Source organism: Henckelia pumila, chromosome 4 (genome assembly GCF_033568475.1).
Source record: "Henckelia pumila isolate YLH828 chromosome 4, ASM3356847v2, whole genome shotgun sequence".
NCBI lineage: Eukaryota > Viridiplantae > Streptophyta > Magnoliopsida > Lamiales > Gesneriaceae > Henckelia > Henckelia pumila.
In genome coordinates, this window is record NC_133123.1 from 142,776,348 (window position 1) to 142,848,436 (window position 72,089).

General features: G+C 35.9%; 5 protein-coding genes and 1 long non-coding RNA gene across 7 annotated transcripts; 2 read left to right on the forward strand and 4 right to left on the reverse strand.

Moving 5' to 3' along the window:
- The first annotated feature begins 13,897 nt into the window (after window positions 1–13,897).
- On the forward strand, window positions 13,898–16,657 carry LOC140894297 (uncharacterized). The gene is made up of 3 exons (XR_012153775.1): window positions 13,898–14,119; window positions 15,670–15,768; window positions 16,516–16,657. It is a non-coding gene; the product is annotated as an uncharacterized lncRNA (long non-coding RNA).
- A 12,639-nt stretch (window positions 16,658–29,296) lies between these two features.
- Window positions 29,297–31,632, reverse strand: LOC140865957 (subtilisin-like protease SBT3). The gene has a single exon (XM_073270800.1). The coding sequence runs from the start codon at window positions 31,621–31,623 to the stop codon at window positions 29,341–29,343; it is 2,283 nt and encodes a 760-aa protein (XP_073126901.1). The 5' UTR covers window positions 31,624–31,632; the 3' UTR covers window positions 29,297–29,340.
- A 2,512-nt stretch (window positions 31,633–34,144) lies between these two features.
- On the reverse strand, window positions 34,145–36,720 carry LOC140865070 (uncharacterized). The gene is made up of 7 exons (XM_073269578.1): window positions 36,672–36,720; window positions 36,498–36,571; window positions 36,152–36,341; window positions 35,946–36,054; window positions 35,774–35,832; window positions 35,513–35,702; window positions 34,145–35,435 (listed from the first exon to the last, which is right to left on the reverse strand). The coding sequence occupies exons 3-7, from the start codon at window positions 36,311–36,313 to the stop codon at window positions 35,203–35,205; spliced, it is 753 nt and encodes a 250-aa protein (XP_073125679.1). The 5' UTR covers window positions 36,314–36,341; window positions 36,498–36,571; window positions 36,672–36,720; the 3' UTR covers window positions 34,145–35,202.
- Window positions 36,721–38,161: 1,441 nt separating this feature from the next.
- LOC140865069 (uncharacterized) lies at window positions 38,162–41,292 on the reverse strand. The gene is made up of 3 exons (XM_073269577.1): window positions 40,985–41,292; window positions 38,753–39,513; window positions 38,162–38,323 (listed from the first exon to the last, which is right to left on the reverse strand). The coding sequence occupies exons 1-3, from the start codon at window positions 41,121–41,123 to the stop codon at window positions 38,321–38,323; spliced, it is 903 nt and encodes a 300-aa protein (XP_073125678.1). The 5' UTR covers window positions 41,124–41,292; the 3' UTR covers window positions 38,162–38,320.
- A 1,076-nt stretch (window positions 41,293–42,368) lies between these two features.
- LOC140864354 (uncharacterized) lies at window positions 42,369–46,095 on the forward strand. 2 transcript variants are annotated; one of them, XM_073268492.1, is made up of 6 exons: window positions 42,369–42,644; window positions 42,746–42,848; window positions 43,111–43,179; window positions 43,826–43,944; window positions 45,028–45,164; window positions 45,531–46,095. In XM_073268492.1, the coding sequence occupies exons 3-6, from the start codon at window positions 43,167–43,169 to the stop codon at window positions 45,931–45,933; spliced, it is 672 nt and encodes a 223-aa protein (XP_073124593.1). In that variant the 5' UTR covers window positions 42,369–42,644; window positions 42,746–42,848; window positions 43,111–43,166; the 3' UTR covers window positions 45,934–46,095. The 2 variants fall into 2 exon arrangements, with proteins under 2 accessions (XP_073124593.1, XP_073124592.1); XM_073268491.1 differs by having other exon boundaries at window positions 42,371–42,644; window positions 43,070–43,179.
- A 13,328-nt stretch (window positions 46,096–59,423) lies between these two features.
- On the reverse strand, window positions 59,424–63,793 carry LOC140862997 (calmodulin-binding protein 60 C-like). Its single transcript, XM_073266073.1, has 8 exons — window positions 63,456–63,793; window positions 63,266–63,341; window positions 62,381–62,439; window positions 61,711–62,204; window positions 61,466–61,626; window positions 61,170–61,373; window positions 60,722–60,956; window positions 59,424–60,418 (listed from the first exon to the last, which is right to left on the reverse strand). The coding sequence occupies exons 1-8, from the start codon at window positions 63,578–63,580 to the stop codon at window positions 59,871–59,873; spliced, it is 1,902 nt and encodes a 633-aa protein (XP_073122174.1). The 5' UTR covers window positions 63,581–63,793; the 3' UTR covers window positions 59,424–59,870.
- Between the last annotated feature and the right edge of the window lie 8,296 nt (window positions 63,794–72,089).

Genomic DNA, 72,089 nt, shown 5'->3' on the forward strand with positions numbered 1-72,089 from the left:
CTAATGCGCCGGCTATATTCATGGATCTGATGAACCGTGTCTTCAGGGAGTATTTGGACAAGTTTGTCGTGGTCTTCATTGACGACATCTTGGTGTATTTGCGTAATACGGAAGAGCATGTTTCTCACTTGCGGTTGGTACTGCAGACTCTTTGGGATGAGCAGTTGTACGCCAAGCTGAGCAAGTGTGAGTTCTGGATGGATAGAGTGGTCTTTCTTGGCCATATCATATCCAGGGAAGGGATTTCTGTTGATCCAAGCAAGATTGAAGCGGTACTTAATTGGTCGCGTCCGACGACAGTTGCTGAGATCCGTAATTTTCTGGGTCTAGCAGGGTATTATCGTTGCTTCATTCTGAACTTCTCTCAGTTAGCTCGATCGTTGACGCAGCTTACCCGCAAGGGTGTGGATTTCGAGTGGTCCTCCGAGTGTGAGGAGAATTTCTGTGAGCTTCGACGGCGGTTGACTTCTGCGCTGGTGTTGGCATTACGGTCAGGATCTGGAGGGTATGCAGTTTACACGGATGCTTCTCTTTAGGGGTTAGGTTGTGTCCTGACTCAGAATGGGCATGTGATCACATAAGCTTCTAGACAGCTGAAGCTTCACGAGGACAACTACCCAGTCCATGATTTGGAATTGGCAGCCATTGTGTTTGCTTTGAAGATCTAGCGTCATTATCTGTATGGCGAAAAATTTGAGATCTTCACCGAACATAAGAGTCTCAAGTATTTGTCCACTCAGGCGAAGTTGAACATGAGGCAGAGACGTTGGATGGACTTGCTTAAGGACTATGATTGCGAGATTAAGTACCATCCGGAAGCTGCTAATCTCACCGCTGATGCCTTGAGTCGCAAAGTGCGACTATCTGCACTTCAGATTTGTTCAATGTCTAGTGCGATCAGTGACTGTTGTACTTCAGGTTATACCTTCAAGCATAAGAAAGGTATGCATAATATCCAGATGTTTGCGATATTATCTGAGCCAGCCTTGTATTCGCGGATCCGAGATGCTCAGATGTCTGATTCGAAGACCCAGCGTTTAGCTCGTCTAGCTAACGAGGGTAGCTCGTCTGGATTTCACTATCAGTAAGATGGCTTTCTGTGTTTGTCAGGTAGGCTTGTGATTCCACAGGATAAAGAGTTGCGAGAGGAGATTTTGTCTCAGGCACATCGCACTAAGTTGAGTATTCATCCTGGGAGAAACAAGATGTACAAGGATCTACGTACTCGTTTCTGGTGGAAGGGGATGAAACGCAGTGTTTATCAGTTTGTTTCGAGATGTTTGGTGTGTCAACAGGTCAAGGCAGAGCACCGACGACCTGGAGGATTGCTTCACAGTCTGCCTATTCCTGAATGGAAATGGGAGTTTATCACAATGGACTTTGTGACCCATTTGCCGTTATTCTCAAGGAACTGTGATGCTATCTGGGTTGTGGTGGACCGACTCACTAAGTCAGCGCATTTCATTGCCTATAGCCGAGAGTACTCTGTGGATCGCATGACACGGATGTACATTCAGGAGATCATTCGACTTCATGGAGTGCCTGTGAGCATTGTCAGCGATCGGGACCCCAGGTTCACTTCTAGATTTTGGGGGAGTGTTCAGCGTGCGATGGGTACTACTCTCAGTTTGAGTACTGCCTATCATCCGGAGACTGATGGTCAGTCGGAGCGCATTATCCGTACTTTGGAGGATATGCTTAGAGCGTGCGTCATGGATTTTGGTTCAGCCTGGCAGGATCATTTGCCGTTGATCGAGTTCGCGTACAATAACAACTATCACACTAGTATTGGGATGGCACCTTTTGAGGCGTTGTATGGGAGACGTTGTCGTACTCCACTCTTCTGGGAAGAAGTGGGGGAGAGACAGGCTGAGGGACCGGAGTTTATCCAGCAGGCGATAGACATTGTTGATCAAATCAAGAAACGAATTAAGACTGCAAAGGATCGTCAGGCCAGCTATGCTAATATCAAGCGTAGGCCTTTGCAGTTCGATGTCGGGGAAAAAGTGTTTCTGAGAGTGTCACCTTTCCGCAAGGTTCTCAGATTTGGCCTTAAGGGCAAGTTGTCTCCCAGGTTTATCGGTCCGTTTGAGATCTTGGAGAGCATTGGCGATTTGGCTTATCGACTAGCTTTGCCACCGCATCTATCCAGTATTCACGACGTGTTCCACGTATCTCTGTTGCGACGGTATGTGGCAGATGAATCTCATATACTGCAGCGGTCTGAGGTTCAGGTGAACAAGGATTTGACTTATGTTGAGAAACCTATTTGTATCTTGGATTATAAGGATAAGGTTTTACGGAACAAAGTCATTCCTTTGGTTTTAGTTTAGTGGCAGCGCCGAGGTACTGAGGAAGCTACTTGGGAGCTTGAGGACAGGATGCGTAAAGACCATCCTGAGTTGTTTTGATTTCATTCTTTAAAGTTGTATTCAGTTGCAAACTCTGTAAACGTTGGATTTAAATAAAGAATGTTTTTGATTTCTGTATTGCATTCGGTACTTAAGATCTGATTTCGAGGACGAAATATCTTAAGTGGGGGAGAATGTAGTAGCCCGTACCCTAATTGGATAATTAAAGGATTAATGCTAATTAAATAAATTGGGTATCGGACGGATCGGAAGCTCCGAAGGCACGATCGAAAGCTCCGAACAGGATCGGAAGCTCCGATGAGCGATCGGAGGCACCGATTGAAAGAGTGGGTGCTCGGTGAGCCAACTTGTGGCTAAGGGCTTTTATGACTCTATGTATAAACAATCTTTTGTTTAATATAATTTACACTTTTATAATGGCATTTACTTTATCTTTTATCATATTATTATGTTGTGACATACTATAAGATGTTTAGATGAAGACCTTGAATATACTATAGTGTATGTAAGATGTGGTGGCACATGGGGATGGCTATCATGAAACACATCTTATAGTCACTGTATATTCTAAACAGTTCCTAGTCGATTGAGCCGTCCGTTAATAAGGATAAGGATCGCTCGAGATTGAGACTAGCATTTGCGATGCCGAGTACCACGTTTCATTGGTATGGAACATAGAGATGTTCAAAGCATGCAAATGGATATTCATACGATGAATGATCGAACTACCCTATCCGGACTTTCCAAGTATTTATCACTTATCGAGTGGATAAAGTCCGCGGTTTTGGTTGTACACCATTAGTCCTTACTACTTGAAACATCATTGAGACTCTATATGCTAGTACTGTACTAAGACTCGTTTACCGACTCTATTGGGGTCATCAGGTGTCGGGATTGGGTACAGTTACGACACGTATAGGAGTCGATGCTTTGTTGTCAAGGATTCACCACATACTTGCTAGTGTGGATATCCTATGCAATCTGAGGAGATATTAGTGTGACGAATCTCTGGCCAGAGTACATGATGTGTTTTAAGAAATGGTTTCTTAGTAGCACATGCGATGTCACTATTTGATCTTCAAGATGCATTGCATGGTTATCGAATCTCGAACGACTCTCAATTTACCAATAGTTGTTGATTCGATCGGGATATATGGATGAAGGGACCGTACTGTACGCTAACCAAAATCTATTGGTTCTTGCAGGCACTATCAGTGATACCTAGGGAATCATGGGGCGATGTTGCTAGGCGCTCTTACCATGATTCGATGGGCAAGTCGGAAATTGTTGTTCCGAGTCACAAGGAGTTGTGAGCCCACGGCTAGCTGTATCCCTGAACCATTGAGGGTCACACAAGTAATGGATTTTTAATCCCCGTTGAGATAATTAAATTTAAAGAGTTAAATTTAGTGAATAAAGAAGTGGGACTTCTTATTTAAGAGTAGAGGGAGTAAGATTTCCTAAAATGACATAGTGATGGACATTTTTGGAAACCACTGAATTCGGATTCAGAAAATTTATCTTGACTCTAAAAGATGCAGAAATGGTTTCTGTGCACATTGGTGAAATTGGTTTATCAATCTGAGTCACGATGAATTTTATATTAATTTCTGAACATGCGGGCTTTGCTTGTCAGGCTTGAACTTATGACTAATGGGCCCTAAGCTGTTAGCAGCCCACATTATAAATAAGTTATTGCAGTACAGAAATTACACATAACTTACACTCAAATTTTCGAAAACCCTAGCCTCCAGTCTAGGAATTTCGGCCGCCCCCCCTCTCTCTGTCTTAGAGAATTTTCAGTCTGCGAATTTCAAATTTGCAGTCTGAATTAGCAGATCATATCTATTCTATCTCTTCGCAGAAACTTCTGATAGACTTTCTAGTGCAGTCTATCAGAGGGATTAAACTTCTGTTCGTGGACCTGATTGAAGAATTGTTCGTTCATCAGTTCCTGGGATATACAACAAGAGCAGAGTTATCTGTTGGTGTCCATAATCTCGTTTCGAGATTCAAGGTAAAAATTTAATTGTTATTTAATTTTTACACGCACAATTTAATCGTAAAGTTTTGATACCCATGATATGGAATCGTTCCATATAAAATTTTAAAACTTCCGCTGCACCGGGTATCAATTCTAATTGATCTGAACACCGTTTTCCAACAGTGGTATCAGAGCCAGGTTGCTCAGATCAAGCGATTAAATTAATCAATTGTACAAAAAATTTTTAAGCCTTGTTTTTTTTTTTTGAAACAAAAGGATTTTAAAATTTTAAAATTAATGGGCAAACCCGGGGCAGCGAACGTCGCTGCCCAAGGGCAGCGAGTCCATCGCTGCCCAGGGCAGCGCACGGCGCTGCCCGGCCCGAGCCCCTTTTGGGGCGCGGGCTGCCCGGGATCGTCCCGGGCGGCCCGGGAAAATTAATTTTTTATTTTTAATTAAAATTTTAATATGTTAAAATTCTATTTTTGGTCCGATCTAAAATTGTTTTTGATTGGTCCACGAGGCGTCGGATCGAATTGTTCGAGTCCGAAAATTTTAAAATTGATTTTTGGATAAATTTGAATTTTTGGAAAATTTATAGATTTTATCCGTTAAATCATATTTTATGAAATTAATTATTTTTGGTACAATTGATGGTAAGATATGATCTTATGGAAATATTGAATAAAATATGATTTTATGTATAAAATTGGATTTTATATATAAAATATGATTTTATTTGATAAAAAGGTAAAATATGATTTTGTATGTAAAATAAGATTTTATATATGGAATATGATTTTATCCTTTTTAATTTAATTGTCATTGCATGTTATCCAATAAATTAATTTTGAATTAAATATTATTGGATAAGGATGATCGATTACCATGACCAATTTTGTAGGTGTATGTTAGGGAATTTACATTTGTTTTTAATGTTGTTGGATTTATTAATGGGCCTGGTTTATGGCCCAATATGAATTGTCATATGTAATAAAAGTGAGCCTGGTTTATGGCCCGTTCCCACCTCTTAAAATGTATCCCCTACTTGTCATAGTTATTTATTGTAAATACATTATACTTAGTGGGATATGAAGATTTGAAGACGAAGGTGGGCCCAGCAGACAATAAAGACTGAAAAAATGTAAATTGGAAGCTCAATGTAATAGGATTGCATTGCATACTTGCATATTACCTAGGATTGGACTTAGACTCGTGATTGGCAACCACGGGTCGATTAGAAATGGAATCGATCATCCTAAATAATATATGATATTATTGTTGTATGCATGTTTAGACTAAATTGTATGAATCCCGCAAGCATACAAATTTTAAATGATGAGACAAATTTTCAAAATTAAAATCCCTCATTTTAAATATGATTTAAAATTGATATCAAGATAAATAAAGGAAATTTAAATATTGTTTAAATGTTCCTACCTTCCATCAACGATCAATGTATGAGATGCTACCCGCGGATACGGTCCGGCTCATATTATTGGGGGGGGCCCGTTCGTCGGAAAGCTGTACATTGGATCGACACATGTTGTAAGTTGGATGGAACTCCCATGGGATTGGCTCATATTATTGGGGATCCACATGGCGACCGTCCATCACAACTTGATATTGATGGGTCATCTTGACATGTCACAATAAACGACGTCATATTATTGGGCCCTTATTGGACATGAGGTAAAAACATGGAGGTTGCTTTGGAAGCAATTGGGCTCTACCTTTTGAAAATTATGGTTGGCTGATATTATTCGGGACTATAGTTTGTCAATTGGACTCCATGTTCCCACTAAAGAAAATGTTTCTCGTTTTCACTAGAGGGTAGTGAATTCGTTAAAATAGTGGGAGTGAGATTCATAAAATAAATTTCGCCTATTTTATGTCTTAGTAAATTAATTAAACAGTCACTGATTATTGTCTGTTTCTTTTCAGTATTTCATTAAGATGAATTCGCGCAATCCACTATTCTCTATTCTCGAACAAAATAAACTGACTGGCGCAAACTATACGGAATGGTTCCGTAAGTTGAAGATTGTCTTGACCTCGGAGAAGATGTTCTACGTGTTAGAAAAATCTCCTCCGAAGGAAGCACCAGCTGATATACGTCCGGAAGAGTTGGCCAAACTTGATAAATGGTGGGACCATGATATCAAGGCCAAATGCTATATGCAAGCTTCGATGTCTGATGAACTCCAGAGGCGATTTGAGGATACCGTGAATGCTGCTGACATTCACGTACAACTCAAGGAACTTTTTGGGGCTCAATCGAGAGCTGAAAGGTTCGCTACTGTAAAAGAGTTAATGACGTGTCGCATGCGTGAAGGGACTTCGGTCCGTGATCATGGGGTACGCGTGATTTGGCTCATTCAGAAGTTGGTAATGCTTGATTTGGTATTTGAGCATGAACTCAATGTGGACTTATTACTTCTCTCTCTTCCTTCATCGTTTGACGATTTTGTGGTGAATTTCAATATGAACAAGATAGAGGCCTCCCTTGAAGAGATGGTCAATATGCTTGTAACTTATGAAGCCACTTTAAAGAAGGATAAACCGGTTCTCTTGGTGGGCTCCTCTTCTTCTGCTAAAAAGGGGCCAAGTACAAAGGGTAAGAAACGTTCTGCCCCATCCAAGAAAACCGGACCCGAGAAGAAGTACAAGACAAAGGCTTCAAACATGGAAAAGTCCAAGGATGTTTGCCATCACTGCAAGAAACCCGGTCATTGGAAACGTAACTGCAAGGAATATCTAGAGCAGTTGCGAACTGCGAAGGGTATGTTTTATATTGAAATAAATGTTTCACTTAATACTACTTCTTGGGTATTGGATACCGGATGTGGATCTCACATTTGCAACGATTTGCAGGTGATGACAAGAAGTCGCAAGCTTAGAATGGGTGAGACCCAGCTGAGGCTCGGAAATGGTTCTAGAGTTGAAGCCAAAGCTGTGGGAGACGTTTATTTAATTTTGCAGAACAATTTTAAGTTACTTTTGAGAGATGTTTTATTTGTTCCAGACTTGATTAAAAACATTATTTCTGTTTCTATGCTTGATAGAGATGGTTTTTCTTGCAATTTTGTGAATGGGATTTGCAATATTTACAAGAATGAATGTTTGATTGGAAATGGACAACTTGAAAACGATCTATATAACTTAAAATTAAAAGACGTTCCAATAAATTATGTTGATAAACCGGTAACAACGAACAAAAGAAAAAACGATAGTCAAAACCCGGCAAATCTTTGGCATGCTAGGCTAGGTCATATTTCCTCAAGGAGGATGAACAAGCTAGTAGGAGAGGGCATGTTTGATATGTCTGATATTAACTCTCTACCTACTTGTGAATCCTGCCTGAAAGGAAAAATGACTAAATCTCCATTCAAGGGGAAACCTGAGCGTAGTCAAAATCTGTTGGATTTGATCCATACAGATGTTTGTGGTCCATTTAGAATTGGTACTCAATTTGGCCACACCTACTTCATTACCTTTACTGATGATTATTCAAGGTATGAGTATTTATATTTAATGAAATATAAGTCTGAAGCATTTGAAAAGTTCAAAGAATTCAAGGCTGAAGTAGAAAACAAGCTAGGTAAAAGTATTAAAGCACTTCGATCGGATCGAGGTGGAGAATACTTGAGTACCGAGTTTTTGAGCTATCTAAAAGAGAATGGGATTCTCTCTCAGTGGACTCCTCCTATGACACCTCAGCTTAATGGTGTTTCGGAGCATCGCAATCGAACTTTGTTGGACATGGTTCGATCCATGATGAGCTTCACTGAGCTCCCACCTTCGTTTTGGGGCTATGCTCTTGAAACGGCGGTATTGTTGTTGAACAACGTTCACATTAAAGCAGTGAACAAAACACCATACGAGTTATGGAATGGCAAAGCTCCTAAGTATTCGTACTTGAGGATTTGGGGATGTCCTGCTTACGTGAAGCAGACAGTGAGAGATAAGTTGGATAGTCGATCCACCTTATGTTATTTCGTAGGGTATCCAAAGAATTCAATCGGATATTATTTCTATCATCCTACTGAAACAAAAGTGTTTGTTTCAAGGAATGCCACCTTCTTGGAGAAGGAATTCTTATTGGATAAGAAAGGCGAGATGATGGAACTCGAAGAAATTCGAGAAGAACCCGAAATACAAAATAATGATCCCATACCTCAAGAATCTTCAGAGAACACGCCTATACCTAGAAGATCCGAGAGGACTTTTAGACCTCCTATTCGATATGGTCTTCTTCTTGAAGGGGATCAAGATGAACCCGACGTTGGATGTGATCCAAGAAACTTCAAGGAAGCAATTTCTGATGCGGATTCAAATTTATGGCTTGAAGCTATGCAGTCGGAAATAGATTCGATGCATACAAACCAAGTTTGGACTTTAGTAGATCCTCCCGATGGAATTGTTCCAATAAGGTGTAAATGGATCTATAAGAGAAAACTTGGGCCTGATGGAAAGGTACTGACCTACAAGGCACGATTGGTGGCAAAAGGTTACACTCAAAGACAAGGAGTTGACTATGATGAAACTTTTTCACCAGTCGCAATGTTCAATTTCATAAGAATCCTTATTGCCATAGCAGCATGGTATGACTATGAGATATGGCAAATGGATGTAAAGACTGCATTTCTTAATGGAAACATTAAGGAAGAGATCTATATGACGCAGCCTGAGGGATACACATCCATGGGAAGCGAGCATAAGGTATGCAAGCTTCAGAGATCAATCTATGGTCTCAAACAAGCATCAAGAAGTTGGAACCAGAAATTTGATGAAACAATAAAGGATTTTGGTTTCATCAAGAACCCGGAGGAACCATGCGTGTACAAGAAAGTAATTAAGGATGCTGTGACATTCTTAGTACTTTATGTTGATGACATCCTACTCATTGGGAATGATGTAGGGATGTTGCAGTCAACAAAGATATGGTTATCAGGTAGATTCTCGATGAAGGATTTAGGTGAGGCATCCTATATTCTAGGAATTCAGATCTATAGAGATAGATCTAACAGAATGATAGGACTCACTCAATCATGGAGTTTCTATATCCAAATCCATGTGTCCCAAGACTGATGAAGAGATAGAGAAAATGACACATGTACCATATGTGTCAGCCATAGGTAGTATCATGTATGGGATGATATCTACCAGATCGGATGTAGCATTTGCTCTGAGTGTCACGAGCAGATATCAAGCCAATCCCGGTCAAATGCATTGGAAAGTCGTGAAGGACATTCTTAAGTACTTACGAAGGACTAAGAATATGTTCATGGTATATGGAGGAAGAGAATTGAGATTGGAAGGCTACACCGACTCTAGCTTCCAAAGTGACGTGGATGACTCGAAGTCAACCTCTGGATTTGTGTTCATGCTCAATGGCGGTGCTGTCTCTTGGAAGAGTTCCAAGCAGGACACCACAGCGGATTCCACCACTGAGGCAGAATACATTGCGGCATCAGCTGCTGCTAAAGAGGCCGTTTGGATGAGGAATTTTGTCCAAGAGTTGGGTGTCATTCCTGAAGCTGTTGGTCCAGTCCCGGTGTACTGTGACAACACGGGTGCCGTTGCTCAGGCAAAGGAACCAAGGTCTCATCAAAGATCCAAACACGTACTGAGGAAATACCACATCATCCGGGAGATCGTGGAAAGAGGAGACATCACTGTCGAGAGAGTGGCCTCTGCAGACAATATCGCTGATCCACTTACTAAGCCCTTGCCAGGACCATTATTTGACAAACATCGCGAAGCAATGGGACTACGTAGTATGACTAGTTGGCTTTAGGGCAAGTGGGAGATTGAAGGAATGGGTGCCCGGTGAGCCAACTTGTGGCTAAGGGCTTTTATGACTCTATGTATAAACAATCTTTTGTTTAATATAATTTACACTTTTATAATGACATTTACTTTATCTTTTATCATATTATTATGTTGTGACATACTATAAGATGTTTAGATGAAGACCTTGAATATACTATAGTGTATGTAAGATATGGTGGCACATGGGGATGGATATCATGAAACACATCTTATAGTCACTGTATATTCTAAACAGTTCCTAGTCGATTGAGCCGTCCGTTAATAAGGATAAGGATCGCTCGAGATTGAGACTATCATTTGCGATGCCGAGTACCACGTTTCATTGGTATGGAACATAGAGATGTTCAAAGCATGCAAATTGATATTCATACGATGAATGATCGAACTACCCTATCCGGACTTTCCAAGTGGTTATCACTTATCGAGTGGATAAAGTCCGCGATTTTGGTTGTACACCATTAGTCCTTACTACTTGAAACATCATTGAGACTCTATATGCTAGTACTGTACTTTGACTCGTTTACCGACTCTATTGGGGTCATCAGGTGTCGGGATTGGGTACAGTTACGACACATATAGGAGTCGATGCTTTGTTGTCAAGGATTCACCACATACTTGCTAGTGTGGATATCCTATGCAATCTGAGGAGATATTAGTGTGACGAATCTCTGGCCAGAGTACATGATGTGTTTTAAGAAATGGTTTCTTAGTAGCACATGCGATGTCACTATTTGATCTTCAAGATGCATTGCATGGTTATCGAATCTCGAACGACTCTCGATTTACCAATAGTTGTTGATTCGATCGGGATATATGGATGAAGGGACCGTACTGTACGCTAACCAAAATCTATTGGTTCTTGCAGGCACTATCAGTGATACCTAGGGAATCATGGGGCGATGTTGCTAGGCGCTCTTACCATGATTCGATGGGCAATTCGAAAATTGTTGTTCCGAGTCACAAGGAGTTGTGAGCCCACGGCTAGCTGTATCCCTGAACCATTGAGGGTCACACAAGTAATGGATTTTTAATCCCCGTTGAGATAATTAAATTTAAAGAGTTAAATTTAGTGAATAAAGAAGTGGGACTTCTTATTTAAGAGTAGAGGGAGTAAGATTTCCTAAAATGACATAGTGATGGACATTTTTGGAAACCACTAAATTCGGATTCAGAAAATTTATCTTGACTCTAAAAGATGCAGAAATGGTTTCTGTGCACATTGGCGAAATTGGTTTATCAATCTGAGTCACGATGAATTTTATATTAATTTTTGAACATGCGGGCTTTGCTTGTCAGGCTTGAACTTATGACTAATGGACCCTAAGCTGTTAGCAGCCCACATTATAAATAAGTTATTGCAGTACAGAAATTACACATAACTTACACTCAAATTTTCGAAAACCCTAGCCTCCAGTCTAGGAATTTCGGCCGCCCCCCCTCTCTCTGTCTTAGAGAATTTTCAGTCTGCGAATTTCGAATTTGCAGTCTGAATTAGCAGATCATATCTGTTCTATCTCTTCGCAGAAACTTCTGATAGACTTTCTAGTGCAGTCTATCAGAGGGATTAAACTTCTGTTCGTGGACCTGATTGAAGAATTGTTCGTTCATCAGTTCCTGGGATATACAACAAGAGCAGAGTTATCTGTTGGTGTCCATAATCTCGTTTCGAGATTCAAGGTAAAACTTTAATTGTTATTTAATTTTTACACGCACAATTTAATCGTAAAGTTTTGATACCCATGATATGGAATCGTTTCATATAAAATTTTAAAACTTCCGCTGCACCGGGTATCAATTCTAATTGATCTGAACACCGTTTTCCAACACCGATGATATTACGTCATGCATGACGTGTGGTTGGATCGGAAGCTCCTATCAGGATCGGAAGTTCCGATCACCCCTATCCGGAATCAACAAGTGATATTTTGACACGTGGCAGATCAGGATCTTCGGAAGCTCCGATGGCAAGATCGGACGTTCCGATCGAGGTTCGGACGTTCCGATAAAGGATCGGAAGTTCCGATCGTTGTCTATAAATAGAGGGTCGAGGCTTCATTTCCAATTGCCAATTCTGAGTGTTTCCCTCTCCTTTCTAGTCTATTCGAGTTGTTCTAGCCTTCCTAGGCTTGACCCGGTGGTCGGCGAGGCGTTCGGTAGTCGTAGCGGAGTTGTGCCCAAGTTCTGGAGGCATCGACATCAAAGGGCTAACGACGGACGAAGGTATAGCTTTTGCTTCCTATAAATATTTAGGAGTATGCAATAGCTTAGTTAAGGCTTTTAGAGCACTTTATTGATAGTAGTATCATTTGGCAGTGTAGAGCAGACTATAGGCGTGGACCTAGAGTTGGTAGAGCTTGCACTGTTTTGAGGTACGGAAGTACTGTTCGAGATATCCTGACTGAGTATGCATGTATTATGTGACTGCATGATTTATATGACATGATATTATGCTGCATTCATTTGCATCTTGCTGTATCTCTTTCGAGATATCTGTTAGTAGGGTTTTACCCTATCCTGTTAGTGGATGGACTTCCATCGATTTGGGTCCGGCATATCCACGGTTATCTCGGTATGGGAGCCACCTCCTGAAGCGACGGCACAGCGTGCTACATACCAGAGCCCGGTCTGTCTCTGTTATCTGATCCTTGACCTCGAGTTTATAGGGAGTTCACTTTGCATGCATGTATACTCATACTCTCGTACTGAGCGTTTTATGCTCACGTCTCGTACTCTGTGTTTCTGGACACCCTATTTCATGGGGCAGGTTTGCGATTGGACGAGGAGGGTGGATCCAGGAGGGGCTAGTCAGTGGTTGGCCAGCTGGAGCTTCGTCTAGGTTTTATTACTGTTGTTTGGGTTTATACAGCTATTCGATTTGGTTGTATATTATTGGGATAAATTACAGATTCCTTTACTTGGAATTGTATAATGTTTATGGTTTCCGTAGTTTTATTCTGATATCTGTTTAATTAAGTTAATTGCATGCCTAAGTTCTGTTTAGTAGGTGATCCGGGTAAGGGTCACTACACATTGTTCGCGTCAGGAATTTCGTTTCTTATGCCTGTAAAAAACATAATTTGTATATATTATTTGTTACTGTTGATATTAGCGACTTAAATGGTTGGAGAGTCGTAGTAACTAGTGTTTGAAGTGGAAATCATTCATGATTGTCGTGTAATTAAAAACTTTTATTATATTTTATTATAACTGATCATTATTTAATTTTTGTTGAAGGTAAGTTGTTAATTATGGATAAATCTTGGATTCACTCTGATAGAAGGTCGAAACAATATGAGAAGGGTGTGGAACAGTTCATTAGCGGTTGTTTACGAAATCCTCATATTGACTCGAATTTAATTCATTGTCCTTGTTGCAAATGTAAAAATTTTAAAAAGGGACCGATTACGTCGATTCGAGAGCATCTTTATTTCCATGGTTTTAGTCAGAATTATATGAATTGGATTTGGCATGGCGAGTCTGCTGAAAATGATAGAGTAAATTTAAGCACCAACCAGGAGCCAATTGGTGATTATCATGAAGACTTTGAAACCGCTAATATGTGTGAGGCAGCATATGATAATTATACAGAAAATCCAGAAGCATTTATGAAATTTTTAGAGGAAGCAGAGAAACCTTTGTACAATGGATGTAAACTTTACACAAAGTTGAGTGCACTTGTGAAACTATACAATACCAAAGTAAGGCATGGGATGAGTGATGCTCTATTTTCAGATCTACTAACTGATTTTGGGGATATGTTGCCAGATAATCACAATCTACCATCCTCAACGTACGATGCAAACAAGACGTTGAGTTGTTTGTCGTTGAGTCATGAAAAGATCCATGCATGTTCCAATGATTGCATTCTTTATAGGAAACAATATAAGGACTGTGTAGCTTACCCTAAATGTGGCTTGTCGCGTTGGAAGTTAAACAAGAAGAACATTGAGAAGAAAGGTATTCCTGCCAAGGTGATGTGGTATTTCCCTCCCATACCAAGATTTAAGTGCATGTTCAAATCTTTAGAGACATCAAAAAAATTTAACTTGGAATGCAAAAACCACAAGAGTTGCTGGTCAGTTACGTCATCCATCTGATTCCCCATCTTGGAGGTTGGTGGATCATATGTGGCCCGGCTTCGAAAGTGAACCAAGAAATCTTCGCCTAGCACTTGCAGCTGATGGCATTAATCCTCATAGCAATCTTAGCAGTCGGTATAGCTGCTGGCCAATCATGTTGACCACCTATAATCTTCCTCCAAGCATGTGTATGAAGAGGAAATTCATCAGCTGATGGCATTAATTCTCTTGAAGAATACACTTGCACTCTACTTGTGCATTATGATTTCTTTTAAGCGCATGCCTTGGTCATGACATACAAACGTTGCTTGCTGATCTGTAGAAGGAGAGAAATCAACCATTTTTTATTTTGGATGTTGCTGGCCAGCGTGAGAAGTTCAAGGACGTTGAAAAAACATTACCCATGGCATGCAAGTTTATATACTCGTATGTTGTTAGGTTGATGGATGAAATTGACAGCATCTACGTGAAGTTTGATGATGCTATGTTTGGACTCCTCAAGGCGCACAGTTGCTGAGACAAGATATCATACCATTTATGGAGATGAAAGAGATAGGTGCCAGACATATTTTGGTTTATATGGGGTATGTTGTGTCTAACTTACAATGTTTTCATATTTAATATTTTATTTGGAACTTGTCCACTATTGGACAGATTTCTCACCGATGTTTGTAATCTTGATTGCAGTCACCTGTACAAATATTTGAAGGAAGCAGAACGGGCTGATAGTATTTCATTTGTGGATCCTGAACACATACCTACATGCCCAATTGACAGCGTTGACAGTCACTTATCTCAACATATTGCTAACCAGTTGGAAGCAGTGTGTAGAGACAGCATATGCCTCATCCCATACAACACTGGGTGTGATTTTAATTAATTAAAAATTCATGTTGTATACTAGTCAATGTTATATTTTTTTTTTCATTTTGGCAGGTATCATTGGATCTTGACTATCGTCAATGAAGATAAAAATATGATCTATTTGTTGGACTCTACTACTAATAGATGCCGAGATGAAGCATGGAAAAAGATAGTGACAAAGTAGGTAGTAGATTATGTTGACGAATCAATTCACTTATACATATGAAAAAAAAATAACTTTTGACTTTTTCAAATGTAGTGGGGTGAAGATGTACAATGCCTCGAGAGGTATTCCTAGAGGGCCAGTTTTTAAACAATTGACGGTATGTGTTGTGCTTACATATGAAGACATGAATGTGATTGTTGCAATATTTTGACGGTGTTACAGTACTGTACTATAGGGACTAGGGATGGTGTTTTAGTGTTATATTATATTTGAGAGCTTTACTCATTTGTTCTTACCTATTTCAGTTTTTTGTGTTCAAAACTTATTGTTTGGATTGTGATTGTTGCAATATTTTTTTATTTCATGTAGGGTAATATAAAACAAAGTGGTTCTGTTGAATGCGGATTTTGTGTGATGAAGTACATGAAAGATATTGTTGAATCTGAAAATCTACAGTTGGAGAAGATGGTGAGTTTCCTTTTCATTTTATGATTTGGTTTATGTGAAAATCTGTTTCCATACTTCTTTGCTGCTTAGTTGCTCAGAAATGAATCTGAAGTTGACATTTTTGGTAGAGGATTCTGTTTTGAAATTGGCATTTTTGGCATCCTTCTTTCCAAACTTTTTGTCTTGGCACTGTTAATGGTGAGAGAGCTTTATAATTATTTCTTAATCAAATTTTTGTCAGAGATATTGGCATATTGTACTTGCTCGCTGAGTCGCTGGTTTATATCATATTTTCTCGTACGAACAAGGGCATTCTTTCATGCTGATAATTGTTGGAATCAAAACTGTCTGAGATTACTTGCGAATGCTCTATGATGATTGGTGATTAATGTTTTAGTTTGGTTGGGGTCAATGGTATTTCGTGCGACTGCTCCATGGTCCTTTAGATTTTTGCAGTAATGGACGTTCCTAGTGAACTAACATTTGATTTTGGTGGACAAGCTATGGTTCACTGCATTGTTAACATCAATTGAGTGTAAGTGTTTTTTTTAGCTAGCTAGCTGTTGGACTTATTTGTGGAACACATAATATATGTATCCTTGATAGATTGTGTTTTCAATTTGGTAATGTTTTAATTTAATCAGCTATTTCAATGACGATCTTTGATCAGTACCCGTATATTATGTTGTTGTTACCCTTGTGAACCGGCAAATATGTATCCTCGATCTTGAATTTTAATCTGATCTATTTTATTTTTTTACATTTCAGTATTCAGGATCCATCAAGAACCAATATTTTGGCCAAGCTCAATTTGACGAAATTAGAAGTGAATGGAGCGAATTCGTCTACTCCTATGTAGGTTCCTAAATTGGTCATGCACGTTGGGAAAAATCTGTGTTTTGTTTCCATGTATTATTGGATATACTTATTTTACTTTTGAAGAAATACTCGTGGATGCATAATTGTTGATTGATGAATGTACTTGTGGATTTACGGATGTTTGTAGTTTTTGGATGGATAATTTATCAATCTAATGAGTAAATTTTACGTTTCAGAACTATATATATATATATATATATATATATATATATATATATATATTATAAATTTTGATTTAATGATACATATATTTTTACTTCATCAAACCAATGTAAAAGCTGAAGCCATATGTACTTTATTACTTCAGTTAATGAAATTGCTGAAGTAAAGGGCATGCTTCTACTTCGCCAAGTTACATAGCATTTGAAGTTAAATAGAGCATTTACTGCATCACTCAATGTAAATACCGAAGTCATATATGTTTTATTACGTCGTTGCTTAATGAAATTGCGGAAGTAAAATACATGCATTTACTTCGTCCCTAATGAAAATTCCGAAGTAAAAGAACTACTTTTACTGCCTCAGTCATCCTAAATACCGAAATCATATATATTCTATTACTTCGTCACTTAATGAAACTGCCGAAGTAAAATACATGCATTTACTTCGTCAGTCAATGTAAATATCGAAGTCATAGATATTCTATTACTTCGTCACATAATGAAAATGATGAAGTAAAATACATCCTTTTACTTCGGAACTGGTCCAATCATGAACCGGTTTTGACTCCGTGAACCGACCAATTACTTCGGTAAATTCATGCCTAAGACTTCGGTTTTTAAGCGAAGTAAAATAGTACCCTATTACTTCACGTGCATCTACTTCGGTAGTTATCTATCTACTACTTCAGTTAATAGCCGAAGTAAAAAGCAAAAATTCTACTAGTGAAACCAAGGTCCAAATGTTCCTTGATAATCATTCTCGTATCCTTTTGATCTGTTATGTTCATCGGGATAGGCTTATATCTGACGAATTCATACTCCTTGTCTTCCTTTAGAGTAAGACTGACTTTGAGTTGATTTCTATCCCACCATGCCAAAGGATGCTCGTTGTAACTTTTTTTGAGTCTCTTTTTGACATTTTCAAGGGATACCTTATTTTCTAACTCCATATCTTCTGTTTGGAGTTCTTGTTCTGTTGTTATTTTCAACATGGTTTCTCCAAACCTTCTTGGATCTTTCATTTTCGGGTAAAAAAGTTGTCCTTTATCACCACGCTGGCTACGAAATATTATCGGCAATTGTCGATAAAAAGCAACCTTGAGTCTTTGAACTATAATTTTTTGATCACAAATTGTAGTGAACATAAGTTTTCTTGACTCATTGTCTTGTGTGTACTTCTTAAACATTTGTAAGAAGTTATTTCCTAACAGGATATCAGCTCCTGTATCATGGAAATAGATTGGTGGTGTTTTTACCTTGTACCAAGGTGTTTGACCTGCACCTCCCATAAGGATCTCTGCTTGTTTTATTCCTTTGCAAAGAATTAAAATTCTGAGAGAGAAATCTCGTCCAGCAATTTTTGGCAATTCTTCTTCACATTTTTTAGGGAAGACTCCTCTTTTTGTTGTACAAATTCCTGCTCCCGAGTCAATATAAGCTGCAAAGTACTCAGCCTTATATTGTTCATACAACATCCCTATCGGAATGTATATGGAGAAAGGACTTGTTGTCATTTTTTAAAGGGATTACTAAATGGCCCCGCCATTTTTAACAGACTGTGTTGTAATTCAGTAATCCGATTAAGACTATTTACCTTTAGTTTTTCTAAGGCCTCAGAAGGTAGAGTATGGTTACACATTTCTACTTCTTCAATGCGTTCTAGTAAATCATGTTCATAACTTACTAATTTCAGCAGTTGCTTCTTCCTCTGTTTGTGAACAGAGTTTTCGAATCTGATTAAGGGATTGTCCCTTATCCAATTCTCTTGGTTTTCCATTTCGTAGAATTCTTATTGAATCCTCCAAGTCTTTTATTTTGCCATGAACTCTATACCTTTTTCAAGGAGTTTCCATGGTTTATGGTCCTCCAAAAATTCTAGACCAAGAATGAGCTGATCTATTTCTTTTCCTGGAATTCCCCAGATTTGAACTTCCAATTCTCCAATATTTATCACTCCTTGGTAAGTTCTTTTTTCCTGTTGTTCCAAATAGTAAATCGAGTTACAAGGGAACTGGTTCCGATGACTTGTAATTTTGAATACTATTTTCACTTTTTTCCATCCTTCTGGAGATCTAAGTTTTCCTATTATAGAAAACTCTTTTTTTTTCTGGTGGAATTTCTTGAATAGGATATTTGTCCCATCTCTTGCTTGTCATTCTGTCTCCTTGGAAAGATAACCACCTTCGGGGTTCTATTTTAAGTTCTCTGTATAGAACCGGTCTGTCTTGAATTTGAATGCCTGTTTCCTGAATTAAAGGAAACTCGATTCTTTCCGGGTATATTGCTTGAGAAACTTTCCCAAAGATCTCTGGAATTTCAATGAACTCATTTCTAATAAATAATTCAGAATGGTGAGTATTAGAAAGAACATATAAAATTTGATACGTAATAGAATATGACATATTACCTTCCTTCATTAGTCTTTTTTCCTTGAAGTTTTGATGCAACGTCAAGGCTCGACTAAAATCTCTATCAGCTAAATTGTAGGCTATTCTTGGATAAATAACTCCCACAATTTTTTCTGCACACAAATTTCCCGAGATACTTCCTAGAACCGCATCTTGTATATTCCTCATTCTTTTATCGCATACTATGATATCTATGGGTGAATCTATTTCCTCTTTAAAAGTAGCTTTGATCATAATCTGGATTGCTCCAATATGAATCCAAGATATTGTCTTTGCTACTTCTGCTTTTAATTTCTGTAATTCCTCTCGAATTTCTTCAAAGGAAATTAACTGCATCTCAATTTGATTACTGGTTAATTCCATAGGGATCGCCATTTCCCTTCTGGATACCTTATAAATCAAATTATGTTTTCTTTGTCTTAGCCCTAGGTTTCCTAAGACTCTTTCAACTTGTCCTGCCGAAAATCCTTGGTACTTTTGTAATGTTGGATTTTCTCTCATAATCCTTTGGACCATATTATGAGATATCGTGGTTTGACTAAAGAACCCAACCAAAATTTCATGTGTTTCATGCCGAAACATTTCCTCTTTACTCTGATTCTGATTCTGATTCATCCTCAAAAACTTCTCGACTAAAAAATATCTCTTGTTCGTATATGCTTTCATCTGAGGGGATATCCTCAAATTGATATACTTGGACTAGATCTTGAAAGAAGACCGCATCATCCATATCTGGTGTTGCTTCAAAGAGTTTAACTCCTTTTTTTTCGTTTTCTGGACAATTTGTAGATATATGTCATCTTGCTCCACATGTCCAGCAGTTGCAATCCTTGAAACTTTCACTTGATCTTGTATGAGTTCTTCTGAAAGTTTTTCTTGATGGTATTCTTTCCCTGCTTTGTGATGAGCCTGTTGTTGGGGATGTTCTTGTAGGTCCACTTCTTCTACCCGATCTATAGGATCTGGCCTTTTGTTTGGACCAAAATGTTCTTGGTTTTCAAGAACTTTTCATTCTTTTATTATAGGGATTATTTCTGAATTTCTTCCTTTTAAATCCCTGTGATCTGTTTCCAATGATCGTTGGAAGATCATTTTTTCTACAACACAAATGTGTACGCTTATCTATACTCATTATTTTCTTGTAGTTCTTCTGTAATGCTTCCATATGGCACCATTCTGCTAATTTTCCTTTCAAAAAGGAGGCACGTCTTGCCAATGTATCAAGATTACCTGGAACATATTCTTTGATCAACATTTCTCTCTAGGGACTTGGCATTTTTGCGAAAAATAGCTGAATAGCTATATTTTCCTCGACTCCCAAATTCCATCTGTATTTAGTGAATAACATAATGTATTCATCAACTAAACAGATATCATGTAACTCGAGGCTATAAAGAGCTTGAGTATATCATCTCTTTTTCTTTGTATCTTGATTATTGAAATAATCTATCCGAATTGTGCTTTAAATAGAGTGGTCATTCTTTCTCCAATCTCGCTGAGGGATTCTCCTGCTAAGATTGATTCCTTAGTTTCTGGCATAGTCATCTCCCATGCGATCTTAACAGATCCCATTAGAATCATTTCTAGAAGTTTAATGAATCCTTCTTTATTGAGATCTAATGTCACTGCTGCTATTCTCATAGCTGACGTCCAATCATCTATAAGATCTTCTCTGTTTTTGAAGTCCAAAACATCAAGGTTTAACATAACCCCGTAAGGATGTATTGGATCTAAAACAGTTTTTCCGTAAGGAGTTTGATGGAGTGAGATTTTACTCCTTCTTGATCTGGTTCCTGCTGGATGTGAATTTTCTCCAACCTGGAACTCACTATGCGGTTCTTCTGTTTTAACCACATATCTTGGGGGATTCCCTATGGGTTGTTCACCCTCAGGGGAATTCATTTTTAGATCTACTACTTTCATATTCGCAAATGAATCTACAAGATCTTGTAGATCCTCGAGATTTAATCTTTCTAAAGTAGTCATCAGATAGTATTTTTCTCTGATACTGCTTTTATAAGATTAATCATCATTTCATCATTGGTTAAAGGTTTTTGAACCATTTTGGTTTTACCTTTCTGATGTAACAAAGGTTCGGTACCAAATGAGAGTGATAACCTTCCTCATGTATTTCCTTTTCTAGAACCCGAAGTGTGTTCTAGATTTATGATTTTATTTTGAAGATCCTTTAGAGTTCCAAGAATTTTTTCTTGTTTCTTAAGGATTTCATCAATTTGCCGAGGTATTTCATACAGCTGATTGCTGTAATATTGTACCGTCTTTTGAATTTCTCTAAGATCTCCGGAGAGTTTAGAGGAATCTGGGGTAATCTCTAAAAATTGAGAGTTAGAAATCATTTTTCTTTATCTATTCAAAATTAAGAGCATTAATCACAACCTGTTGTAAGTAATCTATTGTGAATAGATTAACTTGTTTATAGGATTTCATATGAATAAAATCCTCTTGATTCAAACCTTCGTTTGAAGTCATCTTTAGTAAAAATCTTCTCCTCAACAAAGAAAAACATGAATTAACGAATAATATTACGTCTGAATAATTAACCTAAGGCTTTGATACCATTTTGCGGATAATTCCTTATACTGCAAATGAACACAAAATCTCCAGATTCAAGCATAAAACCATTAAATTTTAAGCATAAAACCTATAGATTTCAAGCATAGATTAGCATAAATCCAGTACAAGAATTAAATATTAAAATATTCAAGTTTGGTGGTCCTATGGAGTTATAGTAAAAAATCATTTGCCTAGGAAATATAATAAAGTTAAGAAAGCTATTAGGGATTTTAGGATAATTCACTCTTAAATTAAACAATCAAGTATCATTTAAAAATAATAATCATCATGATCTCAATTATTAGTTGTTGATATTATCGTCCATTGAATGCTAAAAATTTTGACGTTTTTAAACATTATTCACGTATTTCCATCGATACAATTAATGGATATATATATCATAGGCAACATGGAGCATAGCAACTGAGATTTGGAATTTGTAATTAACTTGTTTATGCCTAGAGTAATAAGCTCGTCAGGAGCTAGCTAGGTCTTACTTTACTGTCGAGAAACTGAAAAAAAAAAAAAAAAATTTGTTTTCGTTTTTGTTTTTGTTTTTTTGAAGAAATTTCAAAAATTCATTTATATGTGTATAAGTTAGTTAAAGTTATTTATTTTAAATAAAAATATAAATTACTTAAAAAATATTGTTTCTACAATTCGAAAGTACGTACGTACCTGAAGCTTTAAGCTGTGTAAAACGTTACATATAATACATATTAACAAAATTATTATTAATTTTTAAATAAAAAGTTTGTGGAACAACAAAGTCGACGCTGAAATTATATTATATTATATTATATATATATATATATATATATATATATATATATATATATATATATAAAAAGTAGCGGTTAGTTTTGGAGAAATGATAAAGACAGGGACGTAACCAGGATTTTACGGTAGGGGGGCTAATTTTACAAGAAAAAAATATGAATAAAACTTATAGGGTCAATATACATATTAGATTTATGTTAATATTTTATTATTCATATATGTGTCAACTTGTTTATGATTTAAAAAAAATTAAATATCAATCATGCTAGTAATGACACAAAATTTTAATATATCAATATCCTTATAAATATTTTCTATATTCAACAGTGAATGTATTTCAATAATTAAATTATATTTTATAAAAAAAATTTGAAAATTTGATGGGTTAATGAATCAAAAAAATTTCTCTTTAAAATAAGTTGAATAATTGTTTTATATTTTATAAAGTATAATTTTTTAAATGTGATAATGTATATAATTATAGATTTACTTTGAATTTATGATGTTATTTTGTATTCAATAGCATATAATGTTTAATATATTGAATGTTCCATGAAATGGTCTATATAAACACAAAATATAGAAGCCTAAATAACTTAAATAAAACTCATATATATCAATAAATTAAAAAATTCAATCAATTGCAAATAATAATTAATATATATATATATATATATATATATATTTATATATTTTGATCATGAAGGTATGATCTTGCGAAATTGTAGTAAATCGAAATCAAGAATCAAGATAATTAATAATTTTTGACTCTACGATCGAGTAGGCAATCGAAAATAAAAAAAACCAAAAATGGAATTAAGAATAAAGCGAGAAATTAACATATATATATATATATATATAATGGGAATTACTTTGATTAATATTTTATTTAAATATTAATTAATTATTATAATATATATAAAGTAATTAAATTAATTTGTTGGATGATGCATGCACCTAGCTATCCAACAACAGGCTTGGTCTTAACCATGTTAGCTTCATTAAGATAAAGCTTGACACGATTGCAGCAGAAATTATCAAGAATAATAAAGCCTGGATGGAGAAGCACAAGAGTCACCAAAGGGTTGTCTCGTTGGATCACAGCCTTGGCTTCTTCCGCACCCACACCAACAAGATTTGGCCATTCATATTTGTATTTGCCATCAAAGGCGCAACATCGGCGGTCCGAGCAAGGATAGCATCTGGGGTCACTTGGAGAGCACGTATAAACTGAGCATGGTGGATAAGGAAAACTAATATGGGCGGCCATATATGATCTCTATTTTTTTCTTGCTTTGTAAACTGATCATAATCATCAGGTACGTACGTACGTTCCTGCATTTATATACGCTTTTCTTCTCCCTAATTAATTAATGCTCGTCAATATTCATTGATTTGATTATTCCTTCATTTTTTGTGATCTTCTCATAATTACTTTAATTATGACCTTTATTAATTGCATGCCAAGATTTTCTTCCAATTTTAGATATTTAATTAATCTCCCATAATTTTATGTTGTTGTTGTTATGATTATTACAATTACAATTATATTATATTTGCTATTAATTGTTAACATTTGGAAAATATTATTTCGATTTTATTCCAATATACATGTAACCCCAAGAATTATATATATGGTATAGGTTCAATTATTTTCCCATAAAATAACAATGTTGAAGTCACCGTTGTAAATTCAAAGGATACATATATATTAATTAAGTCGAATAATTTTTAATGGGTAAAAATTTCATGTAATCGATCTGCTATAATTTTAGCATCTATCATGATTAGAATACTAAGATTCTTCCCAAGTTTGAATATTTAATCATATATGTTTTACCGTACTAATTTTCATAATGTTCATATTAATATTATGACGAAAATTTGATTACGTTCTACTAACATATCAGACGGTCAAGACGTGAGTTCTATACAATTGGTTATATATATATATATATATAATAACATTCATGAATTTTTGTTCTTAAAATTGTGACACACTAATAGTAGGTTTTTTATAATTTGAATTGAATATATAATCTTATATTTATGTTGTTTCTATCATTTTATCAATTATTATTTGACTTGCAATATATCTTATATTTATGTTGTTTCTATCATTTTATCTATTAGTGAGCAACATCAAACTCCATTATTCGAACATCTCTGAGGTAGACCTGGCCACGGTCCGGGTTCGGGTTGGCATTTAGCCAACCCTTAACCGGCCCGCCAATGGCCGGTTCCGGTTCGGGTCGGTGAACCGGCGGTTTCGGTCCGGGTCCGGGTCTGGTTAACCACCGGTTCAGGGTCCGAGCTAAACCGTCCCATTTAAAAAAAAAAAAAATATTTAGCGCCCCAGCGCTTCATTTTCAGCGCTGGGGCGCTACACCTTCGAATTCAAAGGGGCAGCGCCCCAGCGCTTCATTTTAAGCGCTGGGGCGCTATACCTTCGAATTCAATTCGAAGGGGCCGCGCCCCAGCGCTTCATTTTCAGCGCTGGGTGCTGGGGCGCTGAACCTTCTAAATTTTATTTTTTTAAAATTTTTAAACAAATTTTTAATAAAACATATTTTTTAAATAACCTCAATCAAATATTTCATATCTCCATAATAAAAATCTATTACATTTATTAAATAAACAATATATTAGAATTTCAACATCTTAATATCTTATGACTTAATATTACAAATCTATTACATTTTATTCTATTTCACTCGTATTTCCTCCCGTCGTAGTTCCGGATGTTCCTTCGGTATCATCTTGGTCTTCTTCATCACTTTGAATATGTTGTGTTCGAGTAGCGGCTTTTGACCAATCATTGAGCAAACATTGGGCTTCCAAGTTTTTCGGCCTTAAGCTAGAACGTCTTTCGTCCAATATATTTCCTCCAATACTAAATTTTTGCTCCACTGCAACTGTTGAAACTGGACAAGCTAAAATTTCTTTTGCCATTATAGCCAAAATTGGATATATTTGTGTTTTTTGCGACCACCATCTCAAAATGTCGAAGTTTTCCTCGTCTGTATCACTAAAATCAAAAGTAGTGGTAAAATAATTCTCAAGTTCCTGACTGGAACTTGAGGATCCTCGTGGACGTTTCGTCCGTTCTCTTAATAAAAGTTGCGCTTTAGTAAGTTTAGAAGAAACATTACTAGTTGCAGTGAATTGTGTTTCATGTGAAACAATTTGTCCACCATATTTGATGTTATATTCATTATAAATATCAAGTAAATGAGTTTTAATATTAAACAAAATCAATGAGATAGAAGGAATCGTTTCCGCAATAGGCTCCAAAGATTCATAATATAATGTTAACATGTCGTTTAAGCCATCTAATTTAAGTCTAGGATCTAAAACAAAAGCACATAAAAAAATTTCAGGAATGAGCAAAAAATATTTTTTCCATTTTGCTTTCATGACGAGAATACATTGAGCTAAAGCACTATCATTAGAATTAACATGTTCATGAAAAATACAAGCAATGTTGCAACAATGTGTTAAAACTAAATGTGAAGTAGGGTAATAAACACCGGATAATTGGTCACTAGCATCATTAAAAACTTTTAAAATTTCACAAATACTAGTGCATATGTTCCATTGATTTGAAAATAAATAAATATCACGAGCTTGAACAAATAGATGAAAAAATGTACATAATAAATCTTTATATTCAAAAGAGGATAATAACAATTTATATGTTGAATTCCAACGAGTTGGAACATCTCGTGCAAACCGCTTAGGCTTCATACCATTTACTCTACAAAATTTTCCCCATTGCTTCATAACTTGAGTATGCGTCCATAAATAATGAATAGAATATATATGCCTAAACTTTTAGTTCATCTTGAACACACAAATTTAAAATATGACATGTGCATCTAATATGAAAAAATTTACCACCTAGTGATGGTTTACATATTTCAATAAGCTCACTAATACTAGAAGTATTTGCACTAGCATTATCAAAAGACATTGAAAAAACTTTGGTAGTTAGACCATATTCTTCTAAAATAACAAATATAAGTTGCGAAATATTTTGTGTCGTGTGTGATTCGTTGAAACATCTATATGCAAACAACCTTTTTTGAATGTTCCAATTATTATCAATCCAATGACATGTAATACCCATATATGAACAACTTTGCCAATGATCACTCCAAATATCGGAACACAAAGAAACTTTATTATTCAAACTATAAAATTCTTTAATTAATTCTTTCTTTTGATCAACGACTAACTTTTTCATTGTGCGTTTGAGACTATTTCTTGGAATACGTCTAATAGAAGGATTTGCACTTGTAGAAAGCCAATTTTTAAAAGATAATTTATCGCTAAAACTAAAAGAAAGTTGTTCAACCGCACAAAATTTAGCCGTTTCTTCTCTAAATCTAGCTTCGTTATATTTAAATAGTTGAGATTCATTACCCGATTGAGAAGAGAATGCCGGAATTTGAGTTTGAGCACGATCAATCCCAATTTCCACCGGATGATTTTTCTCGATATGTCGCGTCAAAGTTTCATATCCACCTCCTTGTTTAAATTTGTAACATTTTGAACAATATTTGCATTTGGCTTGCAAATCACCGGAGGAAAGCGTAATCTTCTCGAAGTGTTTGGTGAAGATATCGGATGTCGGGCGAGGCACCGCTCGAGTTTGTCTTTGAGAGGCCGCCATATCGTTCATACTTTCTTGACTTGCATGATGACGTGGTGGTCGTTGTTGTTGTTCAACTTGTTGTCTTTGTTGCGCCTCTTGTCGAATTTCTTGAATTTCATCATCGGAATATTCAAGATCAAATCCATCGACATTGAATTGAGGATACTCGACCTCGGGTGGTATGATGCTCTTTTCCTTTCCTTTTCCTTTGTCACCCCTACGACTTGATCCCGCTCCGAACATTTGTAATTGTATAAATATGAAAATAAATTAACAATTGACAATATACCAATAATCGAAATTGATATTTTTGATAATTCAAGAAATTGAAATGAATTGAGAATAGAGAGAATGAAGAGTAAATTGTGTAAACAAAATGAAAGGGGGTTGGGGGGTATTTATAGATAAAGAATAAAAAATAGATTTTTTTTATAAAAAAAAAAAAAAAAAAAAAAACCGGCCGACCCGGCGGGTCGACCGGCCGGGTCTACAACGGCCACGAAATCGTGGCCGTTGAATGATCTCAACGGCCACGAAATCCTGGCCGTTGAATGATCCAACGGCCACTTGGTAGTGGCCGTTGGATCATGTGGCGCCCGGATGGGCGCCACGTGTCCAACCCGCCGGGTTGGACGGTTCCAACCCGGCGGGTCGGACCCGTTCAACCCGGAGGGTTGGACCGCCGGGTTCCCGGTTTTCCTAAGAGAAAACCGGAACCGGACCGCCTATGGGCCGGTCCGGTTCCGGTTCCGGGTCGGGCCCGTTGACCACGGGCCGGTTCCGGTCCGGGTCCGGGCCCAACCCGGCCCTTGGCCAGGTCTACTCTGAGGTACCAGTTGTTATTCCAATGACTGTGAAAAATCTAAGGCAACAACGTTTAGAGTCATGCATGTCTAGTAGGGATGGTCGTATCGGCATAGGCTATTAATCGAGAAACATTTCGAGTGCAAATGCCCCGAATTCTCCAGGCGAAGAAACAGATTACTATTGAGGTAGTGGGGGATAATATTCTTGTTGGATTTTGGATCTGAAATTGATCGCAGACATGCTTTATTTGACGATCCTTAGTCGTTCTTTAAGGATCTTGTGGTGTTCAAGTTCAAAGCCTCTATGGGATTATAAAAAACGACGGACATGTCTTTTGATACTATACTGATATGGATTCAATGCCACAATGTGCCTCTAGCTAGTTTTCATGCACGAGCCTATTATTCGCAGCTTTGGGAAGCGAGTCGGCAATGTTCTTGAGGTTGAATCAGGCGAAGGGGGGAGGTGTGATGGAAAATTCGCTAGAATTCGGGTAGAGCTGGACTTCACAAAACCTTTGAAGCAGGGTATTTGTGTGGTTCAACCTAAGGGAGGAATATGATCAACAATGTGTTGTATTATTGTATGAGAGTTTGCCTAATTTTTGTTATAGGCGTGGCAGAATATGATGTGTGTTCAGAGATTGTGTTGAAAAGGGGATTGCAGAAACTGAGTGTCCTTATGACAACTGGATTAGGGCAGGGGCAGCCTCTTTCTCCGGATAAGAAAAGCACTCATAAAGCTAGTTTTTAAAAACAACATCTTGCGATGCATGACAAAGAGAATTTTGGATCAAATTTTTAATTACAAAAATGTTTATATAATAAACCCAAGTACAACTGTGCAATTAAAAAACAGCTAGCACTTCCCAAAAAGATCTAAGAAAACAACTTAACTAGAGATAATCAACTCCTTCATATCAATGGATTGGGGAGAGAGAAAAAAAAAGTTCAGGAAGAAGAAGGAAACAAAGGAATTGACACGCATGCATCAAGATAAAGTATTCATGTAATTATATGTTTAATTTCAAAACGTGCATGGTGTGTTCCCTACAAATTTGTTCATCTGCATCAATGCACATGAAGAGTTCATATATGCAACTTGCGAAGAAGTATAGTAATCCATTTCATTTTTTTAATATAAGCTGTAAATTACACGTACAGCCATGCACTAGGTAATTATTATTTAATAGATGATCAGTAGGTTAATAATTATTTCATTATGTGAAATGATAGCCAATTGGAATTAAATCCATTAATATTTGAAATAAACGACAACATATATATAAATATATATCACTGATTAAGGAATTAAGGAAAAAGATACTTCAGTATGTTAAGCCAGTGGCAACAATGGGACTCCTAACTTCATGTTTGCCACCGACCTGGACCCATGTCAGGAAACCGTAAACCAGAGAATCATTCGTCAGTTTGGGACCTTCCAGGCTCAGCTTGTAGCTTTTCTTCTCATATTTCTTGGTGAACTCCAGTCTGTCAGGTGAAACACTAACTTTGAATCCATTTATTGCTGTTAAATTCGCTACATAAACAGAGTTTTCTTCTCCAACGTTTGTCACGGTTCTGTGAAATTCTTGCACTTCTTTGACATTTGATTTAGTGTTGTTTCCATTGAAGTAGGCGATGAAAGAAGGGTAGTTCAAGTCGAGTGACTGAAAGGAGCAGTTATAAGAACTGGACCTTGTGATTGCTTTAATCTGGCTAGAGTTGAAGTTCAATGCACAGATAAGATTAATGTAATCTTGTGCATTTGCATCGTATATCAATCCGGGGTCTAATGCCCTGTTTGGATCGACATGTCCAGCTCCCATGGCTAAGGGAGTGGCGGGTTGGTTCTTGAATCCCATATCCCTGATGGGATTTCCTGTGTTGTCAAAATTATAAGCGCTGGTCATCATGGCAGATCGTATGGCTGCCGGGCTCCACCCGGGATGTGCCCCTTTTAGAAGGGCTGCCACTCCAGCAGCATGTGGGCATGCCATTGATGTCCCGGAGATGATGTTGAAATCATTGAAGAGGTGGTGGTGTGCATCTACAACGTGTGCTACTGCAGAATTTGGGGGCCATGAAGCCAAGATTAGATCACCTGGAGCCATGATGTCTGGCTTTAGTACGAATGGGCAGCTCTGTGATGGCCCTCTTGAACTGTAACTTGCCAATTTTGGAGCTGGTTTGATTCCAAGACGTGTTTCTCGGAAGGCAAATCTTGCTTTTGGATTTGAGTCATTGTTGACGTAGTCTAGGATCTTTTGGCCTTCTTCAAGGCTTACGAACAACGCTGGATATGAGGTTTGGATCAAGAACTCTAAATCCGTGGAATTTGATATGAATATTCCACCGGTTAGTTCGGCTTCATTGACATTGTCTACCTGTTCACTCAGATCACCGCTATCGACGCAGATAACAATATTGTGACTGAAATTCTTGAGCCCTTTTTCATCATCGCAGGAACCTACAAGAACGATTGGGATGAATTTCGTGGGATATTTTCCAGGGTATAGAGACGAACCCGTGGCTGAAACTCCATTTTCGAGAGTTAAAGTTCCCCCTAACTCTCTATCGATCGTACCGGCAGCAACCGTGAGAACCCAGGGTATCCCATTATGCAGAGTCTCTTCACTCGGTCCAGCGTTCCCTGATGAAGTTGAAACAAAAATGCCCTTTTCCATTGCCCCAAATGTGGCTATAGCAACGGGATCCCCAAACAAGGCTTCCCCGTCCAACCCAAATGACAAAGATAGCACGTCAACACCATCCGCAATCGCCTGATCAATAGCAGCAAGAATATCAGAACTATAAGACCCTTCATCCCAAAGAGCCTTGTACATAGCAACCCGAGATTTTGGGGCAACTCCGGTTGCAATCCCTGGAGCATATCCAAAGAATGATGCCCCTTGGACAGGGCTGCCAGCTGCCGTCGATGAAGTATGAGTCCCATGCCCATTCGTGTCACGAGTAGAAATCATCGTTAAAGTCAAGTCGGGATAATGAGCAAGTAAACCTTTGTTAAAATAACGAGCTCCTATAAGTTTCTTGTTGCAGAGAGAGGAACTAAAATGCTCGCCACTCTCACATTCGCCTCTCCATCTCGATGGAACATCACTCATTCCGTAGTCATCGAAGCTTTTACTCTCTGGCCACACCCCAGTATCAACCAAACCAATTATGACATCTTCACCATAGTTGGAAACCTGCCAAGCGCCGTGATCCGAATCTAGGCCAAGAAACTGGTACGTATGAGTAGTGTCAACTTTGACAGTTGAGTCTTTTGTACAAGAAATGAACCCTTTCGAGTTCTTAATGGCCTCCAATTCAGAAGACGAGAGAACCGCGCTGAATCCATTGATGGAATTTGTGTAAGAATACACCAGTTTATAGGAGGGAACAAGGTTTCTGGTTGTTTCCAACGAATTGGATACGGAGGCAAGGGTTGCTAAGTACCAGTCTTTGTGGGTGGAGAAAGCTTTGGGCATGGCGGATAAGTCCATATGGATAATATAAGTGTCAGATTCTGCAGAAACGGACATGAATGGCATGCTAGTGAAACATAGAGTACATAAGAACAAGTACAAATTAGAGAGGTGAAGTTCCATTGTCTAGCAATGAAATAAATTTTTAAATGTTCTTTAGTCATAATAAGAGTGGACTACATATATATAGCAGGAGAAGCATGGAAGCTGAAGTGTTCCACACTTTGAAAAACATGCAGAGACACACAAATATGGGGCCTCTTGTACTGCATGCCCTCTTAAGCTGGAAATGGTTCTTTGAGCCACGTTTGTTAAAACATAGCCTTATTAATTAAACCTTTATATATATATATATATATATGTATATATATATATATATATATATATGACACCCCACAATACACGTGACCCCCAATACAAATAAGAAATATGCTAGATGTACATCTTGCAGTGTACACCTTAGTTTACACCCTTACTTAAAATTTTTCTAACTTCTCTCATTAATTGCAAAATACCCATGATAAGAAATATTTATCTAGTTGATCAAGGAAAGTTTTAAAATTAATAAGGAAGGGTGTAAACCAAGGTGTACACCGAAATGTACATCTAGCATTACTCTACAAATAATTCTGTTTGCAAGTCTCACGACACACAAATTGTCTATATATCTGTTTCTGATTTTTTATTACGTGAAAGTTAATTGATAGCTTATACGTACCATACCTTATTCATTTCTACTATATAATTACTTTGGACTTTGGAGTCATATTTCAGCGAAAACACTAAAACTAAATTAAATTCAGAAATTAACTTAGTTACTTAGTACTTTGTAGTAAATTAATGTAATAAGGAATTACGTACATGTGGTGGAGGGATATAAAATTTGGTTTCCTATCTCCATCAGATTTCACTTTCGAGCTTGGCAGTGCGCAAACCCTATCATATACTTCTTTATCTTTAAATCTATATATATTAAATAAGTTACCCCCCATTCCCAATAATAGAGTTGAATTGGAATAAATGGGAAAGAGAGAAGAAACTAAAATCCAAAACAAGGGATAAGAGTACAACAAATACTTTAAGCCTTATAACCACCAAAATAAAACTAAATCCAAAATAACCACAAACCAAACATTTTCTCCCATGTTGGTATTTCAAGTGGTCCAAGTAAATAAAGTTGGCATTGATGGCATAACATGATAGTATTAGCAAATGGTCAATGGGGTTTTAGATGCATGGAAGCTAATGGCATATATTATTCTCGACATTTTATTTCTTGTTTCGCCAAATTTTTGAAATGGGTAGCCCTATTCGATTTAAATCATGGACCTAACCCACATATATGCATTTACTAAATTAAATCATCTCAATTCTTAAAGAATTGACCTTTAACATTGTCGTCCCCAAATGTCAGAAATTACTACACAAATTAAAGAATGATTTTTTTGTATTTGAAATCATCTACGAGAAACAAGACGAAATTTGTCTCCTTATAATATATCAATAAGTTGAATATGTGTTTGAGCAGCTCCATGTACAAGGATGAAATAATGGTATTTTGATCAGTGCAATGGGGATATGAAATTAACATACCATAAGTTGGCGGTCCTACTCCTACATCAGGAAGATATATATTTTTAAAATTATATTGTAATTAAGGTTTTAGATACAAATTGAGGTGCAAATCGATAATTTCACCCGATCCTAATTGTAAACCATGAACGAATGATAGATCAACATGTGATGATTATATCAAAGAGCTATTCAAATCTTTTGAATAAACATGTCCCATAGTTCTCGAAAGTGTAGTTTTTGGTTTATAGTCAAGTGATCATAGAATTAATAAATTAGACCATTAATAAATAACTTTAATTAAGTATAAAAATGATATCCTAATGTCTCAAGAAAGATCTAATGATAGATATTTATCATATCAACTATTTTTTCCATTGACCTAGCATGTATTGATAAAATTCCACCTTATATGCATTGTTAGGGTAGTGTTTATATAGGTACGGAGAAATTTTCTAATTAATTCTATCTAAATTATTCGAGCTTTGACATCATGGGTCAATCATCCTCAAACCATCCTCACGAAATCATGATGGATACTCTTCAATACTAATACATCCGAAAGCATTTGATTTGAGGAGAAACAACCTTTGCTCGACATAGTTGGGTCTTTCTCTAACCACAAAACCGCCTAGACAGAGCCCAGCCCAATCATGGCTGGATATTTGAAATGCACATAGTGCACTGTTAGGGTAGTGTTTATTAATAATCCTTGTATAAATTTATCATGTCTAATCCTACGTTCTTTTCATCATATTATTTATCCATCTATTAATTATAATTTTACATCAATCAAATTATTAATTATTTATCTTATATCAATCAAATCCTTGAATTTAAATTACCATATTACCCCTAATAAATAATATTATTTATATTTTATTTATTGTTAAAAGGATAAAATGATAATTTACCATTTTTATATAAAATTTAATCAATCAAATCAAATCAACTATAATCTATCAATCATATTATTTATTTTTTATTACAATACATTACTTATCTATATATTATTTATCTCATCATCCGTACCAAACATAGCCTAAGTGGAAAGGAAAAAGTCATGGTGACACCTAAAAACAGATGCTTGATTTGCATACATAACCAAATGAATCTTCAAAAGCAAATATTGGGGCCTAAAGTCAAAACCAAGCACATGGCTTTGAGCCCTTTTAAAATCTTGGTTTGTACAGATCTTCAGTTTTTTTTCTTAAAAGTAAATCACATGAGAAAACAAGCACCAAAACTAGAATGCATAGGAGAAGTCGACTGAGAAATATTTTACATATGCATGCATGCCACCACCAAGCCAGAAGTACTTGATATGATACATTTGTTTCACTCTCACTCCTAACGCAAAACCAAGATGTTACAAGCACGTTAAATAATTAACCTAATGCATTAGGAAAGGAGTCATAACACAGCTCGGGAATCGGGGCTCTATAAATGCGCGATCACACGCATGGATACGAAAATGAAATTTGTGGCTTCCACATCATCCATATTCACGATGAAGAAAAAATGCACTGAAGAAAGTAAACTGATCCAATTTTGTTTGTGTACTCGTGATCCCTATCTTATATTCATATAGCCAGCCCGTCGCACTTTTTTTTACAGTTTTAGATATAGGGTACCTGAAAAGTTAGTTTCGTCTAGGAGGTGGTTGGACTCTAGGACGATGTACAGTAGAAGGAATATTCATATGCTGAGGTCCTGGCAGAGGAGAGGGATACATTCCAGTATGCTGCATGTCAGTGGGAATTTCCAAAGTGAAGGGACGGCCTGGGATAATGAATTCCATGAGAACCTGCTAATGGAAACGGCATAAACTCGGTGACTAGGACGTTGATGAAGAAAGTTCAATAATTAGAAAGGTATTTTCTTTTAACTTACTTAACCCTTGAACATGCTTAACATTTAGATAATCTCTATAAATAGAATGGTCTAAAAAGAAATGCGCCATTTACCCACCATAGGGAAAAAGGAAATTGTGAAGTAGACTGATAGGCAGGATGACTCGTAGACGAATCATATGAGGTGCCCCTAGACTTAGCGATGCATCCATCATAACAAGTCTCTTGTGGTAAGGAAGTTGACAGTCTGAATAGCCAACTTCAACTTGATAGAAATCTATGCTTTCAACGCCAGCATGTTGGTGAGCATTTTTCCTTGATAACTTTGAAAGAACCGGTCAACAGAACCATGTGCAGGACCTCTACTTTGATATGGGTTAATCTTGTTGAAACCATATCCGCTGCAGCTTCTGCGTCTGTCAAAATCACATCTTGAATCATAATAGTTTCCAAAAAGGGATCGTGATTGATTCTGATTGAAGTATGAACTTCCCCCAGGATCACCAACATCTGGCATGTTTAACACAGGTCATCAAGGAATCATAATAAGATTAATATTCACAAGGAATAGAAACTTAGCAAATAACCTTGTTGAAATGATACGCCAGAGTCTGACTGAACTGGGGTTTCTAGACAATGTGGCGTAAAAGTGCGGAAATACGACATTGGAGAAGGTATATCCAATTTAGAAGACATTGGTTGCTTCATGCGTGTAACTCTTTTCATCTCATCCAAGAATCTCTGGGACTCTTCTCTGTTACGATCCACAAACAAGACCTACAAGAATGTAAAAGTTTATCAATCTCAACACTGAAGCAAAACAAAGAAAAGCTTCAAATTATTACTACCTGATCAAAATATTCATCTGCTGAATGGATATCCTTGCTTGTGGGCAAAGTATAATTACCTGCCAAATCGATAATCTGAAAACACCAAATATAATCACTGTCAGTTCTTAATGGGAAGATAACCAAGAGTTGTCCAACTGGCAAGAGGAAAGTTCTTAGAAGGGGTACCCACCCAACATTTCATTTACTGCTTCACCAGGAACTTCTTTTCCTGTTTCTTTCAATGTCTTTTTTGCACGAAGCTTGTGCTCTTCTGGTCTTGGAAAAACCACAACAGCAATCTATTTTGCAGTGAGTTAATAATATAAAGTCAGAGTCCTCTTGTATTAGAGCAACATACAAGGCAATACTCGAAAAACATTCTTCTTTTCCACTTGCCTTTGTATGGTCAGCAAAAGGCTTCAGTTTACGCTTACGAGCACTCTTGTAAACATTTGTTTGATCGATTATGAAATTCCGAGGCATTCTGGATGCCCTGAGCAGTAGCACATTGAAAATTTTAGTTGCACGATCCATCAAGCACTCGAATCGTTTGACCATAGTTACGTTTCCGTACCAAACCAGGCAACTGGAATTATGATACGAGAGCTCAGTACAAATCAAATCCACTCAGTAGCAGAAGAAAATTTAATATTGCTGGAAATCATAAAAGATATTATTGAGTTATGTGCATTATCTTATGAGATAATCTCTATCTTTTAATCTGTTTTGATTTCTTTCTTACTTATTTTCTGCCTCCTAAACTTATGGACATACTGCCTTTGTTCTCTCACACTCCAACTCAACCGAAGCTTGATCCTAGAGCACACAAATGTAAAATTCTTGGTTACTCCCCAGCAAAAGAATTGCAAATATTGCTTCCCTCCTCAAGAAGTATATTGGTATCCAAGGATATTACCTTCTTTGAATCAACTCCTTTTTCCCGCATAACTTATCTTAAGTGGGAGAATGGGAGTGCCGACGACTCTTGGGATTCATATACCACCTCAGTCACTCCACCCACTCATCACAAACCTACTCCAATCACTCCCCATTGTGCCAGATACATCAATTAGGACCAACAAAAATCAGAAATTATCTAAATTAATATTAATAATTTTAAGTGGACCTTTTTGAAATTATTGAGAACAAATACTTATCTGATAAAAACCAGCCACCGTTGATCCTCTTGAAATTATTAAGTAATTTGGGTAGTTGTGGAGATGATAAAGAGAGATTTGAGAACTTGGATAAAATAAAATCTTCACGAAAACGAAATATTTATATTTATGGATGCCAATAAAATTTTATATGTAATATATAGATGTCCATTAGACAACAAACCCTTAAAAAATGTGTGGATGTGATGATCAATTCAGTGCAATAATGATCTAAACACTACACGGCATAGAATTGCTCGGATGCTCTATTTTTTTCCAAAAATAATTAGGATCCGAGTTAAAGTTACATGGATCCACTCTATTTTTTTAAATAATTTTGATCCGAGCAATTATTGCTCGGACTTTGATTAAAAAAACAATAAAGTGTTGAAATCCGAGCAAATCTTTTGTTGAACCAGCCAAATTAGACCGATTCAAAAAAAAAAAAAGGAAATAAAAAATTGTGAAATTCAAGAAATGATTCCTTGGATTTGTTATATAAAAGTTAATCCCTCACAATTGTTATACATTGGTAGATTATTTTAAAGTTTATAATATTTTTTTTAAAAAACCCCGAATTTGATGAGACGGGAAAATTAAATGGTAGGTAGAACTTGGAGATTGGGAAAAATGCTATTACACCTATCTTTTTAAATATTGTTTGATTAGTTATATATACAAATTTTAAATAATGTTTGATTAGTTATATATACAAAATTTTTTTTACCTATTTTACATACCTAAAAAATTTGTTGTGTGTATACGTGAATGAAATGCCTTCACTAGACATGTTGATTATCTATGTCTTTCATACGATGATATACTTTTTGACTGAAATTAAAAAGAATATTAAAAAAATTAAGTAAAAGATAAAGTGAACAATCTCAAGGTTTTGGAATTGTTTAGAGATTATGATTTTGATATTTAGATCTTTGATTGGTATCATCCCTATAATTTTATTATTTTGGTATACAATTATTCTCAATCTAATGTGGTGATTGTAAGCGCTGTTTATTTAACTAATCTATTGGCAACATACTTTAAAGTGTCAAAAAAATAAAGATGTATGATTTTAAGGAACAACTCCATTAAATAATGAAAAAAATATTAACTCTACCCAATCCATTATTGTGTAGGAGAAATTATATCTAACCCTGACCTAATATATATATTTACTTTGGGTTTGGTGTTGTCAGACCATGACCTTTTCTAAAAATAACCTAACCTGATCAAGTATTACCAGATCGGATCGGGTCTGGTATCAGGTGCCACCGTGCCAGTACCCAGACGCCCACCCTTGCATGGAGTCAACTCAAGCTCAAACTGAATTAAGCTTATACTCTGGTTCTATAGTATTCGATCAACAGCAAAATACCTATACTCATTGTGTGTGTTGATTACACGACCATCACTGAAACGACAACATAGAAGAGAGTAATGGTATTAAATGTAATCTTGGTAGACTAATTGAGCTCAAAGATTGGGAATTCTAAGATTATTTGATCAGAATGAAAATTCTAAATAGAAACCCAAATGGCATGTACATCTCCCAATATAAATATATCCAATTTACATTTTGTTGGGAGTGTTAAAATCATTAAAGATGTGATCGGATTTATTACTTGTATTGTCATAGGCAATAATGTATATCTTTTCTCTTCTTTGTTTTAATTTGCTTCTAGGGGTCCTTTCTAAGAGTTTAGTTTCTCACCCAGCAGTAGAAAAGGTCTGTAAAAATTGATGTGCAACTCTTTTTGGAAAACTTTTATGAAGGAAAAAAAATATGTCAATATACTTGGGACAAGTACTGATAAGGAAAAGAGTTTAACAACAAACCAACCTTCATTTGCTCCAGCACTAAATCTGTTCCAAGAAGAACATATCGCTTTTCCGGATGGCCTTTCACATGATTTTCAGCCCAAGAAGTCTTTCCAGAGGCAGGCAATCCTACCATCATTATAACCTCACAATTATTTTGAACTGAAAAGGAAGGCCCCACAATGGAGTTTCCATCCAAAATGGCGTCAGCCCACGGTCTGTAACCATCTTCCGGAACCAGTCCATCATCAATACCGAACTGTAATAAAACAGTGTTTTTCAGCAAAACATGTGGGAAAATAGCTCGTTCCCATAGCCGTATTTTTATTGGGGAGTCCACTGGACCAAGGCCGTCAGAGCCTGCATCAAAATGCTTAGCCAAACCCAAGAATTTCCCATTCTTGAAGAAGCTAATACATGCCATGGGCTTTGAGTCAAGATCAACTGCACAAATTATATTGTCACACAGCCCAAATTTTTCACCATAATCAAAAAAATTTCCAGAATTTGAGAACTTTCCAGTCCCTCCAAATCCAAAACTGTTCGTAGACTCTCCAGGGTTTCGTACAACATCATCTCCTCTGGATATGCCCATGCGGGAAATATGTTGCTGCTCTAGTGCAGTATCTTCCATGACCACTGGTTGATGCAAAATTATTTTGCAGCCAAAGCAATATTTTCCTCCAGTGATTCCTACATTGGCCCAACAACCCGACCAACAATAAGCAAAGCCTTCTTCATGAAGGGCTGAGCCTCGTAGACCATTTCCTTCAACATTAAAATCTGCCATCACATCAATGTTATATCAATTTTTAGTTTCCATTAAGAAAACAAATAAGCCATTAACTCATGCAATAACAGTTTCAGAATTGAATAATTACGCTCGCTCAAGAAAAAAAGAATTGAATAATCAAATGGTTAGAATTGGCGAAGCCGTTACTTATGACAATTCAACCGATGCAACCACTGTCTTCATTGCTGGAAAATGTTTCAGTTTGCTAGTTCCATGTTTTCTATTATTGGCCTGAAAGTACACCAGCTTAGAAACTTCCCAATACTGCAAGATTGCATCCCTTTAAAATACACTGGTAATTAGGGAAGCCATTTTCAATTTTCAGAAAATCAGCAAATAGATATTCAATGACTGCAGGTCATTCAGACTGACACTAGTTATTATTTGCTCAATGAAACTAAATTAGTATCTCTTTTTTTTTTCCCAAAATAAACATCGATACACGAATTATATTGTAAGCATTGATCTAACATTGAGTAACAGCTGATTTGTTCGAAAACAAGAGAATAAAAGGGAATGATTTCATTCTGATAGGTTCTTCTCAGTATATCTCAATGTTGTGAGAAGTTTCTAAAAAAACATAGAGGACATGGTCGAACTCACGATTTAATGGAAACAGTACATGGAGGCTCTATTCTGCTTACTTTCTAGTTATAGAGAGAGATTATATGACTATCATTTAGTCTATTGACATGATTGTGCCCAACACAAAGAAACAATAGTTTTGCAGTATGCTGTTGTATTTCATTTTGAGAGCTTGAGGATTTCACATTCACAAAGATGCCATTACATTTCAATAAAATTATTATGTAGGTCCGAGTGCTAAAGGTTTCACCAAAAATTATGACTGGCAATGATTCAAGTTAATTCTCTTAAACCATACCACAACTCAAGTACCATTTTTATTAGCTCCACTAATGGGGGCAACTATTAATCCCCAGTAATTCCAGCTAAACAATTGTCCTAACTTATAAGTTATAACACATTGTGATCGAGTATGTTAAGTTAGATATGATATGCATTGTAGTGTCAAGTTTTTAATGCTTTATAAAAATGCTAAATTGTTGTGAAAACTAAAATCTTTCACACAATACATGAGCCCCAGCATCATGCTTCACATCAATAGCTGTTGCTCCCAAACAAATTAAATCACCACATGCAATAGCCTCTAGTTGAAATGAGATCACCAAAATGCAAGCAACAGAATCCAAAACCAGTTTCATTATATCGACCATAACTCGAGCCCACTTTACCTTAGTTCTTGAAACTCTAAATATTTTTTAAGATTTCAGTGTGGTCAACATCATTTTTCAAACTACCTCGATGAACTTATACCATGGGCTACAAAGCAATCAGCAAACATTAACAGATCGAATCGGAGTTCCTTGCTATGTTCAAAATTTTGAAAGAAAATAGTAAATAAATCAAGAAAAGTTGAGAAAAATGGACAGAAATCCTAACCCATGTCACAATCGGCAGGATTGAGGGCGGCGCGAACGTTTCTGTGGGAAAGAGATTTGGGGGGCTCGTGTTCAGAAGCTCGTGGCTTCTTCAGTTGGGTTTCGTCGATTCTGGATGACTCGCGCTTCGCAGGCGCCATTTTGCCACTGGTTCTTGCTGTTGGAGAGCCGACGGACCCCAAGTGTGTTTTATAGAGCGCTAAGGGAAGATTTAACCGACGGTACTTATGGCCTATGGGTTTAAATCGAATTTATTGTTTTTTATATAACAAAACTTAATTACTCGGGATCAAAAAAATTTAAAAAAAAATTTAAATTTTGTTTTGACAAATATTTGAAAATATTTATAATATTTTATAAATCTAAAAAATAGCTGGACAAGATTTTTATAAAATATTTTTTAAGTATAATTTTTTAAAAAATAATTGAGAGTTGAGTTTTTTATATATTTAAAACATGTTACGAGGTAGGATGAAGGAGATAAAATTTTTCTTTTGTTAATATTGAGAGTCAAAATGGATACATTATTCTACACTAGGCAATATTTGGTTTTTGGTTCGTGTGATAGGATAAATAAGATTTGGATAAATAATAAAATATAATAAAAAATAAATAAAAATGATAGTTAATAAAATAATTGATTTGATTGATAGATTATAGTTCATTTGATTTGATTTATAAAATTTTATAAAATTACTATTTTGTCTTTTTAAAAATAAATAAAATATGAATAATATTATTTATAGGGGTAATATAGTAATTTAAATTTAATGATTTGATTGATATAAGATAAATAATTAATGATTTGATTGATGCAAAATAAATAATTAATATATGGATAAATAATATGATGAGAAGAACGAGTGATTAGATAACATAAGTTATATATGAATTACTTATACTCGAGCCAAACAGTGCTTAAAAAACTTATGAATAATATTATTTATAGGGATAATATAGTAATTTAAATTTAATGATTTGATTAATATAAGATAAATGATTAATGATTTGATTGATGCAAAATAAATAATTAATATATGGATAAATAATATGATGAGAAGAACGAGTGATTAGATAGCATAAGTTATATATGAATTACTTATACTCGAGCCAAACAGTGCCTTAAAACTTTGACTCAGATCAATTATATGTCATCAGTTTAACTATAATATTTTTTAATAAATGACTTAAATAGTAATATCATCCTACAATAAGTTTTCGGGATTGTGCAAATTGTTTGATTATATCTTAACTTATATAATGACTGTTTTGACAATAAATCTAATAGTTCTTATTTATCAATAAATATGAAGTTAATTATTTTTTACTGTACCTTATATATATTATAAATGATGACTCTTTGATTGTAAAATAGTGTCTATTTATTTCATGAAATATTGAATAAATGATCTTGTTTTAATTTTTTTTTTAGAAATTTAAAAAAAAAAAAAAAAAAAAACTAACCTTCTCCGTCGAATGTTCCGACATTTGTCTTTGATTATCTGATTTCGATTGTTGTTACAGATAAATCCGTCGGATTCCCGGTGCTGTTTCCTCTCCGCTCTTCCTCGTTGTTTCCCTAGATTATTTGCCCATCAAGTTCTACTAAGGTTTTTCCATCTCTCGGTCGATTGTTTTCTTACGAGACACCTCCTCATTTGGTAAGCGATGGGATGATTTCGCCGTTATGAATTTGCATTTATCTTGTTTGGAGATGTTCGGTTTGATTGATGGGCCGCGACTACTTTTTTGTTTTTATTAGGTTTTTCATCTCTGGGTTCCAGTTTTTTCTCTCGATAGTTTCAATTAAGAACTCCACTTTGCTCTCAAGAATTCCAATTAGGAATTCGGCTTTTCCCTGGCAGGTTAGTCTTTCGTTTCAAGAACCATCATTGCCTGCAAGATGATAAGATTATTGCTCTGTTTCTAGTTTTTATGTTAAGTATTTATGTTTTAGTCGTTGAGATTGATTCTTGGGTTCCTTTTTCCTTGTCTTTGTTGGTTTAGTGAGTTTCACCTGATGACTGTGTCACCCATCTGCAAATTATTGACATAATGCAGGGCTTTCTTCTTTTTTTTATTTCAGATTACTAAATTCAGGATTTTTCTTTTTTCCCCCCCTCAAAGGGAGTTTCAAGAATTTGAAGTCTCTGAGTGAATTTAGAAGAAGAAATCAAAACGTAATGGAGGACTGGGGTAAATTTTTTTTCTATATTAATTACTATAACTTTTATTATTATCTGTTTATTAACTTGGCTAAATTTCATCTGTTTGCTTCTGTGTGCATACACAGTCTGCCCTGTTGTGTCTGTCAGCTTGTTTTAATTTACAAGGAACTAGGTTTATAATATGATTTGGGGAATGCGTTGATTGATCTCAAAATTGGATCCCAACTTTTAAATTTTTGCTCCAAAAAGCACCCGTAACATGTGCTAGGTTTGACGTTTAAATTTCATGTGAAGTTTTCATTATTTGTGAACATATTTGGACCTAAACCTACTAGGACGTGAAGATGTAAACATAGTCGGCTCGTTGTTTGAAGCATAACAAGTGTATTGGTTGAAGGACTGCATTTTTTTACCTACAATCCATTGTAGTTAGCTTTCTTGTTGTCTCAGTTGATTGAGAAGTCCAAATTAAGCAAGAGAATAATATATTGAAGTCCCAATGTCATTGCATGTAATTGCCCTCTATTAATTATTTTCCAACCACATGATGTGTTAGGCACCTATGCTTTTTTTCCCACTTTCATTTCTAGAGTGTAATTGATAAGTTTTGTTTCTCTATATCTTTTTTGCAGGTCTGCATTTGTAGAGTCTAACAGTTTTATGTATTTTGTCAGAAGATGAGCATATTCCTGATCTTCTTAAGAAGGATCAATCGAAGAATAATTGGGATGATGAAGATTTGGAAACTGATGGTGTGAAGGACTCCTGGGAAGATGAAGATGAACCTGCTCAGGTATATTAGATTTATTTTGTTACAAGGTGCTTAATAAATTTTTTCTCTATTTATAAGCATTCTTCGATTGCAAAGAAATAATTCAGAATTTCACTCATGCAGTCTCGTTATTCACATATTAATTGATGCAGTGTACTGTGTATATGATTGTTTTTATATATGTGGAAGGAAGACATGGAATGCAAATATATCAGTATAAGTTCTTCAATTGTTTGGGCACTCCCCTTCTCCTACATTTGATCATGTTAATCAAATACCATTCGGTTGGACAATAATGATGGTGTGGCTAGACTTCCTCTTTCAAGTCAATTCTATGTGAATGATAATTAGAAGCAGTGGATTTCATTCATTTTTTGTTATCGGTAGTGGACTTCATTCTTTCCTACAAGTAAGTGCTTGATTATACATCACAGTGAACTGGGGATTAAAGATCTGAACATTTGCTGCATGTATTGGTTGGAGGTGTACTTCTTGTTCCTATATCTGTGAATTGTCACTGCTATCAATCATTTTATGTAGATGTGCATCCTTTTGTTTTGGTTATTGCTACAAATATTTCTTGTTTGGCCCCTGTTTATGTATTATGACACGAAACTCTAATGATTTTCAGTTTACTAATTACATGTCTAAATGGACAAGCTTTGTAGCACTTTCCTGTCTTGCTTTTTTATTGATTTGTCTTTGTTATGTACAAGTTTGATATTGCTGTGAACTGAAAGTTAAATCTGCCCATGTTATTTATAGTTTATTCCATTAACATCTTGTACAGTTGTACTGATGGTTTACCTTAATTCTTGGAAATTTTAGTACGTACTTAAGATGTTTGTTGGAATTCTCGGAGTTTCACTGTGGATGTTGAGGTTAAAACATGTAAAGCTTTGTTTGCTTGATCAGAAACTTTATTTTTATTGGATATCATTGTGGCTATATATTTTCACGATATTAATTATGTACTTTCGCCTTGTTATTCTTTGAGACGGTGCAAGTGAGTGAAGATTTCGCGGCGTTCACAGATGGTGTGTCATTTGGGTGAAACCCGTATCTCAATTAGTTTGATTCATTATCTCGAAATGATCTTGTCAGGCACCTAAAGCTGAGCCTTCTCCTGAAAAGGTTCCTAAGAAGCCTACGGCAAAATCAGGTGAAAAAAAAGTTAAAACTGTTGAAACTGCTACGGAGGCACCATTAGATCCTGTAGAGAAAAAACTTCGCCAACAGAGGTGGGTTGAGTGCCCCTGCTATTGCTAAGTTTATTTGTTCTAACCTGTGGGATTACAGAAGGTTTAACCAAACTGAATAATTTTCTTTGTTTAGCACATTACAAGATATGGCTGCTCCATTCCGTTTGAAGGTTGGGTTGAACATTTGTCAACTCATATCATTTCTCCCTGAAGATCTTTATAATTTAATGAAATTTTATTTTCTGTTACATTTTTCTTGTCATTTCATGAATGAGGCTTGCTTTATCTTTCTCCTGTCCTTCACCAACTCATGGCATGTGTATAGTTAGTTGTTCTTGAGATGGAACTGACATTAGGCATTTTTAGAACATATGTAATTCAATATGTTGTACTGTTTTTCTGCAGGCTTGTCGAAGAAGCAGACTACAAGTCCACTGCAGAATTGTTTGCTAAGAAAGGCGACGAAAAGACGCTTGATAATTTTATACCCAAAACTGAAAGTGACTTCGCGGAATATGCAGAACTAATCTCTTACAAGCTTCGTCCCTATGAGAGAAGCTATCATTATATTGGGTTGCTGAAAGCTGTAATGAGACTGTCCTTGACTTCTTTGCAAGGCGCAGATGCCAAAGAAGTCGCCTCATCAGTTACCGCAGTTGCAAATGAGAAAATAAAAGCGGAAAAAGAAGCTAGCGGAGGCAAAAAAAAGATGGTTGGAAAGAAGAAACAGCTGCAGCATGTGGGCAAACCAGACGATGATGTTGTGGCAGATGCATATGACGGCTATGATGACTATGACTTTATGTGAGCAAAAGGCTCTATTCCACAACATTTATCATTCCGACCGCACTCCTATGATCCGGTCCGAATTTGTACCCTAATTTATCATTCTTCACTTGCGTCTTTATTTCAATTTTGATTTTGAGCCTGTAATAGATTGGAGAATCTTGATTATTGGTCTTTTGTTTGATGGGTTTTTCTAGTTTTTGTCCGTATTTAGTTGATGAAATTAAATTTTTTTTTTTTAATATATATCAATTTGAGATCATCTTTTTATCCTTGAAATTTGAAAATTGGAGTAAATGAATGGATTCAAATTCTTAGATTTTTTTCAACTCATCCAATAATCAATATAAATGTGGAAAATTTAAATGCAAATTTAAATGAACATTTTTTTTGGAAAAAAATAGCATATATCTACTAAATTAATCATGCATAAAAAGGGGATGATTTATAATTCATCTAGTACCAAAATGTTAAATTAACTCAAATAAAATTTTAATACCGAGTGAGTAAATGGATATAAATGCTTAGCTTTTATCAACGCATCCAATAATCAATATAGATGCGGAAAAATTAAATGTGTTGTGAAAAAGTAAAAATTTACGGTAAAAAGTAAAAACTCAAAAACTCAAAATTTATCAAATTCTACACTTTATAAAATTTTTCTCTCTTCACAATTGTGTTTTTCTACACAAATAGAGAGACCTATTTATAGATCTCAATTGGAGATTAGTCAAAAATTAATACATCATTAATTACATCATCACACACTAATTTTCAATATTTTACAACTCAATTTTCAACTTTCAACCTTCAACATTCAACAATAAATAATAATATATATTTATATATATTTTCAACACTCCCCCTTGTGATGATGATCATGATAGAATGACTATCTCCATTACGTGTTGTATACTGCCTCGTTAAAAACCTTACTAGGAAAAACCCATTGGGACAAAAACCATAGTAAAAAAAAAAGAGTGCAGCCACGTAAACTCCCCCTGATGTCAACATGAATGATTCTTCACATATTTCGTAGATTGCGCATCCCAATATTATAAATGTGTTTTCTGAATATCGCCGTGGGAAGTGCCTTTGTGAAGAGATCGGATGAGTTCTCACTTGATTGAATGTAACAGATATCAATATCTTTATTCTTCTCCAGCTCTTGAGTGTATGCAAAGAATTTAGGAGGAATATGTTTAGTTCTGTCACTTTTGATGTATCCTTCTTTCATTTGGGCAACACATGCGGCATTATCTTCATACAGTGTGATTGGATTCTTGTCCACTGATAATCCGCAAGAAGTTTGGATATGCCGAGTCATTGATTTAAGCCAGACACATTCACGGCTTGCTTCATGTAGTGCAATAATCTCGGCATGATTTGATGAAGTTGTAACAAGTGTTTGTTTCTGTGATCGCCAAGAGATTGCAGTGCCTCCACGAGTAAATACATATCCGGTTTGGGAACGTGCCTTATGTGGATCAGATAAGTATCCAGCATCAGCATAACCAATTATTCTCTGATTTGTATCTTTTGGATACAAAAGTGCCAAATCCGTCGTTCCTCGTAAATAACGGAATATATGTTTAATTCCGTTCCAGTGCCTCTTCGTTGGACATGAACTGAATCTTGCCAATAAATTTACTGCAAAAGATATGTCTGGTCTAGTGCAATTTGCAAGATACATAAGGGCACCAATGGCACTTAGATATGGTACTTCAGGACCAAGAACAACTTCATCATCTTCACATGGACGAAATGGATCCTTTTCTATATTCAATGATCTGACAACCATTGGAGTACTTAAAGGATTTGATTGATCCATATTGAAACGTTTAAGGACCTTCTCTGTATAATTAGACTGGTGAACAAAAATTCCACATTCTTTTTGTTCAATTTGTAAACCAAGACAATACTTGGTTTTTCCAAGGTCTTTCATTTCAAATTCTTCCTTCAAGTATAACATCACTTCTTGAATTTCTTTATTCGTTCCAATGATGTTTAAATCATCAACATATACAGCAATAATCACGCATCCCGATGTTGTTTTCTTGATGAAAACACAAGGGCATATTGGATCATTTACATATTCCTTTTTCATCAAGTGTTCACTTAGCCGATTATACCACATTCGGCCGGATTGCTTTAATCCATACAATGATCTTTGTAATTTCACAGAATAAAATTCTCTGGGTTCTGAACTTTGTGCTTCTAGCATCTTAAATCCTTCAGGGATTTTCATGTATATATCACTATCAAGTGATCCGTATAAATAAGCTGTAACAACATCCATTAGACGCATGTCCAAGTTTTCAGACACTGCTAAACTGATCAAATATCGAAACGTAATTGCATCCATAACAGGAGAATATGTTTCTTCATAATCAATTCCAGGTCTTTGAGAAAAACCTTGTGCAACAAGTCGAGCTTTATATCTCACTATTTCATTTTTCTCATTTCTCTTTCGAATAAAAACCCATTTGTACCCAACAGGTTTAACACCTTTAGGTGTAAGGACTATAGGTCCAAAAACACTACGTTTATTTAGCGAATTTAATTCAACCTGGATGACATCTTTCCATTTTGACCAATCCTTTCGAGTTTTGCATTCACCAAAAGATTTTGGTTCATTATCTTCATTTACGATGTCACATGCCACATTGTACGAAAATATCTCATCAATATCTTGTACATTCTTTCGGTTCCATATTTTTCCAGTATTAATATAATTGATAGAGATTTCATGATTCTCGTCAGTTTGTGGTTCTGACAGAATATTTTCATCATCGTGTGTTTCTTCTGGAACACCATTTTCTATTTTCTGATCATCATTTTTCTCTATGTATTTTCTTTTCCGAGGATTTTTATCCTTTGAACCGATTGGCCTTCCACGCTTCAGGCGTTTTATGACATCATGAATGTCTTCATTTTGTTTCTTTGGAATTTCAACTCGAGCAGGGGCATTTACAGCAGGTATATATGATTTTGTTACCCCTTTTGTGTCTACAAATGCATCTGGCATTTGATTTGCTATTCTTTGCAAATGCACAATTTGCTGTACATCTTTATCACATTGTTTAGTTCTAGGATCCAAATGTAATAATGATGGTACATACCATGTGATTTTTTTTTTCGATGTGTTTCTTTTCTCCCCCTAACATTGGGAAGTTATTTTCATCAAAATGACAATCAGCAAACCGTGCTGTAAACACATCGCCTGTCTGAGCCTCAAGATATCTAATGATTGATGGACTATCATAGCCGATATAAATACCATTCTTTCTTTGAGGTCCCATTTTTGTTCTTTGAGGTGGTGCAATAGGCACATACACCATACATCCAAAAATTCTCAAATGAGAAATATCTGGTTCTTTGCCAAATACAAGCTGCAATGGGGAGTGTTTATGATATGCACTTGGCCTGATGCGAATCAATGCAGCAGCATGTAAAATTGCATGTCCCCATATAGAAATAGGGAGTTTCGTTCTCATAATCATTGGTCTAGCAATCAACTGCAGACGTTTAATCAATGATTCAGCTAATCCATTTTGTGTATGAACATGAGCTACAGGATGTTCAACAGTAATTCCCATCGACATACAATAGTCGTTAAAAGTCTGGGAAGTAAATTCTCCAGCATTATCAAGTCTTATTTTCTTGATCGTATATTCGGGAAATTGATTCCGCAATTTTATTATTTGAGCCATCAATTTTGCAAATGCCACATTCCGAGTGGACAATAAACATACATGTGACCATCTGCTAGAGGCATCGATCAATACCATAAAGTATCGAAATGGTCCGCATGGTGGATGAATTGGCCCACAAATATCACCTTGAATACGTTCAAGAAATATAGGTGATTCCTTTTGGATTTTAGCTGGTGATGGTCTTATAATAAGTTTCCCCAGAGAACATGCCTTACACTGAAACTTATTATTCTGAAAGATCTTCTGGTCTTTCAGTGGATGACCACTTGTATTTTCTATAATCCTTCGCATCATTATTGAACCAGGATGTCCCAATCGATCATGCCAATTTTTTAGTATTGAAGAATTTCCAATAACCATATTTGATTCGATTGGACTTATATGTGTATAATGCAATCCAGTAGGGAGCATTGATAATTTCTCAACTACATATTTCTTTCCTGATTTATATGTAGTAAGACACATATATTTCTCATTTCCTTCGGTTATTGTTTCCGTATCATAATCATGAGAATATATATCATTAAAACTCAACAAATTTCTTTGTGATCGTGGTGAATATAAAGCACTATTTATCAAAAATTTTGTACCATTAGGTAACAAAAATTGTGCTTTGCCACATCCTTCAATCAAGTCTACAGGACCTGATATTGTATTCACCATTGTTTTTGTTGGTTTTAATTCCAAGAAATATTTTTCATTTCTGAGGATAGTGTGCGTTGTACCACTATCTGGTATGCAAACTTCCAGTGCATTATTTCCATCTTTGATCATAGCATTTTCCATAATGATCTTCAAAAACAATATGCAATAAAATGAATTAAGAAAGATACATGCAAACAATACATGCAAAATATAATATGTTTTATAAAATAAAAATTACATTGTTACATTCTTTTCCCACCAGTATATTTAATCAATATCTTCGAAATCATTCAAAAAGTAGGCAGCATCTAAATTCATTGAACCACTTGCATGGTCAATGTTTTCAGTAAAATTGGTCTCTTTTTCTTTCCCCTTTATTGAATCTTTATAGAGCTTACACAGATGCTCAGGGGCTCGACAAGTTCTTGACCAATGTCCTGGAGTGCCACATCTATAACAAACACTCTCAGTTCTTTTTGGATGATTTTCATTTTCACCCGTATTATCATGCTGCCTCTTTTGTGGGTGGTTCGTGACGTTCCTTTGAGATGAGTTATTGAAATAACTATCTCTTTTATTTTCAAATCCACGGCCTCGACCACGACCGCGATCATTTCTACGCCCACGTCCACGCCCACGTCCTCGTCCACGACCTCGACCAAAATCTTGTCTATATCTTTGATTTTGGTTTTCATTTTTACTTACGACATTTGCTTCAGGAAATGCCGTTGAACCAGTAGGTCTGGACTGATGATTTCTCATGAGCAATTCATTATTCTTTTCCGCCACGAGTAAACATGTGATGAGTTCTGAGTATCTTGAAAATCCACGCACTCTATATTGCTGTTGTAGAGTTATATTTGATGCGTGGAATGTGGAAAATGTCTTTTCAAGCATTTCCATCTCAGTAATATTATGCCCACAAAATTTCAGCTGTGAGACAATTCGATACATCGCAGAATTATAATCACTCACCTTTTTAAAATCTTGGAATCTTAAAGTATTCCATTCATCTCGTGCGGTCGGAAGTATAACTTCTCGTATATGCTCAAAACGTTCTTTTAACCCTTTCCACAAAATCATTGGGTCTTTTTCGATCAAATATTCACATTTCAACCCCTCATCAAGATGTCTGCGTAAAAATATCATCGCTTTTGCTTTATCTTGTGAGGATGATATGTTATTTTCTTTGATAGTTTCGTTAAGACCCAATGACTCGAGATGCATTTCTACATCGAGGGTCCATGGCATATAATTCTTTCCGGTTATATCAAGTGCAATGAATTCGAGTTTCGCCAAGTTCGACATGGTGGTACTAGAAAATAACAATGCATTTTATTAGTTAATTTCCATAAATATGACAATACAAAATAATGGAAGAACGTAAATTACAAGTGCGTATACAAATAGAGAAAAAATATGTGTTGGAAAATCGCTGGTGAGTAAAAGACTCGTGAGCATGATGATCATAGTCGTTATGAAAAATATCCTTATAAATGTCATCATCTCCATCTTCGAAAAAACCGAGGATAAAATATTTTGAGAGAAAGAATGAATTTGGTGTGATTCAAAATGAGTTTGAGTGAACATATTTATAGGGCAAAAACTAGCCGTTTTGTTACCGTTTGTGACCGTTGGGGGTAAAGAAAAAATTGAGTATGTGTTGAATAAAAATTCGTGATAATCATGTAATGCATATAATGATAATCATAATTAAATAATTATGTATATCATATCACATTATTATAAGGTCAGTGTCGTAGACAGCCTTTTATATAATGTTGTGAAATTATACCAATATAGTTAGTATAAAGTCAGGTATAGTATATCATATCACATTATTATAAGATCGGTGTCGTAGACAACCTTTTATATAATAACATGAGATTATACAAATATGGTTAGTATATAAATACACAATAATATATATCATATCACGTTATTATAAGGTCAGTGTCATAGACAACCTTTTATATAATAACATGAAATTATATATTAATATAGTTAATATATATATACATAATAAATATATATCACGTTATTGTTTAAAAACCTTAGAGACTTTTATACTTGTCGTATCCCTTACCGGGAGTGTGGGATGTCGTCTTAACATCCTCCCAGGATTTATAACAAGTTTTGAAAAAAACTTATTTTTTTCATAACATGATATTATATATTAATATATACACAATAAAAATATATAAACAGTAAAATAAAAATTCTTACTTGTTGAATATTTTTGACTTCTTCTTGTATTTTGGAGCGTCGGAAAATATAGAGAACCTTCGAGCGATCGTGCTGATAACGTGTTGTGAAAAAGTAAAAATTTACGGTAAAAAGTAAAAACTCAAAAACTCAAAATTTATCAAATTCTACACTTTATAAAATTTTTCTCTCTTCACAATTGTGTTTTTCTACACAAATAGAGAGACCTATTTATAGATCTCAATTGGAGATTAGTCAAAAATTAATACATCATTAATTACATCATCACACACTAATTTTCAATATTTTACAACTCAATTTTCAACTTTCAACCTTCAACATTCAACAATAAATAATAATATATATTTATATATATTTTCAACAAAATGAACATTTATTTGGAAAAAAATTAGCATACAGCCATTAAATTAATCATGAATAAAAACGGAGATGATTCATAGTTCATCTAGTACTAACTACTAATATGTTAAATTCGAGATGATATTTAGGTAATAAAAATAAATAAACGCATCGGTCAAGAAATATACCAAGTACTGAGGAATTTTGTTTGGTCCCATTTTAAGAAATAGCTGATGTTGAGTAGAATAACCTGTACTTAAAATTAAACAAATTATAATTTAATAAAATCAAATCTGTTGAAAAATATATTATTATTATGTTGAATATTGAATATTGAATGTTGAATGTTGAATATTGAGTTGTAAAATGTGGAAAATTAGTGTGTGATGATGTAGATGATGATGTTTTAATTTTTGGACTAATCTCAAATGTGGATATATAAATAGGTCTTCATTTGTGATGAAAAATACAATTGAGTTGAGAGAAAATTTTTATAAAGTGTAGAGTTTGATATATTTTGAGTTTTGGAGTTTTTACTTTTTACCATAAATTTTTACTTTTTCACAATACGTTATCAGCACGATCGCTCGAAGGTTCTCTATAATTTCCAACGCTCCAAATACAAGAAGAAGTCAAAAATATTCAACAAGTAAGAATTTTTATTTTACTGTTTATATATTTTTATTGTGTATATATTAATATATAATATCATGTTATGAAAAAAAAAAAAGTTTTTGAATTTCAAAAACTTGTTATAAATCCTGGAAGGATGTTAAGACAATATCTCACACTCCCGGTAAGGGATACGACAAGTATAAAAGTCTCTAAGGTTTTTAAACATTATAATCATATTTGTATAATTTCATGTTATTATATAAAAGGCTGTCTATGACACCAATCTTATAATAATGTGATATGATATACTATACCTGACTTTATATTAACTATATTGGTATAATTTCACAATATTATATAAAAGATTGTCTACGACACTGACCTTATAATAATGTGATATGATATACATAATTATTTAATTATGATTATCATTATATGCATTGCATCATTATCACGAATTTTTATTCAACACATACTCGATTTTTTCTTACCTCCAATGGTCACAAACGGTCATAAACGGCTAGTTTTTTGCCTATATATATGATCACTCAAACTCATTTTCAATCACACCAAAACTCACTCCTTTTCTAAATTATTTATCCTCGGTTTTTTCGAAGATGAAGATGAGGCATTTATAAGGCTATTTTTCATAACGATTATGATCATCATGCTCACGAGTCTTGTACTCACCAGCGATTTTCCACCACATACTTTTTATCTATTTGTATACGCACTTGTAATTTTCATTTTTTCATTATTTTGTATTGTCATATTAATGAAAATTAACTAATAAAATGCATTTTTATTTTTCTAGTACCACCATGTCAAACTTGGCAAAACTTGAATTCGTTGCACTCGATATCATTGAAAAAAATTATATGCCATGGACTCTTGATGTTGAGATGCATCTTGAGTCATTGGGTCTAAGTGATACCATTAAAGAAATAAATATATCAACCTCACAAGATAAAGCAAAGGCAATGATTTTCTTACGCCGACATCTTGATGAAGGGTTGAAATGTGAGTATCTCACAGAAAAAGACCCAATGATTTTATGGAAAGGGTTGAAAGAAAGATTTGAGCATATAAGGGAAGTGATACTCCCGACCGACCGTGATGAATGGAATACGTTGAGATTCCAAGACTTTAAAAAAGTCAGTGATTATAATTCTGCGATGTATCGAATAGTCTCGCAATTAAAATTCTGTGGACTTGAAGTCACAGAGATGGAAATGCTTGAGAAAACATTTTCCACTTTTCACGCATCAAATATAACTCTACAGCAACAGTATAGAGTGCGTGATTTTACGAGATATTCTGAACTCATTGCATGTCTTCTTGTGGCGGAAAAGAACAACGAATTGTTAATAAGAAATCATCAATCCCGACCCACTGGATCAACGGTATTTCCTGAAGCAAATGTCGTAATGAAAAATAAAAATCAAAATCAAAGGCATAGACCAGATTTTGGTCGTGGACGAGGTCAAGGACGTGGGCGTGGACGTGGACATGGACGTAAAAATGATCGCGGTCGTGGTTGCGAACGTGGATATGAAAATAATCAAGATAGTTACTTCAATAACTCATCTCAAAAAAACGTCACGAACCACCCACCAAAAAGACAACATGAAAATACGAGTGAAAATGAAAATCACTCAAAAAGAACTGAGAGTGTTTGTTATAGATGTGACACTCCAGGACATTGGTCACATATTTGTCGAACCTCTGAGCACCTATGTAAGCTCTATAACGACAAAGGGGAAAGGAAAAGAGACCAATTTTGTTGAAAATAGTGACCATTTAATTTGTTCAACTAGTTTCAATGCTGCAGATTTTTTGAATGATTTCGAAGACATTGATTAAAAATTGGTGGAACTAAATTGTAACAAATTTGTATTTTTCATGCATTCTTGTATTATAAAGCATGTTATATTTTGCATTTGTATTGAACTTAATTTTTTTTATTGCATTTTTGTGAAGTTTGATATGGAAAATTCTATGAGCAAACATGGAAATAATATCATGAAAATTTGCATACCGGATAGTGGTACAACGCACACTATTCTGCGAGATAAAAGATATTTTTTGGAAATAAAACCAACAAAAACAATGATGAATACAATATCAGGTCCTGTAGACTTGATTGAAGGTTGTGGTAAAGCACAATTTTTGTTACCAAATGGTACAAAATTTCTGATAAATGATGCTTTATATTCACCACAATCGAAAAGAAATTTGTTGAGTTTTAATGACATATATTCTCATAGATATGATACTGAGATGATAACTGATGGAAATCAAAAATATATGTGTCTTACCACATATAAATCAGGAAAGAAATATGTGGTTGAAAAATTATCAATGCTCCCTACTGGATTGCATTATACACATATAAGGCCAATCGAATCAAATATGGTGGTTAATAGTTCTTCAATATTAATCAATTGGCATGATCGATTGGGACATCCTGGTTCAATAATGATGCGAAGAATTATTGAAAATACGCATGGTCATCCATTGAAAGACCAGAAGATCTTTCAGAATAATAAGTTTCAATGTAAATCATGTTCTCTTGGAAAACTTATTATAAGACCATCGCCAGCTAAAATCCAAACAGAATCACCCATATTTCTTGAACGTATTCAGGGTGATATTTGTAGGCCAATTCATCCACCATGTGGTGGATTTCAATATTTTATGGTATTGATCGATGCCTCCAGCAAATGGTCACATGTATGCTTATTGTCAACTCGGAATGTGGCATTTGCAAAACTAATGGCTCAAATAATAAAATTGCAGAATCAATTTTCCGATTATACAATCAAGAAAATAAGACTTGATAATGCTGGAGAATTTACTTCTCAAACTTTCAATGACTATTGTATGTCAATGGGAATTACTGTTGAACATCATGTTGCTCATGTTCATACACAGAATGGATTAGCTGAATCATTGATTAAACGTCTACAACTGATTGCTAGACCAATGATTATGAGAACAAAACTCCCTATTTCTATATGGGGACATGCAATTTTACATGTTGCGGCATTAATTCGCATCAGACCAAGTGCATATCATAAATTCTCCTCATTGCATCTTGCATTTGGTAAAGAACTTAATATTTCTCATCTGAGAATTTTTGGATGTATGGTGTATGTGCCTATTGCACCACCTCAACGATCAAAAAATGGGTCCTCAAAGAAAAATCGATATTTATATCGGTTATGATAGCCCATCAATCATTCGATATCTTGAGCCTCAGACAGGCGATGTGTTTACAGCACGTTTAGCTGATTGTCATTTTAATAAAGAAATCTTCCCAATGTTAGGGGGAGAAAAGAAACACATCGAAAAAAAAATCACATGGTATGTACCATCATTGTTACATTTGGATCCAAGGACCAAACAATGTGAGAAAGATGTACAGCAAATTGTGCACTTGCAAAGAATTGCAAATCAAATGCCAGATGCATTTGCAGACACAAAAGGGGTAACAAAATCATATTTACATGTTGTAAATGCCTCTGCTCGAATTGAAATTCCAAAGAAACAAATTGAAGACACTCATGATGTCATAAAACGCTTGAAGCGTGGAAGGCCAATCGGTTCCAAGGATAAAAATCCTCGGAAAAAAAAAAGGCATAGAGAAACACGATGATCATAAAATAGAAAATGGTGTTCCAGAAGAAACACCTGATGATGAAATGTTCTGTCAGAACCACAAACTGACGAGAATCATGAAATCTCTATCAATTATATTAATACTGGAAAAATATGGAACCGAAAAGATATAGAAGATATTGATGAGATATTTTCTTATAATGTGGCATGTGACATCATAAATGAAAACGAGGATCATGAACCAAAAACCTTTGGTGAATGTAAAACTCGTCATGATTGGGCAAAATGGAAAGATGTCATCCAGGTTGAATTGGATTCGTTGAATAAACGTAATGTTTTTGGACCTATAGTCCTCACACCTGAAGGTGTAAAACCTGTTGGATACAAATGGGTTTTTATTCGAAAGCAAAATGAAAAAAATGAAATAGTCAGATATAAAGCTAGACTTGTTGCACAAGGTTTTTCTCAAAGGCCTGGAATTGATTATGAAGAAACGTATTCTCCTGTTATGGATGCAATTACGTTTCGATATTTAATTAGTTTGGCAGTGTCTAAAAATTTGGAAATGTGTCTGATGGATGTTGTTACGGCTTACTTATACGGATCACTTGATAGTGATATATACATGAAAATCCCTGAAGGATTTAAGATGCCTGAGTCACAAAGTTCAAAACCCAGAGAATTTTATTCTGTAAAATTGCAAAGATGATTATATGGGTTGAAACAATCCGGCCGAATGTGGTATAATCGGCTAAGTGAGCACTTGATGAAAAAGAGATATGTTAATGATCCAATATGCCCTTGTGTTTTCATCAAGAAAACAACATCCGGATGTGTAATTATTGCTGTATATGTTGATGATTTAAACATAATTGGAACGAATAAAAAAATTCAAGAGGTTATGATGTACTTGAAGGAAGAATTCGAAATGAAGGATCTTGGAAAAACCAAGTATTGTCTGGGATTGTAAATAGAACAAAAAGAATGTGGAATTTTTGTTCACAAGACAAATTATACAGAAAAGATCCTTAAACGTTTTAATATGGATAAATCAAATCCATTAAGTACACCAATGGTTGTAAGATCATTAAACATAGAAAAGGATCCATTCCGTCCATGTGAAGATGATGAAGTTATTCTTGGTCCAGAAGTACCATATCTAAGTGTCATTGGTGCCCTTATGTATCTTGCAAATTGCACTAGACCAGATATATCTTTTGCTGTAAATTTTTTATTGGCAAGATTCAGTTCATATCCAACAAAGAGGCACTGGAACGGAATTAAACATATAATTCGTTATCTACGAGGAACGACAGATTTGGGACTTTTGTACTCAAAAGACACCAATCAAAGTATCATTGGTTATGCCGATACTGGATATTTATCTGATCCACATAAGGCACGTTCCCAAATCGGATATGTATTTACTCGTGGAGGCACCGTAATTTTTTGGCGTTCACAGAAACAAACACTCGTAACAACTTCATCAAATCACGCTGAGATTATTGCGCTACATGAAGCAAGCCGTGAATTTGTTTGGCTAAAATAAATGACACAACATATCCAAACTTCTTGTGGATTATCAGTAGACAAGAAGCCTGTGACGTTGTATGAAGACAATGCTGCATGTATTGCTCAAATAAAATAAGGATACATCAAAAGTGACAGAACAAAACATATACCCCCAAAGTTCTTTGCCTACACTCAAGAGCTTGAGAAGAATAAAGATATTGATATTTGTTATATTCAATCAAGTGAGAACTCATCAGATCTCTTCACAAAGGCACTTCCCACGACGATATTCAGAAAGCATATATACAACATTAGGATGCGCAATCTGCGGAATATGTGAAGAATCACTCATGTTAACATTAAGGGGAGTTTACGTGGCTGCACTTTTTTTTCCTTACTATGGTTTTTATCCCACTGGGTTTTTCCTAGTAAGGTTTTTAACGAGGCAGTATAAAACACGTAATGAAGACAGTCATCATATCACGATCATTATCACAAGGGGGTGTTGAAAAATATATTATTATTATGTTGAATATTAAATATTGAATGTTGAATATTGAGTTGTAAAATGTGAAAAATTAGTGTGTGATGATGTAGATGATGATGTTTTAATTTTTGGACTAATCTCAAATGTGGATCTATAAATAGGTCTTCATTTGTGATGAAAAATACAATTGAGTTGAGAGAAAAATTTTATAAAGTGTAGAGTTTGATATATTTTGAGTTTTAGAGTTTTTATTTTTTACCATAAATTTTTACTTTTTCACAACAAAATCAATCAAAATAAAACTACTTAGTTCACTTGTTCGAATTAAATGAAACATGGTGGACAAAGTGGTAAATTTCTGCTTTGCAAATAGAAATCAATTTTATTTCGAGTCACGTCTTTGATTAGATAACAAGACTACAATTGCTGATTGAAATTCAACACAACACCGACGCAAATACATAAGAATTCACAAGTTACAGTAAAAGAGAAACTATGGCTTCTGCAAAAGTTATGTTACAGTCCCAGGAACAGAAGCATTTACAATCTTGTGACTTTCAAAGTGGTGTGTGGTTATACCACTAAAGTAAGGCACCTTTGATCCATTTCTTGTCATGTCTGCCTAGTGTAGAGATTCCATGCTGATCCAAGTCAACCTTTCCGATATCCCTCTAACTCATGATCCCATACGGTACCATCTCTCGACCAAGGGCTCGATTGGCTGGCTATAGATGCTTCGAGGAACCCGTATAACTTCCATAAGTCACCAACTCCAGAATGAAACGAGAAATTAATATATTAATCCAGTTCCACAAGTTGTGCTCTTCTTCTCTCAGCAACTTTCTTTCTAATAAAAATGCCCCATCTTAGAGCTGCTTTAAGTTTGAGCCACCCAACAACAGCTTTACCAGATGAACGTGTTCGATCCTCACCCAAACCGAAGGTTGTAGGCATAATCGGGGTGTAACCTGAATAATTATAGCTATTATCTTGTGCGGTAAATGAATCATGACCATGTCCACCCATGCTAAACATTCGAAGTAGATGCTGCATATCTTCAGTTTCAAGAATTTCGTTACTTCTCACACGAATTTCATCCACTGGAATATCATCATATCCCTTAAATGAAGTGAAATTCGATGTGCCGCCAGTGTGGAAGCTTGACATGTTGGAGACTGAGGGACCAAGGGTGAGTGTATCCTGATTTTGAAATGGTTGGGCTTGTTGTATTGAATGGATAAGCTGACTATGAGGAGGAAATGAAGTATCATCTAACTGAATCGGAACTCTTGGATTCATGTTTTGCGGTTGTACAGAATATCGACCCTCATCGTTGTCACTGTAACCTGGTGAAAAAAGGTAGCTTCATCAGCTAGTAAATTTAGTGTTAATTAAAGAAATTCAGTTGGATACGTTAAAATATAAATGTGCTCAGTTACCCACCGTCTCCAAAATACACAAAGTTATTATTATTATTATTATTATTAATATTATTATTATTAATATTATTAATAATAATAATAATAATAATAATAATAATAATAATATTATTATTATTATTATTAATATTATTATTAATAATAATAATAATAATAATAATAATAATAATAATAATAATAATAATAATAATAATAATAATAAATAATTACCTCCAATTGTCAACCCAGGATTAACCGAAGTATGATCGGAAGGAATCAAGGCTGGATGACTAGGGAGACGAAGCTGATCGAAAGAATTTGATTGGTTTTGTAAGCTTCCCATGAAATCATTTTGAGGAGCATCTGATCTTTTAGTTTGGTGAACGCCCAGAAGTGATCTGCCATCATACTCTATTACACGCTCCCAGTTCTCATATGCCTTTGTCACCCAAGAATCCACAGAGACCTGTGATATTACACCAACATATAGTCCATGTTCAATTACTCATGATTCAATATAACAATGAGTAAAATTCCTTGCCCCAGGTTCCTGATTACTTAATTATCAGATAATGATAGCTAATCAAACTTTTTAGTTTAAAAAGATATGCAGGTAAAGATAATTTGACCATACCGTTTGAAATTTTGAGATAAAAACATGTATCACGAGATCACTAACCTTCTGATTATCAGAAAGAGAATCGACTGAATGATATTGTCCACCAGAAATCAAACCACTCAATTCATAAATATCGTTAAACACAACCCCCACATTCCTCAGCTCCTCGGGATAGTAGACATAGAGTTTCCCACTCAAGACACACGTCTTTGAGTGCTCAACGAGGACATCCCACATCCTATTTGACATGCCACTTCCTAGGATCTGAAACAAATAGAGGATTATCCATCTTAAGCATCAAATATATGCAGATAAGGGATATTGACTGAGTAAGATGATTAAGTTACGATCCTCACGCTTCGAAGTTTTTGTGAATCCTTCACTACAAGCTGCAGGAAGTGTTCGACCTTATATATCCCGGCTTTAGTAAGCCTCTTGTGGAATGATCCATCTTTCCCAATCTTTTCCAGTCTCCAAACTTCATCATGAAGTGCAGGTGGGTAATGTTTCTTGTACACTACAAGATCAGAAATGTTTAGAATCAACAACTAACTTAAAGAAAGTCATTTACTACCTACTTCTTAGTGTAACACAAGCTTACATTCTCCTCTGTGATCCTTGACCGTGAAGGCCTCTGTCTTGGCTTCACGGATGCGAATGCCCTCACAACTGCCAGTGGCAACCTTCAAACCAAGTCTAAATTTTCTGCTCCTAATCCAACTAGAGTTATCGGTGAATGTGATCTCCCCAAGGGTTCCAACACCTTCCTTTAAAACCACTTGCAAGTCCCCTGTCAAAAGTGGCCTCTTTCCTTCACGTTCTTTAACCATGTGAGACTCAAACTCTTCCTGACTCCAGTCATCGTCATCTTCACTGTTGAAGTCACCTTCAAGGACAACAATGTCTAATTTAACTGAGGACTCTGGACCTGATGTTAGAACGTGGCCACTGTTTGAATCAAGCAAGACAATATGGATAGAAGCACCGTGCTCCCCCTCCACTTTTCCACCCGTAAAAAGAGGTAACGACAGCTTAGACTTGAAGTGCAGCTGCAAATTTCTTCCATCAGGACCTTCAATTCTTTTTGGGGAAATCCTGTATGTTTTTGTAGGGTCAATCAACATAAACACACTAAGGCATCTTAAAACAACGGAGGAGAGGTCACTTCAAATATTGAGAGATATAGACATATATTAGGTTCAGTTATTGGAGAGAGAGAAACACGGACTGAGCTTCTGAAACTTATAGTCTACCAATGAATCAGATTATACCTTCCATTAATTTTGGCAGGGGCCAATCTTGCCAAGGCACGCTCCACCTCTTCACTGACCTGGTAATTAGGTAGTCAGAAAGCATACAGGCAATGAATTAAGATTCATTTATGCATCCGATGTGATTTTTACAAACAGAGGAATTATCAAAAAGGAGGAGGTAACCAAAACAATCCGAAGACCTCTTTATGTAAATTTAACTAATTTCAGAAATCCAATCCTCAAGAGTATTGCTTGCATAATGGGACAAATTTGAAGCGCAGCAATTGCTGCTCCTCACATGTAAAACCAAAAATTCTTCACCTATTCTTTTTAAAAATGTTTCAAATTCCCAAAATAGCATGACCATCAACCGAATTCTTAGGTTGGCGAGGAACATAAGCAGCTCAATTAAATGAAAATATAATGACAAGTGAATGTACATAAAGCAAAAAAGGTTCATAATTCCAATACTAAAAATTGAGTATTGAACACAACAGTAATTTTTGTAGAGAGCCTATTCCACTAGTTGTATTTTATGTAGTAGTATAGGTTTATGTCCATTAGAAATCTAGTGAGATGAAGTACTATCGGTTCATGACCATTTACAACACTGTTATAGCCTAAGGCATACAACGCTTGTGCTCGGTCCCAAATATGTATCCCACACAAAATCTCACAGTAACTAGTTTTATCTATCAAAAATCAGACTGCAGCTTCATAAATAAAGAGAGATGAAAAGGAGAAGTCGTGAAACAATTCTAAATTCCAATTCTAAGACAAGGCATGTTTGAGGCAATAGTTGTGTTGGGTTCGTGCATTTCACCCGGCACGGAAAAAAAATGTTACTGGTCTTTCACAATTAGAGATAAGATAAAATTTAACAAAAAGACTATACAATCTTACAACTCTCCGAAGAATTGGCTCCAAGGATGAGCAAAGCTTCTGCAGACTGTCTACCTTCAGAGCCTCAACAATAACACTACATCAGCCACAAACACACCTCTCAATAGACAGCAAATACTAAAATGACCACCAAAAACTTGGAGAAATTCACTCATTGCAAAAAATCTAACAATGCAAAAATCAAAATTACCTAGCAAGAGCTGGACGTTGCCGTTTCCTATCCGTCTGACCTTCCTGGCTAATACCGCCGGAATCCAACGGACGTTTTTCTCTAGCAGCCATACTGTTTGACCCTTCCATGTACCGAGACTGCATCTAGAATCTAACAATCCGTAAAAAAAATTCGAATTTTTGAGATCCAATCTGAATCTTAAATCGCGGAAGTCAACAGTTTCACTGATTCCAGTGACACAAGCGCGAACTTGAAAAGATTCTGTCTCTGGAGAAGGAATGAAAAGGCGCTGCAACGATATTTGTAAAGCGGGAAAAAAATTGAAAGATCCGGGAAAGGGGGAGAGGGTTTCCAAGAAAATTCAGGTGGGTTTCGCGGAAACTTCAGTGGTGGTGCACAGCGTTGAAATCAACTCTACTATTCTGATGGCTGATGAAAGAGAGGTTTGTGCTATTGCCACTCTTCGTCAAGCGGCCCTTGAGTAGAGTGTCGATAGCAAAACCAAAAACCAAGAGAATTTTTCTTTTACCATCATAACTTCTGAAGGCCGGCTTAATGCGATAAGATTTCGTAGCAACGATGACGTAATATTCCCCCATATGCCACGTCACACTATAATTATTGCTATGTCACTGCAATTGCTATTAAAGGTAAATTCGTTGTCATTTGTAACTAAATTTGGTTCCTTTTTTTGGAAAAAAAAATTAATACGATTTAAAAAGTGTTAAGAACGCTTCATTTCATCACATTATCGATTGTTAGATAAATTTATTTTTGTATTTACTTTTCTTATCTTAAATTATAAAATATTGAATTATCTTTTTTAAAAAACATAAGTATAGAACTTGGTACATAAACCATTTTCTCACGATTCTATATTTGTATTGATTATATATATCTGTATTGATCTGGTTCACAACTGTAAGACCCGAAAATATTAAATTATTAATGATGGAATTTGAGAATTAAATTTTATATTTTGGGCAAATATTGATTTGAGAAGTTATGGAAATTATAGACTTAATTTCTGAGTCGAAAATATTTAATTTGAGAATTTACGGATTTTGAGATTTAAATTCCGAAAATTCTTAAATTAAAAGATTAAATATTTGATTTGAATATTTATGAAATTTAAGATTAAATTCCAAGGTTCAATAATGAATATGATTTAATTCGAAGGTGAAACCCGATCAGAGACTGATTTGAAATATCGAAGTTTCAAGGGCCGAAGTGCAAAAGGCCGGGATTATTGAATTTGATCCGAATTTATTTAATTTTAATTCGAGTATATTTAATTTGAGAATATTTAGAGTTTTGATTTAAATTCTAATATTCTTAAATTATTTAGGATTGAAATTGAATTAAAAAGAAGGTTGATGATTGAATTGCAATTTACGAAGTTTAGGGACTAAATTGCAATTTTATCTGAAGTTATCCGATTTTATTATAAATAATCAGATGTATACGTGCTTGAATGAAAAAGAATTCAGAAGTTGGAACAGAGGCCGAAACCCTCTTCGTTTTCCATTGATTTTCGATTTTTCAAATCGCCGTAACTTTTGATCCGATCGTCTGATTTCAATTTCGAAAATTGTTCTGGAATCCTTGCGACGAGGACTTCGATTTGATGTAAGTATTCCTATGAGTTATCAAGGTTTTGAATAGATGATAAACCAGACATCCGATTTTATGTGTCTATTTGTGTTCTTGAGATTTTATTTGGTTCGATATCGAAAACGGTTCAATGATTTGATATTGTATGCTATTATGAAGATGCCCACCTTAGATTTGAATATATACCTGTTGAATTCGAGTAGTTTATAAGGTGTTGAAGCTGGTATGAGGTTGTGTAGCATGGTTATGAAGTTAGAATTGATTTCGATATGTCGTCGGTTACCGATTTTCAATCGCTACGCCGTCGATTAATGTTTTGAGACCATTTTTCAAGCCGATGATTGAGCTGAGACGTTATTGGAGATATTATTGATGTTGTAACAATTTTATTCTTCCATTTCAGAATAGTTTGGAAGGCTAACGACTCAAAAACGTTGAATTCGAACCGAAGAAGAAGAAGTAAGGTTTGACATGATGTTGATTGAAGATATATTGTTGATTTTGATTCGATTCTGAAATGATTGAATAGAATGAAGTTTGATATGAATGTTTTGATGCTATGTTTCAGATTTGAAGCGTTCAAAACCGAATAAATATGAAGGTATAATGACGACATTGCAAGTCAGGGATTTGAAACTCAAGAATGACTATTCTTGAGTGGTCCCGCAAAAACCACATACTTGTTTATGTTTTGATTTGATTTCGATGTTGTCGATCCATCTCAGGTAGTGGATCTTTGAGTTTGAGTTTATATGATTATGATACGATGATGATACGAATTGATTCTATGCCAAGGTCTGAGGCGACCTTATTTTCTAGTCCAAAATGACTACGATATATGGATATCCATGTCAAGATCGGTACAAATCTTGATGGCATCGATGATATAAGAATCAATTCCTGAGCGAGATATGCGTTGTTTACTCTATTGTTGAGTTCGATTATCTTTAGAGTCGATATGAGTTTATGTAACGCATTTATATGTCGATTATACTGGGAATGTTTTCTCACCGGAGTTTATCCGGCTGTTGCTTTGTTTTGTATATGTGCATTGCAACAGATGGGGAAGGAGGTAGTTTGAGATGACGTTGATAGCTCGGGAGCGAGACTTAGCATGTGTGGACTCGGGTTTAAGCTGAAGAATGGTATTTAGATAGAATCGAACATGCCATGAAACTTGTGATTTTGAAGCTCACTTTTGAGACTTAGTGTAGCTTATCATTTCATGATTTTATGTTATTCGTTTAATGTAATAAACACATGATTTGATGCTTGAGATTTTCTACATGTATATATGCATGTTTTAGAATTGATAAACTCTATTTTGGAGTTGATTTTTGATGATTCGGATTGAGGCCAAGCTTTGACAGCAAAAGAAGTTATGTTGGAAAGTTTTCTGGTCGTCTGGGCGCACCCGGGCTGTCCCCGGGCGCATCCCGCGCTCGTATGTGAAAAAAAAAATTGGTTTCTTACTTATTTACTTCTTGGTTTGTAATGAATATTGATTGCCATTAAGAATAAAGATTAGCACCCGAGGTCCTCACAACAGGTGGTATCAGAGCGTAAGTTTCTTGGACTAAGATAGAAGTTGAGCGGGGTAGATTGAGTCGCATGCATTGATAGTATTGCATGATTATGCATTACTTGATTTGATGATTTGATAACTTGCATGTGAGCATGATCTACTGTTTGACACGAAACTGCCTGATTTACTGATTTGTAAATTTTTGAATTTTCTTACTGATTTGTTATAAGATTTCTCCGGTTGATGTAAGCACCCAGAATTGAATAGAATAGTGTTCTTTGGGTGACGTAAGCACCCCAGACTGAACAGAAGTGTATGGTCAGAGTGAACAGAATTGTATCTCAGTGGAAAAAAGTATTTTCGATTGAACAGAACAGTATTGTAGTGACCCTTACCTGGATCACCTACTAAACAGAACATAGGCATGCAATTAACTTAATTAAATGGATATCAGAATAAAACTGCGGAAACCATAAACATTATACAATCTCAAGGCAAGGAATCTGTAGATACCCAAATATTATACAATCATATCGAACAGCTGTATCAATCTAATAACAACAGAATAAAACCTAGGTGAAGCTCCAGCTGGCCAACAACTGCCTAGCCCCTCTTGGATCCACCCGCCTCATCCAATCGCAAACCTGCCCCATGGAATAGGGTGTCCAGAAACACAGAGTACGAGACGTGAGCATAAAACGCTCAGTACGAGAGTATGAGTATACATGCATTCAAAGTGAACTCCCTATAAACTCGAGGTCAAGGATCAGATAACAGAGACAGACCGGGCCCTGGTATGTAGCACTCTATGCCGTCGCTTCAGGAGGTGGCTCCCATACCATAATACCAGTGGATATGCCGGACCCAAATCGATGGAAGTCCAACCACTAACAGGATAGGGAAAAACCCTACTAACAGACATCTCGAAGGAGATAGCTCAGTATGCAAATGAATGCAGCATAAATCAATGACATATAAACCATGCAGTCACATAATACATGCATACTCAGTCAGGATATTTCGAACAGTACTTTTGTACCTCAAATCAGTGCAAGCTCTACCAACTCTAGGTCCACGCCTATAGTCTGCTCTACACTGCCAAATGATACTACTATCATTAAAGTGCTCTAAAAGCCTTAACTAAGCTATTGCATACTCCTAAATATTTATAGGAAGCAAAAGCTATACCTTCGTCCGTCGTTAGCCCTTTGCTATCGAGTGCCTCAAAACTAGGCCATAGCTCCGCTACGACGCCTGGACTGCTATGCCACTTCCGGATTCCCAACGAAACACCTAGAATTCCCTAGATCTGAGTTAGAAGGCTAAGGAATCGAGAGAGAAGAGGGGAATTGGTGCACTTCAAAAATGAGCTCGGCACCCCCTATTTATAGACGGAGTTCGGATCGTCCGAACTGGACTTCGGAGCCTCCGAACACATTCGGATCGTCCGAACTGGACTTCGGATCATCCGAACTCAATATTACATCATTGCTTATGTCAGCATAATGACGTCATCCATTACGACTGTCGGCAGCACGTTCGGAGCGTCCGAACCACTCTTCAGATCGTCCGAACCCTGACTTTGGACCGTCCGAACTCACCAACGGAGCCTCCGAACCCGACGACCCTCGTACCATTTTCAAGTGTTCTGAATCCAATTCCGGACTCCGTTAATCCATTAAAAGTTCCCTTAATCATTTTTACTCTTAATTAGTAGGATTAATGAATTGATTAACACTTAGTCACTGATTTTGGGTACGGGCTACTACATTATCCCCCACTTAAGATGTTTCGTCCTCGAAAACAGATCTTAAGTACTGAATGTAAAACAGAAATAAAAAACATTCTTTATTCCAGTCAAACGCTTACAGAGTTTACAACTGAATACAACTCAAACCGAAATTAAAACAACTCATGATGGTCTTCACGCATCCTGTCCTCAAGTTCCCAAGTAGCTTCTTCAGTGCCTCGGCGCTGCCACTGAACTAAAACCAGAGGAATGACTTTGTTCAGCAAAACTTTATCCTTATAATCCAGGATATGAATAGGTTTCTCAACATAGGTCAAATCCTTGCTCACCTGAACCTCAGACCGCTGCAGAATATGAAACTCATCCGCCACATACCATCGCAACAGAGATACGTGGAACACGTCGTGAATACTGGAAAGATGCGGTGGCAAAGCTAGTCGATAAGCCAAATCGCCAATGCATTCCAAGATCTCAAACAGACCGATAAATCTGGGAGACAACTTGCCCTTAAAGCCAAATCTGAAAATCTTGCGAAAAGGTGACACTTTCAGAAACACTTTCTCCCCGACATCGAACTGCAAAGGCCTACGCTTGGTATTAGCATAGCTGGCCTGACGATCCTGTGCAATCTTAATCCGTTTCTTGATCTGATCAACAATGTCTATCGCCTGCTGGATAAACTCCGGTCCCTCAGCCTGTCTCTCCCCCACTTCTTCCCAGAAGAGTGGAGTACAACAACGCCTCAAAAGGTGCCATCTCAATACTAGTATGATAGCTGTTGTTGTATGCGAACTCGATCAATGGCAAGTGATCCTGCCAGGCTGAACCAAAATCCATGACGCACGCTCTAAGCATATCCTCCAAAGTACGGATAGTGCGCTCTGACTGACCATCAGTCTCCGGATGATAGACAGTACTCAAACTGAGAGTAGTACCCATCGCACGCTGAACACTCCCCCAAAATCTAGAAGTAAACCTGGGGTCTCGATCGCTGACAATGCTCACAGGCACTCCATGAAGTCGAACGATCTCCTGAATGTACAACCGAGCCATACGATCCACATTGTACTCCCGGCTATAGGCAATGAAATGCGCTGACTTGGTGAGTCGGTCCACCACAACCTAGATAGCATCACAGTTCCTCGGGGATTCCGGCAAATGGGTCACAAAGTCCATTGTGATAAACTCCCATTTCCATTCAGGAATAGGTAGACTGTGAAGCAATCCTCCAGGTCGTCGGTGCTCTGCCTTGACCTGTTGACACACTAAACATCTCGAAACAAACTGATAAACACTGCGTTTCATACCTTTCCACCAGAAACGAATACGTAGATCCTTGTACATCTTGTTGCTCCCAGGATGAATACTCAACTTAGTGCGATGCGCCTAAGACAAAATCTCCTCTCGCAACTCTACATCATGCGGAATCACAAGCCTACCAGACAAATACAGAAAGCCATCTGACTGATAGTGAAATCCAGATGAGCTACCCTCGTTAGCTAGACGAGCTAAACGCTGGGTCTTCGAATCAGACATCTGAGCATCTCGAATCCGCGAATACAACGCTGGCTCAGATAATATTGCAAACATCTGGATACCCTGCATACCTTTCTTATGCTTGAAGGTATATCCCGAAGTACAACAGTCACTGATCGCACTAGACATCGAACAAGTCTGAAGTGCGGATAGTTGCACCTTGCGACTCAATGCATCAGTGGTGAGATTAGCAGCTCCCAGATGGTACTTAATCTTGCAATCATAGTCCTTAAGAAAGTTCATCCAACGTCTCTGCCTCATGTTCAACTCCGCCTGAGTGAACAAATACTTGAGACTCTTATGGTCGGTGAAGATCTCAAATTTCTCGCCATACAGATAATGACGCTAGATCTTCAAAGCGAACACAATGGCTGCTAACTCCAAATCATGGACTGGGTAGTTGTCCTCGTGAAACTTCAGCTGTCTAGAAGCGTACGTGATCACATGCCTATTCTGAGTCAGGACACAAACTAACCCCTGAAGAGAAGCATCAGTGTATACCACATACCCTCCAGATCCTGACGGTAATGCCAACATCGGCGCAGAAGTCAACCGCCGTCAAAGCTCACAAAAATTCTCCTCACACTCGGAGGACCACTCGAAATCCATACTCTTGCGGGTAAGCTGCATCAAAGGTCGAGCTAGTTGAGAGAAGTTCAGAATGAAGCGACGATAATATCCTGCTAGACCCAAAAAATTACGGATCTCAGCTGAAACGCCTAGTACTACTAAATGCGGAAAAACTTTTTTTTTTTAATACTATATACATATACGCCCATACATATATGTATAAACATTAAAAATAATATTACAAATAATAACTCGCTTAATTAACAAAAATAAAAATAATAAACAGTTATTTGATAAAATCTTGAGTCATGCAATAGATAAAATAATGTCTATAGTGAAAATTTATAACTTATGTCTACTAAAATCATGAAAAATCAATAATTAATCATAACCACTGAAAACATAAAAATATCCTGAATATATAACTCGTGCATAAATAAAATCCTAGCGAGACGGTCACGGGGCCACTGCCATGCTCGCTCATACGTCCTCGCCACCGGTAGGAGCTACATCATACTCACCTGCACCATATAAGCGTAGTGAGCCTAGAGGCTCAACATGTCTAATCCTTTATAACAAGGGTTAAAATAATGCATCACGTAGATACTAATACATATACATGTACATGAGCATGCATGGAAACATTTTTCATAACATAAATGCTGAATCATAAATCATAAACATAACATAACTTTCTTCATCATACATAACATAATTGAGCATGTCATAAACATATAAACTGAGTATGGTCATATCCATGAATGTGACTAATAACTGTGCCGACTGATCAGTCTAAAGAACCATCGTACGTGGCGGTGGATAAATCCACCTCTATGCCGGTAGTAAACTACCTCTGTGCCAGTGGTAAAACCACTTCTATGCCGGTAGTAGAACTACCTCTGTGCCGGTGGTAAACCACCTCTGTGCTGTCACATCACTACAATTTCCATAAAAATATTTTACATGCTCAATTCTTAATCATAAACACATCATAAAATATTTCATGTATGCATGCACTGAAAATTTGTCCGTAATATATATTTAATTTATTTTTCATAATAAATATACTTATACTAAAATATGAATTTCATACATAAAATAATTAAATATATATTCCGGACTTATTTATTTTTTTTCATGGATTGGTCCAGACTGCTGATCACTCATCTAGGCCCATTAATCTTAACTTAAAGCCCATAATTAATAAATAATTTTAAAAATTATAATTTTTACTAAAATAAAATACTTAAATGTTATTGGGCTTAAATAAAAATATTTAGGCCCAATAACTAATTAATTCATAAAAATTCCTAGACTGACCCAATAAAATCACTGACTAGCCCAAAAATTCCGATGGGCCCACGGCCCATAAAATTATTGGGTTAACTTAAAATTAATTTAAAAAGCCCAAATAAAATTATTTGGAAGCCCAAATAATTTTATTTCTAATTAAATGGCCTAAAACCAATTAAAACATTAAACATTTTAAAATTAAAATACTCAAGCCCGGCCCACCTAGCCCGGACCCGGACCTACCTGACCCGACCCTAGACCCTACTGACCCAACCCAGACCACCCAGACCCGGCCCAGCCCCAGCCACTACCCAAACCCGAACCCCCTTCCCCTCTTCCTTTCGGCCGTGTGCAGCAGGCCTTC

Bases quoted from the DNA above. Each gene is read 5' to 3' on its own strand.
- LOC140862997 (XM_073266073.1), bottom strand. From the start codon at position 63,580: ATGCAGTCTCGGTACATGGAAGGGTCAAACAGTATGGCTGCTAGAGAA. The intron at 61,627-61,710 runs GTAAGCTTGTGT...CTGATCTTGTAG, and splicing joins CAAGGATCACAGAGGAGAAT to TGTACAAGAAACATTACCCA. The intron at 61,374-61,465 runs GTGAGGATCGTA...TATTTGTTTCAG, and splicing joins ATTCACAAAAACTTCGAAGC to ATCCTAGGAAGTGGCATGTC.
- LOC140865069 (XM_073269577.1), bottom strand. From the start codon at position 41,123: ATGGCGCCTGCGAAGCGCGAGTCATCCAGAATCGACGAAACCCAACTG. The intron at 39,514-40,984 runs GTTAGGATTTCT...ATGTGATGGCAG, and splicing joins TCCTGCCGATTGTGACATGG to ATTTTAATGTTGAAGGAAAT.
- LOC140864354 (XM_073268492.1), top strand. The intron at 43,945-45,027 runs GTATATTAGATT...TGATCTTGTCAG, and splicing joins ATGAAGATGAACCTGCTCAG to GCACCTAAAGCTGAGCCTTC. The intron at 45,165-45,530 runs GTGGGTTGAGTG...GTTTTTCTGCAG, and splicing joins AAAAAACTTCGCCAACAGAG to GCTTGTCGAAGAAGCAGACT.
- LOC140865070 (XM_073269578.1), bottom strand. From the start codon at position 36,313: ATGGTCAAACGATTCGAGTGCTTGATGGATCGTGCAACTAAAATTTTC. The intron at 36,055-36,151 runs GCAAGTGGAAAA...ACTGCAAAATAG, and splicing joins CTTTTGCTGACCATACAAAG to ATTGCTGTTGTGGTTTTTCC. The intron at 35,833-35,945 runs GTGGGTACCCCT...TCGATTTGGCAG, and splicing joins AGCAGTAAATGAAATGTTGG to GTAATTATACTTTGCCCACA.
- LOC140865957 (XM_073270800.1), bottom strand. From the start codon at position 31,623: ATGGAACTTCACCTCTCTAATTTGTACTTGTTCTTATGTACTCTATGT.